Source organism: Crinia signifera, chromosome 5, assembly GCF_055691185.1.
Source record: "Crinia signifera chromosome 5, ASM5569118v1, whole genome shotgun sequence".
In the NCBI taxonomy this organism is placed as follows: Eukaryota; Metazoa; Chordata; class Amphibia; order Anura; family Myobatrachidae; genus Crinia; species Crinia signifera.
In genome coordinates, this window is record NC_139221.1 from 111,573,386 (window position 1) to 111,628,856 (window position 55,471).

Here is a 55,471-nt window from a genome sequence, read left to right on the forward strand (position 1 = left end):
GGTGCCCAGGACGTGTACCTAACCAATCTGTGGTACTACGACCAATTAAAATTCGTCCTAGAACAGGATCCAGAGCGCCCATCAAGAATGCTTTTGGTCGAGGAGGTGCCAACAGATGACACAGAAGATAATGGGGATAATTCAGCCAGTGATTTGGTAAGTTGTCTGCAACTAAAGGCCACAATTCACAGCTTTATTAGTGTAGGCACTCCTCCTGCCATGGCACTGCACCAACACCATTAAAATATCCCAAGTACTGCTCGCGGACAGCTTTAGCCCGTGCACTCCCTGTCTCATGGAGGGCAGGTGCTCCAACAGAGGCAATATTGGACACTTCATCTGCTTGATTGGGATCATCGACCATGCTGATGGCAGTTTGTTGTTGCATTGCTTTGCGTCGCAAGTAGTTGTGCAACACACAACATGCCAGCACAACCCAGTCGATTTTATCAATCCGCAAGTTAATTGCCGTGTGTAGCACACGGAAGCGGTTGCTCAGAATCCCAAAAGTGTTCTCAACAACACGCCTAGCCCTCGACAGTCTATAATTAAAGATTCGCTGTTGAGGTGTCAGCCCCCTTTGAGCATATGGCTTCAACAGATGTTCGTGTAGAGCAAATGCTTCATCAGCCACAAACACATAATTTAAGCCATGTTTGGTATCAGGCACAGTTGGCAACCTTAGCCTATTAGACATCATGCGCTCGTAAAACTCAGTTCTTTTAAAGGATCCCCCATCCGAAGCGCGTCCATTTTTCCCAACATCCACAAAAATAAATTCATAGTTCGCATTTACCACCGCCATCAGTACAATACTGAAGTATCCTTTATAATTGAAATAATAAGATCCTGAGTGTGCAGGCGGTGTGATGCGAATGTGCTTCCCATCTATTGCTCCCCCGCAGTTTGGAAAGTTCCAACGCCGATCAAACTCGTTGGCAATTAAAGTCCAGTCCTCTGTGCTTGATGGAAACTGTGAACAAAACAAAAAATTCAAAATAGATTAATATAATTTTTGTACTTTCAACAGGCTTCCACACCGGATCTGGAACAACTCGCATCCCCTGTTCTCTCCAGCCCTACCGAAACATCCACAGGCGTCGCCTCCAATGCTGGAAGTGATAGCTCAACTACCAGAAGAAGGTACAGACGTCAGGATGCAACGGCCAAATCGACTACTGATCAAAATGCAGCTCTACTACAGAAAGTAGAGCAAGTTTTAAACAAGGAACCCGATTATTTTGCTAATTTTGCAACTCACGTTGGTGGTGCATTACGCAAGATGGATCCTGACCAACAGGTTGAATTCGAACGAATTGTATATGATTTGCTGTACCGTGGCAGGAACAAACGCCTCAAACCAGAAACAGGTGTTTGCGATTACACTATGCCTCCCCCTATTGTAGGCCACCCAAGGTCATACCTAACCCCTCCAAACATTGGTGAACCTCCATGTGCGGTGCTGAACGCCACGCCTGTTCAGCATGACCCCAGTATAACATACCAAGCCAGTGCTGGAATGGTCGCCTCCAAATTACACATAAGTAGCCCACCCCCCACCTATCCCCGTACAGTGACGCCCACCGGCCCAGAACTGCATGAACCAGGTAGAACATACCAGTCCAATGCAGGAATGGTCACTGCCCCATTCCACATGACTAGCCCACCCACTACCTATCCCCGCACAGTGATGGCCACCGGCCCAGAACTGCATGAACCAGGTAGAACATACCAGTCCAATGCAGGAATGGTCACTGCCCCATTCCACATGACTAGCCCACCCACTACCTATCCCCGCACAGTGATGGCCAGGCCAGAGCAGAATCAACCTCCAACCTCATTTCCCTCCACCTCATTTGACGTCATCTATAGTGCATTGCAGGACTGCAATGATGACGGCAAAAATGTGGTTCAACTGTAACATTTTTGTGGTTTCCACTAATGAATGCCTTCAATATGATACTTCATGGGTCCTGAAACCGCGGCCCTCCTGATGTTGTGAAACTTCAAATCCCAGCATGCCTTGTCACAGTTTTAACACTCCCTTAAAGCAAAACTGTGGCAAGGCATGCTGGGATTTGTAGTTTCACAACATCTGAAGGGCTGCAGTTTGAAGAACCATGTGATACTTGAATACCACCATCCATCTTTGATGAAACATTCAGCTTCCCTTTCCATTGCTGTGTGATGCAGTGCTTGTTGCACTGGTGGTCTCTTTTTTTTTGGGTACTAAATGAACCATGGCTGATGGAAATAGACCCCCCTTTTCATTCACCATGTAGCCAACAATGCATGTACTTTATACTTAAAACTCATGTGACATGTTATATTTTATTCTTGATACTCCAAAAGCAGCAATATGTTTTGCGTAATGTGCACCGGTGTACAAATTAAAATAAAAAAAAAAAAGTGTGGCACCTGAGTATATTGTATGTGTTATTTACGCTTACCTTAAAGTACTGAGACTTCAGGACTTCCACAATAGCCTGGCAAGTTTCAGGGATAATCCTCCCCAATGCCTGAGGTGAGATCAGGGAGCCAAACTTCAGATCAGCCAGGGACCTTCCTGTGGCAAGGTACCTCAGGGTGACGACCAGTCTCTCCTCCGCAGAAATTGCCGCCCTCATATTAGTGCTCTCTTTCTGGATGATCGGAGTGACCAGACGTAGCAATTCCTGAAACGTGTCCTCATCCATTCGCAGAAAATTCCGGTAGTCACAGGGGTGGGTACCTCGGATCTCCACCAGGAGAGACATGTGGGACTGAGTGTCCCTCCTCAGTAGCCACTCCTTGGTCCAACAGGATCTCGGCTGCCTCCTCCTTCGGGCTGGATCCCTACGTTTCAGCATGAGATATGCGTAGCACAATGCAAGCTGGTATTGATAGGAATCCATAATGTGAGCAAAACAGGCCAAAATCACACTTTGCTAACAAAAGCAAAAGCACTGCAGTAGCTGGATAAATCCGGTCTCTCCAACAACAATACTGCTGTGAGGTAGAATGGAGGATGCTTGTCTACCCTGTTAAGTCACACCCATTATTCCGCCCATTATTTATAATTCAAAGGACACTAGATCAATCGTCTGTGTTTTAAGAGAAACGACCAACGATATCGACTCGCTAACGACTGGTCGTTTGCTACAAATCGTTAGGTGAATCGTTTCACTTTGTCATGAAATCGTTGGTTCAGGAGTTCAGACCAAATCGTTAGCGAGATCGAATCGTTGGACACATCTATCCATGTATACCCACCTTATGTCTGCCAAATGTAGTATACAATACTGGAGGTTTCCAAGGAGCAGGGAAAAAACAGAAGAGCAGCTCAATATAACCAAAAAACTTGTTCAACCAAAACAAGTGAGACAATAATATACACAAAAGGGGTAAGGATATATTCAAGCACTGTCTGTATGTATTCTCTTCACTTCTCCCGTTCTCATGGGTCGATATGTGAAAATAAAGAGAAAGAACACAATGTGTGGAACTGTATTTTTCGTTTCAAAACATACAGAGGGAATAGAAGTAGAACATACCACACTCACAGAAGGAGTGTTCTTTTCAAATTTGTAAAGGTATCTTTTTTTGGTGATAGTATAGTATAGCCTTCACCAAATCCACCCTGGTGTCCAATAGAATTAGGTTAGGCGTACATTTTCACTCACACAATCAAGGGGTTGCAATACATATAATGGTTTCTTTTTTAAAGCAAGCGTACCAATAACTCACAATTGGCAGGAATTTTCAAAACACATCTGGGTTTCTTTAGCTTGAAAAAATTATTTTATTGCCAGAACACAAAAAAATTTGTTAAAAAAACTCTGACCATAGGTACACTGGAAAAAAAATCCAAAGGTGGGTGATAGATGTTGAATGGAACTCACACTAGATATACACCAAAAACTCTCCGGATAAGTTTAAAGATGTCGGTGAGTAAACACCCAGTACCTTTGTTTCAATGTCCAACGTAAACACAGAATGGTCCAAAGTTTTAACCCCTTCCCGACATTTGACGTACATTTACGTCATGGTCGGGATGTACTTCCCGACACATGACGTAAATGTACGTCATGACTTTAAACTGTCACCGCGTCTATAGACGCGGTGACAGAGGGACGATGTCTGCTGTCCCTGACAGCAGACATCTTCCCTCATTGCCCAGGGGGGGGGGGCAGCGATGCCCCCCGCAAACGTGAACAGCCAAAAGCAGCGTTTACTGTGTTGTCAAAATTTTGACTCTGCTGCCCCCTAGTGTCCAAAAAAATTAAAGGAGGTTGAAATAATGATGTAATAATAAAGTTTAGATATGGTCTGTTAGTTATTAACTATTTTGAGTGGTATGATTATTTGTCTCACAAGCAGAAAATTTAACATTTTGCAAATTGCAAAATGTTCAATTTTTTTTTACGACATTTTGGTATTTTTCACAAAAAAAAAAAAAAAAAAACTGTATCGACCAAAATTTACCACTAATTTAAAGTACAATGTGTCACGAGAAAACAATCTCAAAATCACTGGGATAAGTAAAAGCAAAAAAAAGTTATCCCCACTTAAGTGATACATGTCAGATTTGAAAAAAAGGGCTCTGTCAGAAAGGCAAAAACAGGCTGCGTCGGTAAGGGGTTAAAAGAGGTTGTGCAAATCCAGCCTAATTTAAACTTATCCGGAGAGTTTTTGGTGTATATCTAGTGTGAGTTCCATTCAACATCTATCACCCACCTTTGGTTTTTTTTTCTAGTGTACCTATGGTCAGAGTGTTTTTTTAACAAATTTTTTTGTGTTCTGGCAATAAAATAATTTTCTCAAGCTAAAGAAACCCAGATGTGTTTTGAAAATTCCTGCCAATTGTGAGTTATTGGTACGCTTGCTTTCAAAAAGAAACCATTATATGTATTGCAACCCCTTGATTGTGTGAGTGAAAATGTACGCCTAACCTAATTCTATTGGACACCAGGGTGGATTTGGTGAAGGCTATACTATCACCAAAAAAAAAAGATACCTTTACGCATTTGAAAAACACACTCCTTCTGTGAGTGTGGTATGTTCTACTTCTATTCCCTCTGTATGTTTTGAAACGAAAAATACAGTTCCACACATTGTGTTCTTTCTCTTTATTTTCACATATCGACCCATGAGAACGGGAGAAGTGAAGAGAATACATACAGACAGCGCTTGAATATATCCTTACCCCTTTTGTGTATGTCTGCCAAATAACTAAACTATTTGAAGTATCACAGATGTTTATTAAGGAGTTACCTTACCTCAAAATTTGGACCGCTAAAAAGGTATCTCACAAATCTAAAATAAATTTGTATGCCTTACGACAAAACCCTTGCCTCTTGATAAATCCACCCTGTGAGCATTAAGGAGACTGGTGTGAACCCCGGAGAGTTGGCACACTGTTCGTGCAGATTTCCAACTGGACCCGGACAGCCTCTGCAGCTGGATAGCTACCATTGCAGTGGTAGCCAACCATGGTCCTCGAGAGCTACAAAACAGTTCACATTTTCCAGACAACCTAGCTGCTGCACAGATGCACTCATTATTAGCAGACACATTTTCAAAGAGCCACAGGTGGAGCTAATTACTTCACTTGTGATTCTGGGCCTTATGCTAGTTCACTGACAAAATCCTTCTTAGCTGGACAAAACCATGTGCACTGCAGGGGGGCAGATGTAAAATGTGCAGAGAATTAGATTTGGGCGAGTTAGTGTTTCTGTGCAGGGTAAATACTAAATAATTTATTTTTACACTGCAATATAGATCTCACTGAAGTAAAACCCCACCCAAATCTAATTCTCTCTGCACAAGTTGCATCTGCCCCCCTGCAGTGCACATGGTTTTGTCCAGCTAAGAAGGATTTTAATCAGAAAGAGCAAACTAGAATAAGGCCACCTGTGAGGAGATCTGGAAAACATTAACTGTTGGTAGCTCTCTAGGACTGGAGTTGGCTACCCCAGGACTATTGCATTACGGGTAAACTGTCCTCTGGCCACTGCAGTAAGCGGCTGGGTACTAGCGAGCGCATAGCCACCTGCAAAGCTGTGCAGACACGGACGTGTGCACCGCGTGTCTGGGGATGACTGAAGGCTCCATCATACACACTTGAGCTGCATAGCCATCTAGAAACAGCAAAGATTGTGTAGCTTATAACAAATATCCACAATCATCAGAAGACTTGAAGACAGAAGAAAAAACGGTATTTAAGTTAATGGTAGTATAACCAGTTTTAAAAGTGATCTGGAACATACAAAGCAGCAGTGATCAATAACAGCTAGTACATTGGGCACATTAAATGTAATGAGGAACAAGTGCTGGTACACTTCATAAAACCAAATAAAAAGATTGTCCTGGCCTTCAAGAGAAAGGTTTTTTTTCTTTTATTCACATTCTCTTTGTAACAGAAGTGCCTACTAAACAAGGAAATACTGGAAGGCAATAAACACTTTTTGCTGACACGAAAAAAAGAGACCGTTAAAACAGGTAAAAAAAAAAAAAACACGAAAAAAGAAAAATGAACTCCACATAACCATAAATCCGTAACTTCTGTTTTAAATTTCTTGTGTTGATCATGTATGCGGTAGAACAGTAAATCAAAAGACATCTTCATGATTTTTTCGTACACTATAAAAGAGCGTTATGGCAATTTTGGTTGTGGTAGCCATCTATACCTTTGGTAAGCACCTCAAATAATTTGGATGTCTTGGATCTATTTAAACCTACCATTTTAATTGTTCAAAAAAAGTGCATTGTGGCCGTAACACGAAACTTAAGGCAAAGATATTTAGTTTGGATTTTAGATTCAGGAGAATGTTACCTTAGGGTCCGAATTCCTGGGAATCCCTAAACCTGATATTAAATAAACTGGATAAAGACGAAACAATTAGGAAACAAATTGAAAAATCTATATTTAATAAACTATTTGTCAGTCTAGATATTTGGCAGAATTAGTTTAGATACTCGCAAATAAAAACATTTAACAAAAATATAAGATGGGTGGTTTAACTGACAAGTTACCTTTTATCAACATAAATTCAACTTATGTATTACACTCTTTATATACTTAAAATATTTGTACATTCATTCTTAATTTAACACTGCAACAGAATAAAACCAATTAAAAGACTGTATTACAAGCAAGTCTTTTTTAAGCCACACTTCAAAATTACAAGGACAAGATGAACTAATTTCAAGTTTTTCCTTTAAATAAAAAATTGGGAATTTACTTTATTTACACCTAAAAACATACAATACTGTACTAATTTGCAGAAAAAGGTACAGTATGCAACTGTAGTATACACATTTAATATGTAATATTTTAGCAACAATTCCTGGAAAACAACAGATTACAGCTCATTCCCAGAAGCCAGACGCCATGTGCTAATTTAGCAATTTATGACCATTTGCATCCAACAAACCTACCAGTGACCCATGAAATATTGTTGAAAAACACTTTTTGCACACAATATAGGTAGAGTTGTATCCTTCGTATATAGATATGTTCAAATATTACACAAACATCAGCATGTGACATTAGCTAAACAGTAGCAATGATACGAGACATGCCTTTATTATCACCAGTTCTACAAATGAACTAAAAAAAAAAAAAAACATAACAAAACCACAACCACTAATTTACGTAAGAACCTATAATTCATATTAATATTTTTCTTTTCTACATTACTTTGTCTCATTAATCCAAAAACACAAACTAAATTCTGGTTTCCCCAGTAAAATTCTATTTTTGAAGTTTTTCTATAACATACACACAATTCACAAGCTCACAGGAATTCCATGCCACAAGATCATAATGTTAAAAATCGAAAACCAAGATTGCTAATAAAAACACACTTGATTAATCCCTTTAAGAAAATTTCCAGTCTGTGGGGTCAATCATATTAAACTTGGATGGGTGTGATGTGCCGCTGCCAGTGTTTTAACGCCAACAACAGCACTCTATTGTGCACCCTTTGCAGGGCTTTGGGACAGCAAATCACTTGTGATTGTTCACACATGCCATATTATTGCATCAGATGGGATTAGCCCCCTTGCACAGATGTGCAAGGGAGCCAATGCAATGCACGTCTCTATACGTAACATGCCATCTCCAGGTGAATCTAATTGAAATTGTTAAAATTCATTCAAATAGAGTGAATGGGATGCAAGCACATTCTAATTATAAAAATGTGGCATGCTTACATTCAGTGAGCGACTTGCTGTATCTGCAAAAAAAAAAAAAAAAAAGGTGGTTTCTTCTTGCAGTATCAGCCTCAGTTGCAAACTGGGAAGCATAAGACTTGAAGGGCTATTGAATGTGTAAGGCTAGATGTAACTGGACACATCTGTATGTACTCTGTAAGGAGGTTATAAAAGCTGCATACATTTATACTTTTTTTTTTACAGCAAACTAATTACTGAAATATGTTGCTCACTAAGGACATAGGGCCTTATTCTGATCGGTGCGGCCGGATCCGAATATGCGGCCAGGACCGTGCGTGCGAAACCCCGCCTTCCATACGGATCGCCAACTCCGTCCGTACGCGGTAAGAAGCTGGCCGAACGTGTATTTTTCATGGAATACGCCTCCTCCATCTCAGGGAACCTCCCCCATCCACCAACTCCCGCAACCTCAGACCACACGGACATTTTTCCGTGCAAAAGCAGGGATCTGGGCGGGCGGCTGACATCCGGCGATGTCATATGTCCGCCCCCTACACGTGCGTCACGGCCGCATTACCATACGTACGCCCAGCGTTTGCATGAACACGCCCATGAAACGCGGGGCGTCTGCATATGGTAATGAGCCCAAATAGCCCTTCACGCCCCTCTTCACCCCGTTCGTAGTGTTCACATTTCATGCGGGATTTGGCCGTACGCCCCGCTCGCACATGCGCAGAGACGCCTCTGCACATGCGCAGACACAAAACATCGTGGCACGAACGCACGCGGATATTACCGCACCAACCAGAATAAGGGCCATAGTTCTAACTACTAGAGTTGTAAAAATAAAGGAGACTATAGGTAATGCATGCGTTTACTCTGCACTTCGGACTGCAAAACTGAATTTCCATGCATTGAGTTGAGAGAAAAGTACAATGAAGATCGCCAACTGCTGCAAGTCCCAGCTACACCGGTGTTTAACCCTTTGAGTGCCAACATCTGTTCTGTGCGAAATATCCGCAAAAAATACCAGTGTTAAATTTGTTATATAAATGTAAATAAGAAAAAATTATTTCCTACAGAAGGTAAAAATTACAGGTCATTATGATAAATAGAAATGTTTGACCAACGGAACACAATTTCAATAAAAACTTGAGGTACTTTTGTAGTTACACAGCGCCAGTATGGCGCCGTGCTTCTGAGTCCACTTGCGGGGCTCGTTTCGCTCGCCCACGCTGCAGGCTCGGTGGCTCGCCACGATATTTAAAATCAACTCCATGCCAACATGGATAGTGGAGGTATGAACTATCCATGTTGGCATGGAGTTAAGTTACTTTTTTTTTAACAGTTTGTGGCGAGCGTAGAACCCGGAAGTAGCACGGAGCCATGCTGGCGCCGTGAAACTACACAAGTACCCAACTTGATTGAAAAAATGTCACACCTATTTTAACAAATTCACTTGGCACTCAAAAGGTTAAGAGGTCTTTACATAAATACTTCTGCTCCTAGCCATTTTAACAGAAACAGGATTACCGAACCAGATTACTTCAGCACAAATCCAGTAACATGATCAAGCGCTCAAATCATCAACTGCTACTGATTTAATGTTACTATTGAATACAGTCAATGGCATTAACATATTGAATACAGTCAATGGCATTAACATAACACCAGCTGATAATGCAGTTTGTATGTGTCCTTCATTTCATAAGACAATAAGAACAAATTGATGGACACAGAAAGTCACTATCACTTAATAGAGCACTATTTATAAAACTACATTTTCATACATAAGAAAACCTTTGGCAACTTAATAGAAGACACTCTGCATGCATTCAGGGGGAACGGTCACAATGCAATTCACCTATAAAGCATTAATCTATAAAAAGAGCATGCAGTAAGTCTCTGGATGTGAAGGCATAGGTAGTCACAATCTGACTGGCTGTACAGCGTAATCTTGGACTAGAATTCTTGTGAAATGTCAAGGCACAGAACTGTATATAAGGGGAGTTGCACACCAATGTAGTAAACAAGTTCACTATCTTCACAAACTTCAATCTACAGCAACAACTTTTAGGAAGGAAGCACCATGACTGTAGCTTACAGAATTTCTTCCCAGGAACACTAGCAGTGTTGCAGCTGACCTGTGTCCACTTTCAGAGGACAACATCGCTGCCATGAGGGCTATCTTTGAGATGGAATCCATGTTTCCTGTTTATCAGTTAGGAGAAGGCTCGACATCTCATCAGGATTCAGCCTCATGTGCCACGAAACTTGGCTAGTTGACTGGAGAGTAGAAAATATGCTGACTGGGTTTGACAACCCGATCAACCCACAAAGTCAGCGCAGTTGTTTCCAGATGAAGGTGTACCACCACAGACTTTTCAACATGGAGCCCAGTAGTTCTCAACCTTGGTCCTCAAGTACCCCCAACAGTGCATGTTTTCCATGTCTCAACACAGAATGACAAGGGAATTAAATTCCACCTGTGTACCTTAAAATGTGTGAGTAACGAGTGCACCTGCTGGGTGATCTAAAAAACATGAACTGTTGGAGGTACTTGAGGACAGCGGTTAAGAGCCACTGGCCAAGCTGATCAAAACTGGTCTTGAAGCTAACCGTACCACTTGTGTAGTAGCGCAATGCCACAAGTCGTGGAAGCCTTTCCCAGGAGCTGTCCAAGATCTTTTTTTGTGGTGCTATAATGCAGTGGTTCTCAAACCCTATCTTAAAGACCCCACACACACAGTTTACATTTTCCAGGCTAGCTGACATGTGCACCCATAACTTACTGACCCATTTTAAAACATCCACAGGAGTTCATTATTTCACCTGTGATTCTGTGAGGACCAACTTTGAGAACATGTGCTATAACGCATAAGCCTACAGGTCCAGCAATGTGGTGGAATTTTTAGAGCTATGGCAATCTCCATACAGTACAGGCCTATCCCCTGCAACTTTTCAGTATTCTAAAAACAAAGCTCAAGATGTGGATTAGATTTTAGGCACTGAAAAGATGTAGCGGAGTCCTTCAAACAAACCAGCTTCGGATTGAACCAGCAGCTTCAACAAGTGGTTTGAGCGCATGCAACTTTGCATACACTCCTAAGGCGAATGTCGTGTTCACTATGCATGTAAATAGAAAACATTTTGTGCATCAGGGAAATAAAAGTATTGCATACACCTCATAATGTTCAAACTATTCTTGTTCGATTAGAGACCACATTACGCCAACAAGACAAGTCAAAGACTTCCTGTGGGGAATCTTCTGTGGTAAACATTTTAATTTGTCCACATATAAATAGTAAGGCGTTGGCACCACATAGAACTAGTTTACACGACTAGATTTACTACCTTAAACAAACTGTAGTACAAGCATTTTACTCCTAGCACACAATACAACAGGCACTTCAAGCTCCAAATTGTCATTTCTTTTAAAGCCATTCGACATCTGGAAATTCACACCCCCATACAAGGTCTCCCTAAATGTACCAAGCCATTTCATTACACATCTTTGGGCACTTCCAATTCTTTGTTCGACTAAAAAACACAAAAAATAAAATAAAAGCACACAGCATATGCAAAATGATAGTTCATATTTATTGTGGTTTGTCCACAAGGATTGGGGAGAACGTACAGGAAGGCACAGACTGACTTCACTAGGACAAGTATTACCGATTTAGATACCAAGAAAGGTAAACCGATTCAAGTCACTCATGTGTGCCTTCAGCAATACCAGTGCATCATCATCCTAACTCTGTAAATTTGCATAGCCTCTATTATTGAACTGAATAAATGCACTTTATGCAGCCATTGCTGCATTTGTAAATTCATGCCTTCAATAAAGAAAAAAAAGGAGTAGCAGTTAAGGTGTCAAGTAGGTGATGTCAGACAGTGGCTCTGGTTCCATTTGTATTTAGTACAAAACAAACCATGGTTTAAGATATGAAAGTTGCAATCAGCTGCACATGAAGTCATCTAATGAAGGCATTTTCTCTAAGTCATATGCATCAAATAGATCACTGATGCCCTCCTCTTCACCAAGGCTTAACAAATAATCCTCATGAATGAAGGGAGGAAGCAAGTTCACAAACGGACCGTCAAGATTTAAAGGTATCTGATCCTCTGTTTGCTGCAGAAGATTGGTTGGCGTTGTTAAAGGAGAAATAGTTTCCACTGCGCAGTTTACTTTTTCTTTTTTAGGAGACAGCAACTCTGTACGAGAAAAAAAACAAAAAAAAAACATCAGAGAAAACAAAATTGGTAAGAAAAGGCAGCCAAGGCCAATGTAGTCGGTTAATCTAGTTATACCTAACTAATGAATATTTAGAAAACACTACCAATAACCGTTATCTTCCCAAGGCTGAAGAAAGGTTTTGATGGAACTACCACATAACAAAAGGCTAATGTTGCACCAAACCTCTATTGTATATCTCTAGGACCAGTGCTAGCCAACCCTAGCCCTCAAGAGCTACCAACAGTTCACATTTTCCAGACAACCTAGCTGCTGCACAGCTGCACTCATTAATCACTGACACATTTTAAAAGATACACAGATGGAGCTAATTAGCTCACTTGTGATTCTGTGAGGAGACCTGCAAAACATGCACTGTTGGTAGCTCTCGAGGACTAGGGTTGGCTACCCCAGCCCTAGACCATGGGTTTTCAAACTGCGGCCCTCCAGATGTTGTAGAACTACACGTACCAGCATGCCCTGACAGTTTTGTAATGCTCTTATAGGAAAAAATTTGGCAATGCATGTTGGAATAAGTAGTTTCACAACATCTGGAGGGCCACAGTTTGAAGACCCATGCTCTAGACTGAGAGTGATTGAGCAATTGTGTGTGCTTGAATTGAGTTGCATTTCACACACACGACTCTGCATTGACATCACTGTTCCATCATTATGATGGAGTGTTAGTGTAACTATAATAAAAACCAGCCGGTAAGTGGTTTCTGTCGCCCTCTACACACAAGCCAATCCCCGCTGATGCAGATATTAGCAGCAGCAGGGGCCAGTCAAGTGCATACACATTTTTTTTTTAATTCTGGTGTTTCAGTGGCTGTTGGATTATAACCACTTAAAAATTAATGGCATCTTATTGAATCAATGAGTCCCAATGTTATTTGGGGATATTTAAAATCATAATGAGCAGTAGCAAAGACTTCAAGACAATTCTGTAGCAATCAGCTCTTGTTACTTCATGCCTTTTTCATAAACATTTTTAGGACAGACCTTCAAGCTCTGTACATTATCCCACATGAGGCAGTGCTGATATTACACACCTACTGTGGTAAACTTGGGTTTCAGCTCAATCCGCTAATATAGTCTCCTTTATTTTACATATATTCTTTTTGGTATTTACTAGAAAAAGATATGTATATTTTGGGACTGGCACTAAAAATCTGAACACTTGTGGGGTCCAATAACAAACGCATAAAGCATTTTTAATGTCTATTATTAGAACTGAATACACAATTGGTGCAATAGAGTACAACTCCTTCACCTCCTTGCGCAGCTGCCCTGTCTGACTTACACTTATCAGGGATCACCTTCCCCCAAACAAAATTCTGTGTTATACAATTCCGTTTGGATATAGTGATGCGGATGATCCTGGGTGTCTCAATAGTTTCCCATGAGAATATTCATATGAAGTAGCATGGAAAAAATGGAAACAATATACTTGGTATCAGAATTCATACAATATGACAACACGGAAGAAGTCCTTCAAGTGAATCACTCTAAAGCCCCGTACACACAGGGGAGATGTATTGCTCAGCCATATATGGCTAGCAATATATGGCTCAGTTTCTCCTTTTCATCAGCAACCAGAGATGGTCGCTGATGAAAGGGAACCTCTGCCGGCAGTGCCGCAGAGGTAACCAGCTGGTCACAGGAGCAAGCTCCTGCGACCAGCGATCATAAGGGGGCTGGAAACGGGAGCGCGAACCCGGCGATTTATCACCGGGGCAAACTCTCATCACTGGCAATATGGTCGCCTGTGACCATATTTCCGGCGATTTCAGCCCCTATTGCCCCCGTGTGTACACCGCATTAGGAAAGAAGTGTTTTGATAATGTCCTTTCACCGTCAGGTAAATAAAACAGTGTCGTATCGAGAACTCACATAAGTTAGGTGCAGAACCCACATATAAATGGTATCTTTAGACTAGGAAATGTCATACTCCTCTCACAGTATAGACAAGTAGATCTTTCTTATAAAAAGGTATCTTTAAAGAAATTCCAATGGGGAGTGTACCCCAACTCACTGTAGGAAATTAAGTGTGACTCATCAAGGTATCTGGGTGTGGATATATCCGGATTGTCCACATATATGTTAAGGTCCAGGGTGTATCAGTCCTAACAGGCAAGGGGTCAGGTACCTCCACAGCTTACCAACGCGTTTCAATCCACAAGGACCTTTGTCAACATTATATGTGGGTTCTTCACCTCACTTATGTGAGTTTTCGGTACGACACCGTTTTATTTAACCGACGGTGAAAGGACATCTATCACACTAACATCTAACACTTCTTTCCTAAGAGTGATTCACTTTAAGGACTTTTTCAGTGTTGTCATATTGTATGAATTCTGATACCAAGTATATCGTTTTTATTTTTTCCATGCTCCTCCATATGAATATTCTCATGGGAAACTATTGAGACACCCAGGATCATCCGCATCACTATATCCAAATGGAAGGGAAGTGACGTATATATTTTTTGTTACCATTCATGAGCGCCTTGTAGACTCCATTTATAATTATACATTACTGAATACACAATTGCAATGTCTAAATTTAGATTTTCAATTGAGATTCTTTCTGCACCCCATTCCCAAGATGTGTAGAAGAGGCAGATATGAGTTCTTACCTTTGGAGGATGGCTTTGAAATATTGCCATTGTGATCTGGATTATTTTGCTTCATTGGACTATAAGATTCACTCTCTTCTGGGCACAAATAAACTTCAATAGCTCCTTGACTGCTGGACAAGTGTATTTGTAAACTCTGCAAACACCACAACCACAAAATTAGACATATCAGAATTACAATTTTCCCCATTTGTTTAGACCTATAGAAACCATACCAAAAGATATTAACTTGAAAACTTTAACAATGTGGCTGTAATGTTGGCCACAGCTTGATTATTAAAGATTCTAAATTTAAATGAGAATAAGTCCCCAAATAGCGTGGGATGTCACATTCTTCTACTGCAGCCCTGTGGGTCTTTACACCAAGAAGGTCCACAAAGGTGTAAATATCCAAGACTGTGCACAGATGGTTCTATCAAAATGAAGTACAAATTAAGTCATATATTTAAGCATGGGTATCTAACACCTGGACTATTGACCACTTACAGAGCAAAATGTAGTATTTTTCAAAAATTAACTTATGCAAATATCCATTTAAACCCAATTCAGAATATTTAAACCATATTTACTGTATTGAGAAATCTGGCTATTTGTGTAAGTAACCATTCACAAAATGTGATTAAGAAAACAAAATGACAATGTTTAGATTTAACAAAGGAAAGTTTATATTCAGCAAACTTTACTGTATAAAATTTCCTCTCCCCAGTTCCACTTTTCACAGTAGTACATACAACAGTACAGGTTGGATGTTCCTGGCGTTCACGAATCACTTCTGCCTAATGCTGCCCATACATATGTGCGATCAGATGCGATGGGACATCGCAATGTGATGTCCCATTGCATCAAGTGGTGCCCAGTGCAGCACCCGATGTCGCATGCCATCCTGCGATGGACATCGGGTGCTGGAGGGGTGGTGTGTCGGCGGGACCGGAGCTGGGGACTATATCGGTGGAGCTTTCAGGCGGCGGGACTTGTCAGCAGCAGTTGACTTTGAAACACTGGGATGGCCCTCTGATTGGCTGAGGCCGTTGAGAGAGAGCGCTCTCAGCCAATCATCGGCCTCACATTCAGCTGATTGGCTGAGAGAACTCTCATCTGCTGGTCCCGCCGCCTAAAAGCTCCACAACCGCCATGCCTCCCCTGCTGCTGCAGAGTACCTCCGGTCCCCAGCATTAAGGTGCCGGATCGCCGCCAGCACTCTGGTACCCATCCCAGCCCCACTCCCTGAACCCGCTGCTGATTGTATTCGAGCTATCACATGTGGTTAAAAACCACGAGATTGGTCATGCAATTCGATAAATGTGCAGCTCATAATATCTATCGATGCGACATTCGATGGCGTGCCTGTGCATCGCGTCAAATGGCAGCTTAAAAAGCATGCAAACATTCGATTTATCGGCCAGACATGGCCGAAATCGAATGATTGCATTCGATATCTCACATACATATGGGCAGCATAAGGACAGAGACTGGAGGACAAGATAATCTTCTTACAGCCTTGAGAGGCTGATCTGGTCATTGTGGCCATGGGGAAGACATGGTTTCATTACTCGGTTAGTGTCCAGGCTGTAGGAAGAGAATACTCCTGCAGCCATGGCTAGGGAGAGGAAGAGGATACTGGGAGCAAAGCCATAAGTCTAGGAAGTATGGTCAGGAAGTGTGAATTCAGCTGCTGCTGGAAGATCAGCTTTGGTCTTTAATAGAAAACTGTTTTTTTTTTTTATAAATTAGGTCTCATCTGCAATAACTTTCCACTAAAGCAAACTTCGTAAGGCTTAGAAGAGCTTGGGCTGACGAAGATTATTTGAATACATACTTTATGCTTAAATTCATTATATAAAGCTTTACTAAAAATTAGTAACCGCTCAAGAAGCCTCTACAGTAGGGGTGGCCAAACCGGTCCTCGTTTTCCTGGTTACCTAACTGGTGCACAGCTGTAATCATTAGTAACTGTCATATTTTCAAACATGCTGCATTCATCCCTACTATAGAGTCACAGGTTGCCTGGAAAACATGCACCGTTGGTAGATCTAGGACAGGTTTGGCCACCACTGCTCTACAGTTTCCGAAAACCCATTAAACTACACCTACCGAAGAGAAAATTTATGGTTTGAAATAAGGTTGCTAATTTAAGAATATATTTATAGATGAACCAATTTTATATTTGGGTGGGGGTATTAACTTTGTCCTTGGGGAGAGGTTCATTTGGTGGGGCGGTCCAGGACTATTGGATGCAGAGGAACCACGATTAAAGGGTGCTGCTTATACTACTACAGTATATGACTAGTATTGCTAGAATGGAAGGCCCCTGCAGGGCTATGGTACAGCCCTCTCCTTTCTACATCACAGGATTTCCTTATCAAATGAAGAAGCCATGAACAGTTAATCAACCATCTCCAGATGCCGGACAGCTGGGCCCATCTCATACAGTTACATACAAACAAAACAGCAGGAACCTCATACCTCAACTGGGTCAGGCACTTCAAGTCTAGTTTCTGGAGGAGCTCTCACCACTATAACAGTTTGGTCCTTAAGGCCACTGATTTTTCGTATATCCTGATAGGTTACATAGGCTAACGTGAGCAAAGTTAAGGACATTTCATTGCAATCCAACAGGACCATATTTATTACTAGTAAGCCAGCTCGAAGCAAAAGCTTTGATAGTTTCCTCTGAGAGAAAATGTAGTTTCACTTGCTGCCAACAGAATGCAGTGTTTGAGACATACATACACATTTGATGCAATAAAAAGGATGGCTCTGGACTAAGTTTTAAACAAGTACCCCTTTAACTCTAAATGCTGAAATACGTACCACAACCAAAAAGGTGGAAGGGGGTTCCCCGCATAAATACCTTGAAAGGCCAGAAGTTAAAACCTAAACCAGTTACCCTTTTAAAGGGTATATGAGACCTCAAAATCCCATACATGTATCCTATTCTAGTAATGGTGAAACCAGAACTAGTCACTTGCCCAAAAACAGCACAAGCGTTAAACTCCTGAACTTCCATGAACATTACAACTGGCAAGTACAAAGACCTGCTCACTTAAAATACTGCACGGTCCACACTTGGAAATTTATAAAATCAAGTCCCTTATTTGTGACAAGCCAGTACAGTAGTACCAGCAACAATTCATGTATGTTTTTATGGACAATAGCTTGTGCATTTCATGATTGGGACCAAAAACATTTACGACTGGTGGGCTAGGTGTGCTGCGTACTTCCCAGCAACATACATCCAATCATGTGTAACACATGAGAGCTTGTAAGGGCAAGATAAGCACCATAAAGCTGTCTGCACCATCAAAGCCATGGTCACATGATTTATAACAAACCATTGCAGCATAAAGAAACGGGAACGGGCCCATTAAGAAGTAGACCAGAAGTGTTATGAAACATTTTTCCACAAAGGATATCTTTGGTTTTCTGAATCTTCAGTTAGAAGTTTCAGGTCTAAGGTACAGTTCTTTATCAGCTCATCCAGTTTTTTCTCTTCCTGGCTGAGCTCTGAAAGTTCCTTGGATAGTCCTTGACACCGTGCCATGTTGCTGCATCCATCATCAGGCAAGGTGCAGCCCCTAAAACAACAAGCTAAGTTATTTTCTGGAAACTAGTATATGCTGTGAAAAGTTGACAATACTTTTCAAATAAAACTCCACCTTAAAGTTCTACAAGTAAAGAGTACATTTACAAAATACATCACATCCACTGTGCACACCACTTGTGAACGTTTGAGCATTGCCACCAATTTATAATCATTCTGGCCAATGATCCATGAGGCACTACGTAAAGGTTTGGAGGCCATGAAGCACTACGTAAAGGTTTGGAGGCCATGAGGCACAAAACTAAAATCCCCCCAATATAAAAGGCAGCATTCATAACAGGATTTTGGGAGTGGAAAATAAATAGTTTAAAAAGCCTCATTACAGACATAAAAATTGCTGAATGAAGTGTTTAAAATACTTACATCCACTGGATATTATTTTTTGATTTCTTTTTAATGAGATGAATGCCTTCCAATACATTTGTAATGTCATAAATTCTTCTTTTCTGCACCTTGAGGACCTCAGCAGCTTTGTTAAGGTCCACTACACCGTCCGAAGACTGGCTAAGTAGTTGAATAAATTTCTTTGTTAAAAGACCAAGTGAGGTGTCATAACGAGTTTTTTCCATCGGAGACTTTGGAGCTAAAGCAGAAAAAAAAAAAAAAAGGGGTTAAACATTTCCTGAGTCTATAAACCTTGCAACCAATAGTGAAAACACCAGTGTAATTAGTTTCCATTATTGGTTAAGGTCAGTTTGAGATTTACACAAGTAAATAGTTAATCGTGCTAATTAAAATTGCTCAATAACATTCAGGAACATAAAAGAGAAAATATTGAGCATTTTAATAGACCATATGGAGAATACACCAGTTTTAACAGTAGTAATTTGTTCTTGGAACTACAATAAATCCAGCGACATAAGAACTTCCGGTGGCATTGGCCTTAACATTACAGGAAATCACAGCTATTCCGTATCGAGAAGTAGGTCATTAAAAACCATCCTTGCATCCATTTGCAATTTATGCTCAAAGCCTTTTCTACCATTTTTGAGCAGTTTAGCCCTGCAGTAAGTGTTCTGCTGTGTTTCAACTTTGACAGCAGAACACAGGAATAGCTGAAAGATAAATGCAAGGAATCTTGAGAATTGCACTGTAAAATGCAAAGAATGAATCTCACATAGGCCAGGTAAACACTAAAAAGAAGTGTATTCTGGCCGAAATCAGTCAGTCACCTGTGCAATCAGAATGCTATATTTTGTTCATGGCTGCAGTCAGCGGCATTAAGACAGCTGGCATAGATAGGACAGAAGCAGTAGTGGTTACAACCTACCTGATATGCACGAAAGGTCAGCCCAGACTAACAGTAAAAGTTGTTGCTTAAATATTTGTACATTAAAAATTACACTTCCAATGCAAGTGATAGAATTAATAAGTAAAAGTTAGAGGGAAATGCCAACACAAAAAGTACAGATTCTTCTTATCTGTTAATACGCTTTCCTCTACTTCACCATGGCAGCCAACATATGGGTTTTCTCCCTATAGGTAGATATCTGGAAAGGAAAGAAAGTCGAATTATACTCACCGATAATTCCTTTTTCTTCCTAGAGATCCCATGACAGCCATAACACTGGGATGTTTCCCTTCCCCCATAGATCCGACAGTCTAGGACCGCCCACCTTGGGTATAACAGCCTCCTCCTTCACCTTAGTGTCTTTGAATGTCTCCGTAATCCTGGAGAAAAAAACACAATAATAACACGGGAGGGCAATAAGTGGCTGCCATGGGATCTCTAGGAAGAAAAAGGAATTATCGGTGAGTATAATTCGACTCTTTCTTCTACGATCCCCATGGCAGCCATAACACTGGGACATACCCAAGTAAAACACACGGGAGGGAATAGCTGCATGAAATATTTAATATGGCGAAGCCAGTCAAACGGACATAGCTCCTTGCAGAACATGGTTCCCAAAGTGGGCAGTAGATACATTAAGTGCGTAATGGTTAGAGAAAGTATGAACCGAGGACCAGGTAGCAGCCCTACAGATCTCTGTAATAGATGCCTTCGCCTTATTCGCCCATGATGTGGAGACTGCCCGAGTGGAGTGTGCCTGGACGATAGGGGGCGCCACTGTTTTCCTTCTTGTAGGCAAATAGGATAACCTCTCTTATCCATCTTGAGATAGTTTGCTTAACTGGTGCTCCTCCTTTCTTTATTCCAAGTATGAACCGAGGACCAGGTAGCAGCCCTACAGATCTCTGTAATAGATGCCTTCGCCTTATTCGCCCATGATGTGGAGACTGCCCGAGTGGAGTGTGCCTGGACGATAGGGGGCGCCACTGTTTTCCTTCTTGTAGGCAAATAGGATAACCTCTCTTATCCATCTTGAGATAGTTTGCTTAACTGGTGCTCCTCCTTTCTTTATTCCAAGTATGAACCGAGGACCAGGTAGCAGCCCTACAGATCTCTGTAATAGATGCCTTCGCCTTATTCGCCCATGATGTGGAGACTGCCCGAGTGGAGTGTGCCTGGACGATAGGGGGCGCCACTGTTTTCCTTCTTGTAGGCAAATAGGATAACCTCTCTTATCCATCTTGAGATAGTTTGCTTAACTGGTGCTCCTCCTTTCTTTATTCCTTCTGTAATTACGAATAGATGCTTAGTGGATCTCAAGGTCTTGGTTCTTTCCAGATATATAGAGATGGCTCTCACCAGATCTAATTTGTGCCACATTTCTTCCTCTTCATTGTGAGGATTTGGATAGAACTCGGGTTATCTCTTGATTGAGGTGAAATCTTGAGATAACCTTAGGTAGAAATTGTGGGTGTGTTCTCAGCACCACCCTATCAGGAAACACAATAAGATAGGGTTCCTCAATCCACAGCGCCTGTAGCTCACTCACCCTCCTAGCTGAGGTTACTGCTACGAGAAAGACCACTTTCCAGGTAAGTAGTTTGAGCGGAATGTCTATAAGTGGTTCAAATGGATGCTTGGTTAATACTGTAAGCAATAGGTTTAAGTCCCACGGGGCCACAATCGACTTGATTGGAGGTCTAATTCTCTTCATGGCCCTGCTGAACCTCTTTACCATCTTCTCTTCAGCTAATGGTCTGTCCAGCAGAACACTTAAGGCCGAAACCTGTGCCTGGATGGTGGCTGTTGCTAAACCTAATAGGAATCCGTCAAACAAGAATTGTAATACTTCTCCAGTGGAAATCTTGGAATATTCACCTGAGAACTGACCCCATTCGATGAATTTTATCCATGTCCTGTAATACGCTAATGAGGAGACGTCTTTTCTGGCCTTCAGCATCATATCAGTGACCTGTGGTGAGAGATTATGCTTCTTTAGTATTTGCCGCTCAATCTCCACACCCTTAGACATAATGTCGCGGGTTCTGAGTATAGTACTGGACCTTGCTTCAGCAGATCCGGTCTGTTGGGCAACTCCCATGGTTTCTGTACAGATAGTCTTAGGGCATTCGAGAACCAACCCCTTCGTGGCCAATATGGTAGGATTGCCACCAGGTCTACTTTGTCCTCTTGTATCTTCTTTATTACCTTGTTTATCAAGGGAAAAGGTGGAAATATGTACCCCAGTTTGAACTACCATTTGATTGTAAAGGCATCCAACGTCGCTGCTTGGGCATGATAGTATTTTGAGCAGAATGTCCTCACCTTTCTGTTGGAGTGACTAGCCATCAGGTCTACCTCTGGAACTCCTAACTTCTGTATTATCTCTCTGAATACATCTTCGTTTAGTTCCCATTCTCCTGGATCCAGCAGCTTTCGACTCAGGAAATCTGCAATTATATTTCTTCTGCCTGGTATGTATACTGCCGAGATAGAGAGAAGATGCTTCTCTACCCATGTCATAATCTCCTCTGACATTCTCATTAGCTTTTTGCTCCTGGTGCCTCCTTGATGATTTATGTGTGAGAACACCGTCACATTGTCTGAAATAATTCTGACATGATTCCCCTCTGTGTAATTCTTCAATAGTTTTATTGCTTCCCAGTCCGCTTGAAGTTCTTACATTTGAGGAATTCATTGCTTCTTCCAGGGACCATACTCCCTGCACTGATGCATTCGTCATGTGTGCACCCCAACCAGTTAGACTGGCATCTGTGGTTAATACCACGTAACTCGGACTCTTCAGACTGGATTTCTTCTCCTCCAGGTCTCTTGTCCACCATAATATAGATTTTCTTATTGGATCCTTTAACGCTATTAGATGATGGTCCCTGCATCCTCTTCGGATCAAAGGTAACAGGTACCATTGTAGTTTCCTCATATTTGCCTGGGCCCATGGTATCACCTTTATGCAGGACGTCATCATTCCAAGCAATTGTACTGCCATAATCAGTGTCACCTTCTTTGAATATAGAACTGTCTCTATCATTCCTTGGATTCTCCAACATCTTTCTGGAGACAGAGCAATGTTGAAATTTACAGAGTCTATTAGGACGCCCAGGAACTGAATATTTTGGCTTGGTGAAAGACGACTCTTGACTTCGTTTATGACCCAACCGTGTCTCCGTAGGGTTGACGTCAGATCTAGGCCTTGTAGAACTTCTTTCTCTGAGTCTCCAGCAATTAACAGATCGTCCAGATTTGGCCATATCAGGACTCCTAGTTTTCTCAATTCTGCAATCAGGGTGACCAGCACCTTCGTGAATACCCTTGGAGATGTTCTTAGCCCAAAGGGCAGGCACGTGAACTGGAAGTGCCTGTTTGACACTGAGAACCTGAGGAATCTTCTGTGATAGATGTTTACTGGAATGTGATAATAATCGTCCTTCAAATCTATTGAAGCTAAGAACGCCCCTTTCTTTATTCCAGCCACTAAAGAAGTTAGACTCTCCGTCCTGAACCTTATCTTCTTTATGTTCTTGTTCAGATCCACGATTGTTCTGTATTCCCCATTGGTTTTCTTCACTAGAAATAAGTTTGAGTAAAACCCCTTTCTGTGATGTCGCCTGGGAATCTCTTCTATAGCGTTTATCTCTAGCAGTTGTTCTATCTTCAGTGACAACTCCCTTCTTTCTTCCATCACTCTTGGTGTTCTGGACTTTATAAACCGGTCTTGTCTCGGATATCTTGCAAATTCTATTGAATAACCCTTCTGTATTATATTCAGGACCCATCTGTCCCCAATCGTCTTCCTCCAGACCTCTGGGAAATTCAATAGTCTTGCTCCAATCTTGATTCCTTGTTTATGGTCATAATCTTCCACCTCTGTCAGACTGAAATCTTCCCCGAAATGGTTGCAGGGATAGGTTTGGATTCCCTCTTCTATAATATGGTCTTCCGGGCCTATAACTTCTCGCCTCTTTAAAAGATGGTTTAGGTGTCCCTGGATAAGGGAAACGATTTCTTCTGTCCTGTGGGAGACGAACAGATTTACCTCCTGACAGTTTCTGGATCATGGCATCAAGTTTGGATCCAAATAGATAATTTCCTTCAAAAGGTAATGCTGTTTACTTATTTTTGGAATTTGCATCTGCACTCCATGAATTCAGCCATAGTGCCCTTCTTGCAGTCACCCCTGCTGCCATAGATTTTGATGCAAAGGACACAGAGTCAAGAGATGCTTCACATAAATAGTCAATGGATTTCTGCAGTATTTCTAAGCTGCATAATATATACGACTTAGATATTTTATCTTCTACATCAGTATGTAAGTTAGCTGCCCAAAGCCTAAGGGCACGGGATACGGATGCAATCGCCACCGATGATTTAAGCGCTCCTGAAGCAGTATACACCTCTCTCAGGGAGGTTTCTACCTTTTTGCCCATAGAATCCTTGAAGGCCGCTGCGTCTTCTACAGGTATTGTTGATCTTGACGTGAGTTCTGAGACCGCTGCATCCACCTTTGGAATCTTACACCATCCAATAAATTCTTCATCCTTATATGGATACATTTTATCCACTCTGTTACTAAGAGTGAACTTCTTGTCCACTCCTTAGCAATCATTTCTCTTACTACTTTTACTACTGGGAAGGTCCTTCCCTTTCTGGATCTGTCCTCAAACAAAGGATCCTTTTCAGCTGAAGTACCTGGGACTTCTTGGTAGTTCATCGCTTTATATATGTTCTTTAATACATTTTCCACAATCTCAAGATTGAAGGTCCTGTCCTCCTCAATTTCACCTGATTCATCCGTGGAATCCTTTACTGGTTCATCCATCCCAGACTAATCATCATCTTGATTCAACCCAGCTTGTGATCGTGACCTTTTTGCTGTTTGTGACTGTACAAATTCATCTTTAGACATGAAATTCTGTTTCATCCACGACATAAGTTCTCTTAATATCTCAGTATGATCTGATTTTTTCTTTATAACGTCCCTTGTGGGATCCTTCTGTTTTACTTCACAATCTTCACAATGATTTATTTTGACTTGCAGAGAACATTTTGTCACATGACATGCAAATAGATTCAATATATTTCTTCTTAGAAACTCTTTTCTTCAGTACAGGTGTACCTTCATTAGGCACACTATAAGAAAAATAAAGTGTACTAAGTAACTAGAAAATAAAACATCTAAATGCCCAAAACCAAAAGGCTTACCTCACAGGGGCATTATCCAGCTTAGAGGGAGAAGGCACATCCATATCGACAGCTGCACTCTCCAGTCCAGCACTCTCCAGTCCAGTATATAGTACACTGGATTTGCGTACATGTTAAATAGGGCGCCATAACCCTTAGCGCGACGTCACTCATAATCAGGATGGCTGAGCGGAACCAAACTTGTTCCCCCTGTTTCCGGGGAACTGACTTAGCTGCACACAAGCGCTTTGCTCTATGCGGAAGTGAGGCAGCGACGCGTACTTCCGCCCTCACAACTTTAAGCCCGCAGCGTGTATTCGCGGCTTACAGTCCAGCCCGACCTTTCTCCATGTCATAGAGCGCTTCCAATGCCGTGCCCCGGGCTGTTTTATGTGAGTAGATACCGGGCGTTCCCGCCGTATACCACCTACGTTTTCTTTGCCAGCAATAAATAATTCATCATCATTATCTATCTATATACTGAAACAAGTCCATTTACATACTTGCATCGGGTTATGGATAAATCCAGTCCCCCTAGCATCTCCTTCTCCCCGGGGAGCCACCCCATAACATAAGAGGTAACCCCGTTTGGAAAAAAAAAAAAAAAATACTCCTACTCTGTCCTCTCTAAACGGAGACAGAAAAAAAAAAAAAAGACACTGAGGTGAAGGAGGAGGAGGCTGTTATACACAAGGTGGGCGGTCCTAGAGAAAAAACTCCTGTCTGATCTATGGGGGAAGGGAAACATCCCAGTGTTATGGCTGCCATGGGGATCGTAGAAGAAAAGACACCGCCCCTATATAAGGACTGGCCCCTCTAGGCCTTTTAATTTTAAAGTGCCAATAAACTATATCTAATATACATCTATCTATAACACACACACAATCCGGGCTGGGAATACATGCTGCCATGGTGGAGTAGAGGAAAGCGTATTAACAGGTAAGAATCCGTACTTTCCTCTACCTCCCCATGGCAACCAACATATGGGAATACCCTAGAGTTATGTCACTGGGGCAGGCAAATAATAAAAAAAAAAAATAAAGGATACAAGGTTAAATTCCACCATTTTCACTTCTGCTAAATCTTTGTAGCTGAAGGGATTTCGCTTTTTTTTTTCCCCTCTACATGACAGCACTAAGAATCTTTCTTCCGAATTTTGTGTCACTGGAAGAAAGCACATCCTAGAGTGCTTTGTGAATGTGTGTGCTGATGCCCAGCAAGCCTCTTTGCATAGTTTATCTAATGATGCCGCCTCTTTGACGACCCAAGGAGTCTGCCATAGCCCTAGTTGAGTGGGCCCCGAGTTACTTTGGTGGATCTAGGTTCCTGGTCTTCTAAGCCTCCAATATGCAATTCTTTATCCACCTTGCTATGGTTTTCGTGGCCCCCAGGCCTTTATTCTTGCCTTCTGTTACCAGGAACAGCCTTTTGGTTCTTTGCCACGGCTCCACTCTATAGATAAATCTTAAGGGCCCTCATTACGTCCAGATTGCGAAGCCTGGCCTCCTTTGCATTAACTGGGTTAGCACAGAAAGATGGCAGTACTATTTCGTGGTTCATATGGAAATTTGAAACCACCTTTGGCAAAAAGTGGGGATTTTTTTCTTAACACAACTTTGGGCTGAAGAGCAGTTTCTAAATTTCTTCCAGGACAAAGGCCCTGCAGCTTAGACACTCTCCTAGCTGAGGTGATAGCGACTAAGAACGCCACCTTGGTCATAAGCCACATAAAAAGAAACCTCCTCAAGCGGTTCAAAATGAGCTTCCGTCAAAACGTGAAGTATCATATTAAGGTCCCATGGGGCCAATGGGTTATGAAAGACAGGTCGTATTTTCTTAATGGCTTGGACGAATCTTTGTACATACATATCTTCCGCCTCTCATGTCTAGCATGGCCCCGAGAGCAGACACTTATACTTTCAGGGAACTCGCGGATTCTCCAACTATGACTGTAGAAAATCAAGTATTGTGGGTATCGATCTTGGGTTCTTACCATTCCCCCTGCAGAAACACACGTTTTCCAAATCCTATGATACATGGCCGATGTTGAGTTTTCTAGCCTTCAGCAGAGTATCCACTACTTTGCCCGAAAAACTTTTTTCTACCAAGGTTCTGGTTTCAGTAACAATCAGCTTCCAATTGCACAATTGATGCTGGAAGTATCTCCCCTGTTGTATCAGATTGCTGCAATCTGGCAGCCTCCATGGTCCATCCTCATCAGCTTGGGAAACAAGGATCTTCTCGACCAGAAAGGTAAAATTGCTATTACCATAGGCCTCTCCCTTTGTATATTATGCTTAATAACCTGGGAATGATTGGGAACATGTACGCCAAGTCCGTCCCCCCCGCCGCTGTCAGGGTATCTAACTGCCATGCCTCTGGCTCCCACCCAGTGCCTTGAGATGAAGGTTGGTACTTCGAATTCTGTGCTGTCGCCATTAGGTCTTCCTGAGGTAGGCCCCATTTCTGTACAACGTCTGCCAACACCTCTGGAGAGAATTCCCACTCTCCTGGCAACCTGGATCTGCTCAAAGCATCCACTTATTGATTTCTTTTTCCAGCCACAGACGGCCGACAGGCTCTGCACACACTGCTCCACCCATAGAAGGACTGCTATCCTCTCAGACATCATCCTCGTGCCGCCTTGCTTGTTTACGTAGGCTACTACCACTTGGTTGTCTGACCTTATCTTTCTTCCATTACTGGTCCTGAAAAGCTTGACATAAAAACTGTGCACATGTCTGATATTTGAGTGGGCCTGATACAGACCGTTCAACTTCCCTTGCGCCGCTACACCCTCTTTGGCTGGCATCGGTTGTGACCAGTCTGTACACCTATTACAAATGATCTGCCTTGATGCAGTCTTCTTGTATCTGACCACCATTTGAGATCTGCTATCGCCCCCTTCGAGAGGCATTCGTTGACTCAGGTTCTTCCCATCTCCATCCCATTAGGAAGCAGTTTTGAAGGTTTCTCATATGGAACCTTGATCACTGTATTGTATCCAGGGCCACCGACATGAGGCCCAGAATCTTCATGCAGTCTCCGGAAGATATTATTCTTTTTCCTAACAGCCTTAAAACCTCGCTTCTTAGCTTTAGTCTTCCATCCTGAGTCAGCCTTATTGACATCGCTTGTATTTCACTACCAAGGATGGTTCCAGATGACTTTTTTTTTTTAGATTTATTAGCTAACCATGATGGCCTAGGTCACAGGTCTTCAACCTGTGGCCCTCCAGATGTTGTGGAACTACATTTCCCAGCATTCCCTGACAGTTTTGGCATGCTCTTATAGGAAAAAATGTGACAATGCATGTTGGAACATGTAGTTTCACAACATCTGGAGGGCCATAGGTTGAAGACCCATGGCCTAGGTAGTCCAACACTTGGCGTGTGTGTGTGTGTGTTTTCGTGCCAGGGCCTCGGTCTGTGCCATGATAAGCAGATTGTCCAGGTATGGCCAGATTGATATTCCTTTTTGCCTAAGCTTGGCTATTAGTACTACTAGGACCTTTATGAATGTCCTTGGTGACGCGGACAGTCCGAATGGCACGGAGGTGAATTTGTAAGAGGTTTGGTTTATGCGGAACCGGAGATATTTTTTATGTATTTGGAATATAAGGATATGCAGAAAGGCATCTTTTAAGTCTATAGTCCTTAGGAAAGTGCCTCTTGACATCTGGGAGGATAGATCTGATAGACTCCATATTGAATTTCTGTATCTGTACATAAGAATTTAGCCTCCTTAGATCCAGGATAGTTCTGAATCCGCCTGTAGCCTCTTTTACTACAAAAAACCTTAAGCACCACCACAGGTTTCCCTGCTCCTTTGGGACCACCACTACCACACCTTGGTTTATAATGTTCTTAAGGCTGTCAAATAAGGCTCTTCGCAACACACTGGAATTAATTCTTCTAACCAATCCCCCGGTCGCTTTATGAATTTGATTTTGTAGCCCGAGGACACTACTTCTTGTACCCATTTGTCCTCGGTAGACCGAAGCCAGGCCTGCTTGAAAGTCAGCCTGCCTCTGACCCTATCCATGGCATCATTGTGACCCGACTGAAGGAAAAACTTTCCTCCTTGCCCCTTTGTCCGTGAAAGGAACTCCGGTTCCCGAACCAAGGCCTTCTAAAGCTCCTGCCTGGTAAGTTTTAGGGCCTTGATCTTGTGGAAGCCATACCGACTTCCCACCAGAAATCTTGGTAATGATGTTGTCCAACTGCTTGCCAAAGAGGTATTCTCCTTGGAAGGGCAGTGAAAGAAGTTTATTTTTTGACTGCGTGTCAGCTGCCCACGGCCTGGGCCATAAGGCCCTTCTGATAACCGCTGTCGTAGCATTAGCCCTGGATGCCAGTCGCACGGCATCAAGCGATGCGTCGCACAAACTACACAGCAACTTTATAAGCTCCGACCTATTAACACTGTCTAGAAGATCGGATTCTAGGTCCTGACACCATGATCTCAAAACTCTGGAGGTCACCGCAATGGCCGATTATTTTATTGTCGCCCTTGAGGTAACCTGCTGCTTCTGCAGAGTAACTTCCATTTTTCTCTCCAGAGTCTTTGAAGAGGTTAGCATCCTCTAGGGCTGGGGTAGCCAACCCTAGTCCTTGAGAGCTACCAACAGTGCATGTTTTGCAGGTCTCCTCACAGAATCACAAGTGAGCTAATTAGCTCCATCTGTGTATCTTTTAAAATGTGTCAGTGATTAATGAGTGCAGCAGCTAGGTTGTCTGGAAAATGTGAACTGTTGGTAGCTCTCGAGGGCTAGGGTTGGCTACCACTGCTCTAGGGGAAGTGTCGTCTTCCTACATATCCTCGCCACCGCCACATCAGCCTTGGGTGCTTCTTCCCTCACCTGCACTTTGTCACATCCAGATAAGGTGGCTGTACCTATTCTTCCTCCACTAAATCTTTGAGCGTTTTTGATAAGGGAAAACTTTAGCCTTTTTCTTATCTTTAAATAGCAGATCCTGCAACTTTTCCTCCTTTTGAGGGTCCTATATATTTACCAATTTATTAAACAATGTAAGTAGGTTATTAAGCAAGTCTGGGTTGAAGTCAACCTCAACTCTTTCCTGAAAGACTTCACCCTCTTCCGCTTCTTAATCAGTCCAAACTACTGGGCCTGCTGCAGAATAGTCAGAATCCTCAGAAAAAGCCGCTCTGGTTCTTTTCATAGACATCTTTGGTCACAGTCTTTAACATGCCCACTAACTCATTTGGGACGCCCCTTTTGTTGGGACCCCTTACACTTGTCATACACAGATCCAGAGCATTTCTTGTCACACAGTGTGCACTTTGCCGTATCGAGACTCTTATGTTTAGCTTTTAGCTCCACCTTCTTTACTGGTCTCAGACCTACGCAGGATAAATACAAGCAGTGTAATCAGAATTTACCGAGTACTAATAAAAAAACCTTCCTGGCTTACCCAGACTTCAATTGCTGCCTTTTATCATCCTCCATAATTCTATCAGTCTGCTCTCAGAACACTGCACATGAGCCAGAAACATGGCAAAAATAAGCATAATAGCCAAACAAAGGTAATCACCAAGCCCCTGCAGCACCGCTGCATATAGGGGCTTACCCGATCCGTCTCAGATCCAGACAAGTGCACAGGCTCTTCCCCCCGAGTTTGTCTCTCTTATGCCCGGCGTTCTGGCGTGCCTCCAGTGTCCATCTGCGGAGTCTCCAGACCCGGCGCTGACTTCAGATGCCCACCCACACTAGATGCCAGCCCAAGCTTCCGTCGCTGACCCAGATCTCCGTAGCCAGACCTGCTGCACCTCCTTGTCACCGGGACTACAGACAGCTCTAGGCAGCATTAGGCCTGCATAAATGGACGCCCCTAACTGCACTCAACAGTGGGGGTCCTACAATTGTCACGCCGCAACCGCTACTGCTCTGGACAGAGGGGATGGCTGCAGCTCTTCACAGGGTAAGCCAAAATCTATCATGGAAAGAAAAAAAAAAAAAAAGGGGGACACAGAGCCTAGAGGGGGCAGTGTCTTTTCCAGATATCTACCTAAAGGGAGAAAACCCATATGTTGGGTGCCATGGGGAGGTAGAGGAAAACGTTTGCTTGCCTTTTTGAAAAAAATAAAATTAAATTCGGCCATGGACAGAACCCTTATGGGGCATACACAGCGATTTATAGCAGTTTTCTAAGCGACCCGAGAGGATCACTTAGAAAGTGAACCTACATCACTGTGTAGGGGCCTGCAATAGCGGTGCTGGTAGAACAAAGAAAGAGTAAGGACCATGAAATCGGCAGTGTTCTTACCAGAGAACACTGGCGGCTCGCTCAGCACAGTGCTCCAATCACTGTGTGCACTGAGCAATGCCCAGATCGCTCAGCACACTAGCATGTATGTGGAAATTATTATTTTTTTTCCCCTCTTTGACAGCATCAATAGTAAGCATAGTAACTGCACATCAAAACAGCTGAATAAAAAATTGCCAATTGTAAAAGTTTTCTTTACTTGATTGGAGCCAGTGTTCTATATGGATTAGAACAGTGGTTCCCAAATGGTGTGGCGTGGTACCCTTGGAGACTTGCAGAGGTGCACTAGGTTGGGGGTCCATGACCAATTCAAGTTACATCCAACATATTAGTCAAATTGTGGAAAAAGAGAAGTGAATCATGCCCAATACCACATAACTAAGGATGAGAAAACAATTTAACAGAAAAGCTATTAGCCTAGGTATGCAGTGAAAAAAAAAAAAAATCTGATGCTTTGGGGGTACCGCCACATTACAAGAACCTGTATTACAATTACTATTCAATCTAGAACAGCGATTCTTAAACTGTGGGTCCTGACCATGTTGCTAACCATCAGGCTGAGGACTTTTCTAATCTCAGTCAGTGATTCAAGGAGTCTGAATAATCTCTCATCATCTTGAACTGAATAATCATTTTGTGCCTCCACAATGATGCCATGTATTTGTAGTCTGCCGACTACACATGTGATTACCTTCTGCTGTAACTTGCTGGTGTCCCGTAATTTTTATTGTGTAATGGGGTCCCATAGCAAATAGTTTAAGGACCCCTGATCTAGAAGATCAAGCAGGTGGGTACACACACAATTCTCTATTCAATAAATGATTTTTTTTTTTTTTTTTAACACTACACTTGTGATGAGAACTGTATTCATAGAATATTCAGAAAGTTATGAACGTTCTGATAATTAGAATTGTCCAATGCAAAATGTATTATCTTCGGGTTTTTTTTTTTTTAGGATATAGAGAGATAGAGATAGATATAGATAAAAATTGACTTGATAGATGATGATTTATCCAAGTAGGTATGGGCCACATATGGCCCATCAAGCATTTAGTAGCGTAAATATATTTTACTCTGTTTATATTCACTTAAGGTTCATATACACTGAGCAATTTTCACCCATTTTAGTGAGTTTCCCCGGGGTAAATTTTCTATAGCAGGATGCTACAGAAAGCAGACCAGTCACTCATCGGCTGGTAATATCAGCCGATTAGTGGTGGAGGCCAGTGATGCAGGAGTGTGCATCAGTGCTCACTATTCATCGCCGGGCCGTACACACTGGGCTTCTTTTGAGCTGAAAGCAGCTCCAGCTGTTGTTGAACTACACATCCCAATATGCTCTGAAACAGTTTTAGAATGGCCAAAGAGCAAAACTGTAGCGGGGCATGCTGGGATGTGTAGTTTAACAGCTGGAGGGCCAAAGGTTCCCGATCACTGCATTAAGGGGTTAAACAAAAATAAATACTTGAAGCCAATTTAAAAATCACCTTTTTTGACCAAGTGAATTAGAAACTATTAAAACAGAACCTAGTTGCTCTTCAAAAGCATATTCTAGAGTCAGACATTTTAACCTCATGAGGATGCCAACAAGATATCAATCTATAAGCCAAAACACATCAAGTTGTTTAACAGCAGATTTACTGATGCAACAAGTAGGGGGCAGGGTACAAATCCATCAAGCAATAAACAGCTAGAAACAAAGCTGTCATCCAATACTCACTTTTTGGGCTGTCTGGACAGAGTGCAGCTGCTCTTCCTTTGCCTTTTGGCGTTTTCAATACTTCGGAGAGATACTGTTGACTTCCATCTCCAAGTTCCAACCTTCTCTTAGCCTGGAAAACATGTTAAGAACCGGTTTAGATTAAATAATTAAAATTAGTTCAAATTAAAGTACCACATACAACAAACTAAAACTGTGTTGAATGCTATGTTTTTTGTAATGATTAGAGACCTTATTAAATATTCTACAGGGCTGTAACCAGGTATTTGTGCATACCAACACTCAAGATGCAGCAAGACAGCACCTGGCCGCATTACCTGCAGCCATGTGGTAACAGAGCATGTACAATAGAAAAAAAAAAAAAAAAAACTGTTATCAAAACAGATTTTTATTCAACTCTGCATCAGTCCAAGCAAGGGCCCAATTCAGAGTTTGTTATTCCCCTTGAACATTCCAATGCAGACCTCGATAAAACCTTGGGGCCAGGTCACCCAGATTCTGCTTACTGGCAAATCTGATCACCAGGAAGCAGAATCTGGTCTGATCGCAATGGGCAGAGGGGTGGCTTGCATTAATGCCGGGCAGAGCGGTGGACAGCCCACCCGACTTCAGCTATATCATATCAGTTTCACGGTGCAGCTATTTCAAAACTCAAGGCGGCCCGGTAGCTAATCGGAGCCAACGGTTAAGCAGCCAATCAAGAACAACAGTGGTAGCTCATGATTGGCTGTCAGACCATGATCATTGATTGGCTTATGAGCTGCCTCAAGTTTTGAAAAAAAAAAAACGATATGGACCTGAGCCGATCATGCGCGGTCTGTTAGGCCACTGCTTGGGGTTATAGGGTGGTACAGTTAGAAGGCTGCTGCAGGGTAGGGGGTGTAATTGTAGCCTCCTCGCCAGTTAAGAGGCCGCTTATGAAGGGTGGGCCGGGGTGCCCCCATCATTTGTTTCCTGGATCCACCTGCCCTAGTGTAGTGTTCCCGCTAGGCTGTTTTAGCGGGGCGCTGCGCCCTGCCCGATTTCTAAAGGGCAAAATGTGCCCTGCCCCTCCAGCAGCGCCCCGCTAAAAGAGCCTGCTGCCTGACTAATGTTGTGCCCGGGGAAGCTCCAGGCACCGCAATCTTGGCGGCGCTAGGCTTCCCCGGCAGCTCAAGGACTTCGGCGGGGCCAGGCGGAGGAAGCCCGGGCACGCCCTTTTTGGTGACGTGACGGCCCGGGCACGCCTACGATGACATCGGCGGGCCCGGCCCGCCTAATCCCGTACAGCGGCACCCTGCCCCCAAAAATTCCTAATTACTAGTGTATGGTATTACGGGTAGGACGTGTGGCATCATATGGATCACAGTATGGCATAACGTGTAATGGGCATTAAGGCATGTGGTATAACATGTAATGGGTGTACGACTTGTGTAATAGGCATTACAGTTTAAGTTTGTCAAGCAATGTCCCCAGTTTCAGTTTGCCTGGCTCCAACACTTTCAGCCTGTCTCCTAGATTAATAAAAATTGTCAAGCCCTATCCCAATGTCTAGATCGCCCATGAACACAGCGATTTTTGCTAAGCCTTTTGTGCTAAGGATAAATAAAAAAACCATGCAACATGATTGCTTTTCTCTACCATGTCATAACATGAGTTCTCTACAAGTAGGAACAGTTAGCTCAGAATGGGTGCAGCCAGTCTGCTTTTAAACATCACAATACAAAAAAAAAAACAAAAAAAAAAAACAGCAACAAGTAAAAATCCTAACCGATTGCATTCCAGAAGCATCCATTGCAAACAATGATAGTTCTCTGAAAAACAAAAAAATATTTTTTTTTGCTGTGGGAAACACTTTTTGCAATTTCAGTGTTTAGGATTGTATGTCAAAATAACAGAGCTGCTCAGTATAGTGCACAAATAAATAAACATATTGTTGGGATATATGCAACTTCTTAGATTTAAGTGTTGATACAATAGCAAAATGGTACATGAATGATAATTTCATGAGATTATAAACAGATGAAAAAAAATTACACACACACCCAATGAGAAACCTGCACTCCACACAAACTGGTACCAGATACCACTAGAGCAGGCATGTCCAACCTGCGGCCCTCCAGCTGTTGTGAAACATCATCCCAGCATGCCTTGCAATAGTTTTAGCATTCCCTAATAGCAATACTATGGCAAGGCATGCTGGGATGTGTATTTTCACAACAGCTAGAGGGCCGCAGGTTGGACATGCCTGCACTAGAGGATCAAAGCGGCACTCTGGACTGAATAAAAACCATCTATACTGGAACCATAGGTTCAGTGTGGCTAACACATATTTGCACACTGGGCTGGATTCAAATGATTTTGGGCTGGTAGCCACTAGAGGGTAGAGATGGATAGCTCACTCACGAGTCTGTTCTTTGAGCTGGCTCTACTAATTGAGCTGTGTGAGGTGAACGGCGGTTCTTAAGGTGCCCATACACTGAGGCGATTTGGTCCAATTGCGACCAATCGGCCCCTTAATCGGTCCAAATCGCCTTTCCCTGACCTGCAGTCGGGTCCGATGCGCGGTCCCGTGCTGTGCTTTGCTCACTGACAAACTGAATCGCTCCAGGAACAGCCGCTGGTGTTTCACATGTCCTCAGGCAGCCAGTGAAAAAGTGTTGGTTCCTGAAATGAGACTGTTCTCGGTCAGTCTGAGACCCCAGTGATCGGCTGCTCTGAAAAGTTGCACGCTGACAGCCACTCACTGCAGCAGTTCACTTAAACACACTGAACAGGAAGAACTGAACGGCAGTTCCTGGAGCAAGACTGTTCTTCACAGTCAGTAAAGAACCGTCTCGCTCCAGGAACTGCCTCACTGTTCAGCAACAAGCTCACTGGGGCAGATGTATTAAGCTTTAGCAAGAGATAAATGCAAGAGTGATAGGGAGAGATTAACGTCCAGCCAATCAGCTCCTTACTGACTTTTTTCAAACACAGGCTGTAACATGGCAGTTAGCAGGTGATTGGCTGGACGTTTATCTCTCCTTATCACACTTGCATTTATCTCTTGTTAAAGCTTAATACATCTGCCCCACTGGCTGGACGTTTATCTCTCCTTATCACACTTGCATTTATCTCTTGTTAAAGCTTAATACATCTGCCCCACTGTCTCTTACACTGTTGCTGCCTCAGCAGTCACCAAGGTGCAAACACAGATTGTGCTGATCTGCCGATGGCCAAGAACAGGAGACCAATATTAATGTAATTAATGAGCCAGTCAAAACAGGCGTATGGCTCAAGCCACATATTACTTGCAATTAAAAAAGGGACAGTTGCGGGAGGGTGGAAGGAGGCGCGCATACAGTGGCGGATTATACACCTCCCCCCCTCACGGTACGCAGGGATCCAGCCAGCGGGGTCCCTACAGCGCATGGGAAATCAGCGGCGAGGTCCCTGCGGCAGATGGGAACTAGTAGCGCTACTAGCTGGCTACCCTAGACATAAGGGATCTCATTGTTAAATGTTGCCAATAAGGAGATGGGTATAAAAGCAAACTTAAATGAAAGGACAAATCCCTAAGAGCATAAAAGGACATGCAGTGTGCAACCCCATGATGGATCAGATTGTGGCGTTTTTGCTATGCAAATAGTGAGAATATTAGCTGAAATAATTTCTATAGGATTTAATTAGTTAATAGTAGATAGAAGCCCTTTTAGAGGGCGAAACGCGTTAGTGGTATTGCCCAGCTACTTGCACTTTTTATGCTAATCCAGATCCAGCTGATGACCACCGCTAATTGACTTTTCATTCACCAATACTTTTCATCCTCAAATACGGCAATAGCACACCCAGCCGTCATTGCCGCAGCTTGAAGTCATTAAGAAGAACGCCGGCAGGAGCGGAGAAAAAACGACATTGCTGGTGAGACACGCTGCCGCACCTTACGACCGCTGGCAATCAGCAGCGCATGTGAGATGCACTGACTGCTTCAATCAGCGAGGTCTCCCTGTCAGTCCCCTACCAGAGGGACACTCCATTACATCTACAGCATCCAGGATTTTTGCTCCCGGCAACACAGGTGAGAGGTGTACTCCCAGTGCACTTACCCTTATACCATCACTTCTAAAAATATATTTTGTGAGCAGCTTTATTTACATAAAAACTACCCATTGTGTGAAAACAAAACAATTTGTTACTTTTATTAACAAATTGTTTCCATTTGGTTACTTTTGTATGAGTGTTAATTTATGGCAGTGGTTCCCAAACTGTGTGCCTAGGCTCTCTGGAGTGCCTCAGGACACTTGCAGGGGTGCCTTGGGTTGGTGGATCAGGATCACTTCATATTATTTATGGTCAATGTACCAGGCAAAACCAGTGCTTATGGCTGCCATTCATAATATATGTGGACAAACAGAAGCAAATCCTGTCCCTCACCAGATAACTGACAAACACAATGCACTTAATTTAATTTTTGTTCTGAATTTCTCGATAAGCAGCATTTAGCCTAGGGGTGCCTTGAAAATATTTTGATGCTCTAGGGCACCGTGATTCAAAAAAGTTTGGGAACCCCTGATTTATGGTGTTTATTAATACTTTATTAGCGCAGTATCTCCACCATTTGGGTAATTGCATTTTTCTGTCTATAGTGCATTGTTTGGATGCAGACATACAGTTTATCTGTACACATACTTATACATAGAGAACTGCTGCAGTTTCGAATAGCTTTATATTCGTTTAGTCCAGCTTCCCAAAATGCTCCTTCTCCATATATTGTATTTGTTTAGGTTGTGGGTCCACCCTTCCTAAAACCTTCTCTCTATGCTTTTACTCTTTTCGCTCTCATGATGGTTTGCTACAGTCAGTGGCAGGTTCTCTTCTTACCCCACCATTCTACAAAAATTGGATCACAAATATTTAAATGTAGAACCATCAATACATCTGACAGACTTCAAAATGTTCTATAGTGTTCATTCTAGCACCTGCCATCTTTGAAAACCCATGCAGTTCCTGCTCCCTGCCTGGGGTGTCGCTGATTGCTGTGGTGTTTCTAGCACAGGTCTGGTTTGCATATCAGTGCTGATATTCAGACCACACTGTGCTAGAACCACCACAACAGACAGCGACACCCCAGGCAGGGAACAGGAACTGCATGGGTTTTCAAAGATAGCGGGTTCTAGAATGAACACTATTCTATGTGTTTCTTGCTTTTATGGGTGCAGAATGACTGCCCAAAAGCTGGGATTCCGATGGTCAGTACTTAAGCATTTAAACAGTTTGGGTTCCGATGTCTAACAGTCAGGTGGGCTATTCTCCCTTCTGGGGGTCCACGACCCCCATAGAGAGAGAATAGAACCAGTGGGGAGCAAAGCGAGCCACCAATCTTGCAAGGGGCTTCTTTGCACTCGCCCCTGTCGGAGCACCGGCAGTCAGGATTCCGATGACGGGATACCGACCGTCGGTATCCCAACCGTCGGGCAGCCATACCACACACCCTGTTTTTATAAGCCCTTAGTGCAGGGCTTGACAAATTTATTTAAAATCTAGGAGCCAGGATGAAAATTTAAGAGCCAGATAAAATAATAAGAGGGAAAGTTGCACGTGCCATAATGATCATTACACGTTCTACCAAACACTGGAATGCCAATAACATTTAATACAACACGCAGCAATGGTTATTACATATTATCCCACATATGTGGAGCTTACCTACATGCTCATTGCTATGGGTTTTGATGCTTGATGCCAGGGGTAACATGCACTTTCCCATGGGTTGCATGCTGGAAGCCATGCAGCCCCCCTAGTCCAGCAGCAAGAAGTGGTGGCACTGGTGGGGCTCAACGGTGCCACGGCCAAGTTGAGGTGCGGCTGCAGGGCGGGGGAAAGACCTGCATCCCGATGGGGGGCTTTTGGCAGGTGGTGGAGGGGGCCAAGCCCCTGCACGAGAAGTAGGTAGCAATTAGTCTGACAGGAGGGGGAGACAGGGGTCAGGCACTGCGGGCCGCTGGTTTGACAGGAGGGGGGAGACTGTGCCCGGCTGCGCTACCGCTGCTCTGACCGAATGGGGAGGCAGGGGTTAGGATATGCAGGCTGCATAGTGTTCACTTTAGGATATTTTTAGGGCAGGGTGTTAACCCCCAAAGCAGGGCACATTATTCAAACACCACCCCCCCTTAATTATGGGCACACAGACATAAAATGTATACTATACAATGGGCCACTATATTTTTGGCTCGCTCACCAACATAGGAGACAGTCTCTCCCCAAGAGTCCTCAATGCTGTGGCTCCTGCCTTTGCCTTTTCCCTCGTCACTGCATAAATAAAAGGTACATGCAGCGGTAGTGCATGCAGCTCCACTTGTGGTGTCGGCCATCATCCTGCCCCAGTACACATTGCGCATGATGTAATAAGCAGAGCAGCGTTTTGAGATCTCAGCTAGCCGCTCATTACACATGCATAGGGGGAGGAGCTGCATGCATTCATGGAGCAGGCAGCACAGCAGCGAATATATCACTGTATTCACTGCTGCTGCTGTTCTGGCAGCAATACTAGAGATACTTTGTCCGCAGAGACACGTTGGACAGGCTGCTGCTTCTGCAGCAGCAGCTTGGTTGCTGACTCTGAGCGGCATGTTAGCACGGAAGGAGGAGCCTCCGCTCCTCCTTCCGTGCAGAGTGCGATTAGAAGTTTGAAATCCGGGCAGGGCAAAGCAAAAGAAGCATAGCAGGGTCATCAGGGCGGGTGGTGTGACAGGAGGGGGCGGGGGACAGGTCAGGCACTGCGGGAGCTGGTATGAGGAGGGGAAGACTGTACCTGCCCGCGCTGCCGCTGCTCTGACAGGAGGGGGAGGCGGGGTCAGGAACTGCGGTGGCTGGTATGAAAAGGTGGAGACTGTACACTGCCGCAATAATGTGACAGGAGGGGGAGGCGGGGATCAGGCACCACGCTGCTATGACAGGAGAGGGAGGCGGGAGTCATGCACTCCAGGCGCGGAGACGGGTGTCGGTCACTACTGATCTGACCAGATTCTGCTTCCACCATCCGGGCAAAATAATCTGGTCGCCGTGGCAACCTGGTTTTGTAGAGCCTTGCCTTAGTGTCATATCCACCAATAAAAAGTATTAAAAAAAAAAAAAAAACAACCCTCTGGGGCACAGGGTATTTTCTGCAACTGCAAGGTTTTAAGCTGTGGCTACATCTAGTGGCCACCGGAACCCAGTATCAGCTGGCAGGGAGGGAATATGCAGTTAGGGGGAGCCGGGGCCATGCTGCATTGAACAGAATGGCCCTCCTTCCGATCTAGTAGAAATAGGCTGTGCTGCAAAGTCTTTCTAATTTCTATTCCAATGTCGCGCATCGGGATCATGCGCTGCACAGCATGGTGCAATTTGTACTACATGCTATATATAGTCAAAATCACTAGTGCATATCAAGCAGTACTCCAGTTGCTATACTGGAAATCGATATCATTGTATCTTTTGTAACACCCCCAGAGCAAGTCTGATTTTTTTGTAATATCAAAAAAAAAAAAAAGGAATGCAAGACCCCCCCCCCCCCCCCCCCCCCCAAAAAAAAAATTTGCGCTAGAACTCTACTGGTGCCAAACGAGGGCTAAAAACATTTTACCTTCTGAAGCAGTGGTGAGCATGTAGTATGGGTGCCAATCCCAGGGCATTTTCAATCCCAGGATTCACTTCGCTAATTAAAAATATGCACCACGCATATTTACTTACATGTGCTGTGAGGAGGGTGGGCGGTGAAGGCAGGAGCCTGGACGGGTTGGTGGGTGGTCATCGCTCCCAGGACGAGGTGAGCGGTGCAGCCTGACCTCGCCGCGCTGCTGCCTAGGACGGCAGAAGGAAGCTGGGCAGCATCTGAGCACCTGTTCAGACGCTGCCCGGCAATACTGTCCATGTGTGCAGTCTAATACCGAAATACCAGCACTTTAGGGGCCAAATCCCAGGATTGGCCACCCTAGTATGTAGTGAGTGCAAGTGTATATGAATGTCTGAGTATTTCTCAAGGTCCATCAACACTGGCCAATTATGCCCAGCGTGTATGGTTAACAATGATGTGCTGAAAATTGCTCATAGCCCTTCCCCTCGATTTTTCCCAGGGTGGACAGCTTTCCACAACAGGACACTATGGAAAGCTGTCCATTCACCCATCTGCTGGTGTTGATGCGGGAGCACGCAGCAGCATTTACCGCTGCCCCATACACACTGGGCGGCTTTCCAGCTGAAAGCAGCTCAGACAAGTAAACTGAGCTGCTTTCAGCAGAAAATCACCAAGTGTATACAGGGCTTAAGAGTGAGTGAATGTGTGCATGACTGAACTACTTCTCCCACTAACCATTGCACTTCTCAGCACCCAAGGATTCCTAGCAGCCATGTCCTCACTGGCAAGACAGGCATCCACCAGAGGCAATTTTTTTTTTAACATGCCGCATGGTTTTCAGCGCTAAATGGATGCCGCTGGTCTCTGAATCATATATACCTGCTTTAGATGCCAGCGGCATGCTCATGACCAGTCACCTAGCCTTTCTATTTTTCATTTGGGATTATGCTTTTGAAGAGCTGTACTATTGGCTAGAAAACTTCAAATGAGAGAGTTAGATGAGGTTTCCATTTCTGGTAAAGCAAATTGCCGTCACCTACTGTACATCACAAGTTTTTCCCTCAGACCAACCGAAGCGGAAAGCTTGATACTTGGGTCACCGTAATTTGCAGTTGTATGCAGTCAGATGACCAGGCGCACATCACCCTGCATTTAAATACCCTTCTCTGAACTAAAGGGGTGTACACACAGGGAGATTTTGACTAAGCAATTTTGGGAGAGATTTGGGCTAGATGTACTAGAGATTTTGACTAAGCGATTTTGTCTAAGCAATGATAGTGTATGACAGGAGTGTGGAACCTCAGGCCCGGGGGCCGTATGCGGCCCCTGTAGCCGGTCTGAGTGGCCCACCCGCTTTGCTGGGAGTCAAGTACAAGGGAATTATCGCGAGACGCCGGTAGTTCTCGCGAGATTATTCTTAAATCAACAGCAGGCGGAGACTGTCAGTCCTGTTCAGCAGCAGCAACCGGAACGCGGGATGGCTGCAGCAGGACAATTTGTAAGATAAATTTTGGCATATTGACCCCCAAAGGATTTTTTTCCCCCCATACAAACTGCCCTTGGAACAAAAAAAAAAAAAAAGAAAAAAAGTTCCCCACCCCTGGTGTATGATCTAGTCAAAATTGCCTTGCCTGCACAGTCAATCTATACTAAGCAATTTCTGCTAGACAATATTGACTAAGCAGGAGAAAAATTAGGGAGATTTTGGCTAACCTTCTAGGAGATTTTGACCATCTAGTCAAAATCTCCTATTAGAAGTTCTGTGTGTACAACCCCATACAGTGCCATATTAAAGATCCAGCATGTCACAAATGCAATGGTGGGGCTGCAACTGGTATCTTGCAAATCAGATTGAACAGATAAGTGCACAAACAGCATATTAAAAAAAAAAGGTACCATAATATCTGAATATATATCTATTTTAGCTATTAAAAGGTATCAATAGAACAAATACATAAATCCTGTATTGATTAAAAAGCAACAGTACATTTACATGAACTCTGAAGGCTCTAAAGATAGTGCAATGTAGTGCAGTTACCCCACACAGTGGTCAAAAGAAAAAAGTTTGGTACCGTGTTAGCCAGTTGATAAGAAAAGTTTTATTGTTCCTCAGTGAGAAAAACAAAATAGCAATCTAGCAAATATGATACCTTTTAATGGCTAACAAAAATAAATGTTGTTAAAATGCAAGCTTTCGAGACTTCTTAGGTCTCTTCCTCAGGCATGGTATAACATGCCTGAGGAAGAGACCTAAGAAGTCTCGAAAGCTTGCATTTTAACAACATTTATTTTTGTTAGCCATTAAAAGGTATCATATTTGCTAGATTGCTATTTTGTTTTTCTCACTGAGGAACAATAAAACCTTCCCACACAGTGGTGTGATGCCCCCCATCCCCTCCCCACAGTGACAGATGCAAAAACAGCTAATGCACAGGTGACCTTTCCCCTGCCCCCTCCATCCGGGGCGGGAGCTGCCTGTGCTGCAGGATAATAATGCTCCTTATAGCAATGCTCTCCCAAGTAGCTAATAGAGAATATTTATCTCCACCTACAAATAGAACCCCCAGTACACGTAGTTCACGTCACCCATAAGCAATATATGATTATACGACTGTGATCAGTGTATGGTGCAACTACATGTGTGTAATGATGTGTACATAACATATGTGCCAGCTAGAAGCTGTACATGTAGTGAGAGGACACATACGTGCTAGGAAGGGACTACTAGTACACATACATGTAGCGCACAAACACACACGACATGGAGGGTGGGGATGGGGGAGGAGGGGGTGTAGCGGCGGTTACCGGAGGGCGCCCTAGCGTAGGCTGCAGTAGGCCGGCTCTGCTGCCAGGTCCGTGCGGCGTGGAGTAAAGGAAGCTGGCGGCTGCATGGTGCTGCTGCTCCGTAGTACCGAGTCCTTGCTGGGGATGGTGCAGCGGGCCGGGCGACGACAGGATCTGCAGGTATCCGCCGCCTGCACCAGCCACACCGGCAGCACCTCCCCCAGCGACGAACACCCCAGACAGACCGGAGCCCTTTTCCGAGCCCTGTAGCCCTGGAATCAGCAGCTTGTCGTGCCCGGGGTGAATTCCCTTCCTCATGTTCCTGAGCAGCCTCTCGGCTCCCTCTGACGCCGGGCAGCGCTCCTCCTGCTGACCCCGGTAAATCTCCCGGTCCCGGCCTATACGCTGGAAATAGTCAGGGATATGGCTGCCGGGAAGCCCCTCGGTACATGGGGTGGGCTCGTCTTGGGGTTATCTGGCACCGGGGAAGGCAGATGGAAGCGGATTGTGCGGCTGTGAGTGATAGGGCCCCAGCTCCGACCTCCCCGCCACTGCCGCGGCTGAAAAATGGCTCCAGGAAGCTGACAATGAATGAAGGGATGCGGTTTACGCGCGAAGGTAGTCCCGCGAAACTCAGATTTCCCGCCGTCTTTTTCAAATTGGATTTGCATATGCCCTCCCAACATGCGTTGCGCTGATCCCATTGGCAGAGGAGGGCCGGGATTCGGAATTCTGCGCTCCTGCCTGCTATTGGCTGCCGCTGTCACAGACGCGGCGGCTCATTGGTGTGGCTCTGACGTAGCACGTCCGCAGTGTTCACACAGGAGGAAATTGGGAATCGGTCACTGGTTCTGTATGAATATTTGAGCATGACGTGGTTCCTGCTCAGTATAAAATTACTAATGCAGTGACTGTACATTATTACAGCACTGTCAATATATGTACTCTTCTAAAATCTGCAAATGTCTTTTTGCTTCTGTATTATTCCACACATTATATTCCAATGTCAGTACCATGCTTTGCTTTAAAAGTAACCATTAAGAATCCTCATGCAGTAAATATTGTATTATTAAACACTATGCTTACATATTACTCCAATGAATTGGGTAATTGATTTGATTTGGTATGAGTTTGGGTAGACGGCTGCAGATATATAATTTAAAAAAATCATATCGCTATAGACAGCATTATTTTTCTAATGGTGTAAAATAGCACTACTTAAGGGGTGTACACATGATACGATTGCCTTGAGTGTAGATCCTGATTCAATCAATTGGGATTGAATTTCACAGCAAGCAAAATTTCGACTATATTTCGATTTTAACTACATAGTCTTGCCTGACAGCTTATTTCTCTTTTGTCCAGCCTGGTGGCACAGCTAACCAGGCTGTAGCAGTCCGGAGGAGCCAAAGCACTTATGCTGTAGATTTAAAATGCAGACTTCTTCCCTGCTACATCCCAGAAGACTTTCTGTTTTGTTTAGGTGCCCACAGGAGTGGATGTGTATGCTGTACAGCTGCTACTAAAGCAGTGTTAGGGCTACTTCACACGCTCCGACTCCCGCAGGGCGGCGAAACCCTGCACGGCCGAGAAGTTGTGCTGCACAAGTAAGTTTAGAATGGTGGGGATGGCCACAGCCCGGCAGCCATCCCTTCTAGTGGTGGGATCCGGCAGCAACCGGGCCGTGGCTGTCCCGTGTGAATGGACACAATCGTGTCCATTATTCACTACTGTGTTCGGCACGGCATTTGGACGTGCGGGGTTACGCTGCCCGGCATGAGCCGGAGCGTGTGAAACAGCCCTTAACTTGCATACCTGACCCTCTCCATGAGGAAGAAAATGCTCTGTTCCTGGACTTCCCTGGTAATGTATGATTGCCATCACCTGTGGGAACTAGTTAATTGATAAGAAAAGTGTTCCACCACAGGTGATGAGAATCATACATTACCAGTGAAGTCTAGGAACAGAGCATTTTCTGTGTGGATCTCGGTAGTTCTCCCGTCCTACTCCCATCATCACAGCCTTCTCTGAGCCCCCCTTACCCCAATAGGGGGCTACTACCTTATTGCAAGTGATGCAACCGGCGTGATTAAATTAGTTCCTATATGGAACAATTTGTTAAGGACCCCAGGAACCATGACATTAGGTGTCGATCCTCAACACATTACCACCTGACGCCTGACTCTTAAAAGGAGGAGGGAGCTTTCTCTGAAGATAGTCCCTGGCCGGGATGCAGAAGGAGGATTTTGATTACACAACACTGGGAGTGCAGGATTTGATTATGGCATTGCGTCATGCATTGAATATAGCAGATGATTAAGGACTTTTGCAGATGGAAGGTCATTTTAAGCGAAAGCATCCATTTGTGGTGGTGTTTCCACATTTCTCTGAGTTGTCAGAACTTATTTATGGAGGCTTGGTAGACACCTGACAAAAGGGTCGTCGTCCCCAGTAGATTTGAGAATCTTTACCCCTTGCCTTCTGGCAAGAAGTTTCTGTAGTGCAGTGGTTATCACCTCACATGCGTGAAGTCCCCAGTTCAAAAGCAAGCAATTTAGAGTGGCAGAGAATTTCTGAGAGGCAGTGCAGGAAGGGGCCTAGCTGGCGTCTCGCGTTTCTGCTACCACTATTGCTGCTAGGGCGCTGGGAAGTGGCTCTAGAACCCAAGTAGTCCCTTGTAACTCTGGCTTTCACAGGCAGGGGTCTTATTTGACTCCAAGCTCAAGTCTCTGATCTTGTCAACATAGCATTCTTAAGCTTATAAAATCAAAAACAATTGTCTATAAGAAATCACTCTTCCAGCACTGTTCTGAATCTTCAGCCATTTTATAATGTTTTTATGCAAGTCATAGTTGACAAAATGGTTGCTGCTTCTAACAAACACATTCTGTTTAGTGGAAAGGGTAGGCCTCATACGCAGTGGCGTGTACCTTGTGCAACAAGCTAATGCCATCTGCAGCAATAATAACAGTATTTAAGAATAAAAGCATAGAATTATTGATGCGTTAATTTGTTTTAACGGAGGTCTTCGAAGTTTCGGCTCATTTATTCAGTTTAGGTACAGGTTAAACCTATGGGGCCTGTACCTACAACGTTTTCCCCCATTACTCTTCCAAGGGATCCTCTGAAGAGACAGGCACATTTTGGAGTGGGGTAGTCTGATAGTGATAGTTCAGGTACCCAAAGAAGTACGGACAAGAGGGTTCTATTCAATCCTTTTTTAGTTCCCAAACCATATGGGTCTTTCAGGCCCATTCTCACCCCGAAAACACTCAACAAGCATTTCTGGGTGGATGGAGTCTCTGCGGTCAGTAATCAGAGTATGGAACCGGGAGAGTATCCGGCCTCTCTGGACATTTCAGATGCCTGCTAGAGGGGGCATCAGTCTTTGATATGGTCTTCCGTTGGGCCTAGCCAAAGCACCCAGGGACCCTGTAAGGATTGTGGTGGCCAGGGCACCTCTTCTTCACCTTTGGGGCATAGTAATAACCCCTATTTGGATGAGTCGGAACAGCTGTTACAGAAACACCTACTGAAATTGGTTTTATTTTTGGAGGACCTTGGGTCCTGAACATGAGGAAGTCTAAGTTTCTGCCATCCCAGCGGATACATTTTCTGGGGGTTCTTTTCGATACCCATTTACATCAAGTATTGCTACCAGAACATAAGGCCAGGGACCTTCAGCAGTTGTTTTATGCAAAGTAGGGATAATCTGCAGCGCTGGGTAAATATGCAATGTTAGTGGGATTCGCAGGGTTTCAGAAGATAAAGAGTTATTCCAGAAATGTCTTCTTTTTCTTAAAAATACAACTTTATTTATAAAGCAAAATATATGCAAAAAAGATTGCCAAAAAATATGAAAAAAGGTATGAAAAAATATAAAAAATGCAACAAATGCAATACAAAAAAATACAGTTTCTTGCAGACGGAAAAAGTTTTAAATAGGCTCACCGGACCTCTCGGGGGCAGAATCTCCTATCACTTTAGATGTTTATCAGTGGGATTTCTTTTTAGCAGGACGAATGCTGCTCCTTCACTGGTACTCTTCCCTTCAGGCACCACACTGCCACTGTGGTGACCCTTCGGGTTTTCCCTGTGTCTGGATGAAGTGTTCCCTGGTGTGTAGGAGACAGGAAAGGTGATCCTTAGGGCAAAGAACACAGCCTGCGTTACTCTCACCAGCCAGCGCCTGCCTGCGCTCGCAGCCTGGTGGGGTCACTGAAGCACTGATCTTTTAAGTTTTTTTTTTTTTTGCTTTCCAAGGCTCACTTAGATGTCTGTGAGCCTCTCGGGGTAGATGGTGTGTACCCCGGTACGGCTCCCTTGTGTCTGGCGGCTATTACTTTTGTGCAAGCTCCAATCTCCAGCTGCTCATTGACGCGTTTCTACCTCTGTGGGTCTTTCTCAAGATGCAGCTGGAGAGTGTAGCTCCTGATTATTTATCCTCCCTGAGAGTTCCGGTTTACCTGTTCCTGGGCCATATGTTTTTTTCTCATACATGTTGCCCGGGTTTCTTAAAGTTATATACACATATATAAAAATAACATGAAAAATTCTTACACAATATACATAAAACAAGATGGGGATATTTCTATTAAAATACAGTTGGAATAAAATTACTATAAAAAGTCAACGCGGCATGGGTCTATTTGGAGAGAGGTGTTGGGGATACTTCATAAGAACCACTTTATTTCGAACTCCCCATTTAGGGATGCAATGTATCTAACTCGTAGATCCATCTAATTTCTGCACGGGCCAAATCACTTTTTTTATCCTCTCTTCTCCAATTCCCCTTAACTGAGTCTATTACTTTAAAACTCACAATTTTATTTAATGAACATTCGTGTGGTTTTTTTTAAATGGGCCAACATGCAGTGTGTCTCCACCCCTTTTTTAATGTTATTTAAATGTTCTCTTAGTCTGATCTTAAATTGCCGGCTTGTTCTCCCTACATACTGTTTGTTGCATGCACATTGAATTAAATAAATAACATTGCTGCTGTTGCATGTAACAAAATGGTAAATTTTGTATTCTTTTCCTGTTACTGTAGATGTGAAACTTTCTATTTTGTTTCCCTCTTTGCTGTTACATTGTTTGCAGCCAGCACACATACCACAACAAAAAAAATCCTTTGGTTTTAACTCTTGTGTGCATGGCTGCTTTTGGGGTATGAGCGCTCTTCACTACCCAATTTCTAATGTTGGGCGCTCTTTTGTAGATCACCTCTACTTTGTCTGAAACATACTCCTTCAAGATTGGGTCTGCTTTTAGCAGTCCCCAATGCTTGTTGAGAATTTTTTCGATTTTTTTGTAATTGCTATTGTATTTAGTGATAAAAGCTGTGTTTTCAGTTTTTCTTATTTTTTTTAGGTTTATTGACTAAGAGTGATTCTCTTTTCACTTGGTTCACTTCTGCTATAGTTTTGTCTAGATCTGCTTCGACATACCCTTTCACTAAAAATTCATTTTTCATTTTTTCCGCTTGACCTTTGTATGTGCCCTCTTGTGTACAATTTCGCTTGATTCTGCGGAATTGACTGCCTGGTATTCCTTTCAACCACCGTGGATGGTGATTGCTCTCCTTGTTAATAAAGGAATTGCCGTCCTTTGGTTTGTAATATGTTTTTGTTAGAATCTTTTCTTCTTCAATGTACACCGTTAGTTCTATAAAAATTATACATTCTTCACTCGACATAAAAGTTACACACTGCATAAAATTGTGAGTTTTAAAGTAATAGATTCAGTTAAGGGGAATTGGAGAAGAGAGGATAAAAAAAAAACGATTTGGCCAGCGCAGAAATGAGATGGATCTACGAGTTAGATACATTGCATCCTAACGGGCTAAATGGGGAGTTCGAAATAAAGTGATTCTTATGAAGTATCCCCAACACCTCTCTCCAAATAGACCCATGCCGCGTTGACTTTTTATAGTAATTTTATTCCAACTGTATTTTAATAGAAATATCCCCATCTTGTTTTATGTATATTGTGTAAGAATTTTTCATGTTTTTTTTTATATATGTGTATATAACTTTAAGAAACCCCGGCAACATGTATGAGAAAAAACATATGGCCCAGTAACAGGTAAAACGGAACTCTCAGGGAGGATAAATAATCAGGCGCTACACTCTCCAGCTGCATCTTGAGAAAGACCCACAGAGGTAGAAACGCATCGATGAGCAGCTGGAGATTGGAGCTTGCACAAAAGTAATAGCCGCCAGACACAAGGGAGCAGTACCGGGGTACACACCATCTACCCCGAGAGGCTCACAGACCTCTAAGTGAGCCTTGGAAAGGCATCCAGATAACATTGGAGAACCACAGCAAAAAAAAAAAAGTAAAGATCAGCGCTCCTGTGACCCCGCCAGGCTGCGAGCGCAGGCAGGCGCTGGCTGGTGAGAGTAACGCAGGCTGTGTTCTTTGCCCTAAGGATCACCTTTCCTGTCTCCTACACACCAGGGAACACTTCATCCAGACACAGGGAAAACCCGAAGGATCACCACAGTGGCAGTGTGGTGCCTGAAGGGAAGAGTACCAGTGAAGGAGCAGCACTCGTCCTGCTAAAAAGAAATCCCACTGAGAAACATCTAAAGTGATAGGAGATTCTGCCCCCGAGAGGTCCGGTGAGCCTATTTAAAACTTTTTCCGTCTGCAAGAAACTGTATTTTTATGTATTGCATTTGTTGCATTTTTTATATTTTTTCATACCTTTTTTCATATTTTTTGGCAATCTTTTTTGCATATATTTGGCTTTATAAATAAAGTTGTATTTTTAAGAAAAATAAGAAATTTCTGGAATAACTCTTTATCTTCTGAAACCCTGCGAATCCCACGAACATTGCATATTTACCCAGCACTGCAGATTATCCCTACTTTGCATAAAAATCGTTTATTGAAATAACTTCAGGTTGAATATTTCTATTTGGGATTCAGCAGCTGCAGGGGGGAGAGCGCTCGAGACTGTGTGGACTGACCCGTGTTTAAAGAGACCTTCAGCAGTTGGTTCACCTCATACTGCATTCTCCAAGACCATCAGTCTGTATTTGTCTCAGTTTGCTGGGAAAGATGGTCGCCGCTTTCGAGACTTTAAAAGTTGCTCAGTTCCACTTCAGGAGGTTTTTATGGAATTTTCTCAGGAGCGGGTCTGGAGATCAGAGGGCTATAGAACAGGAGTGTCTGAGATTATCTTCAAATACTCGTATATCCCTTCAGTGGTGGATGGACTCAAAAAAAAAAAAACTTTAAAAGAAAGATCTTTCCTGACTTGGTCTTGGGTGATGGTGTCGACAGGATTGAATAGCACAATCCTCTTTTTAGTTCCCAAACCATATAGGTCTTTCAGGCCCATTCTCTCCCTGAAGTCACTCAACCTCACATGCCCTTCAGGGCCTATGGTCTTCAGTGAAGTCTTTCCTCCCAATAAATTTACTGGAGCTTTGTGCAATTTTGAGAGTGCTCCAGGAGGCTTGGGTGGTATTTGCCAGCTCGCCATATCACATTCAGTTTGACAATGCCACGGCTCTGGCTTGCATGGACTATTAGGGAGGATCTTGCAGCTGGGTGGCTATGCTCGATGTGATGCAGATCCTGATATGGACTTTTTTTCTGCAGTCTTCATTCCGGGGATCCGGAGTGTGGAAGTGGATTTCCTTAGCAGAACTCAATTGTTGATGGGGGAGTGGTCACTAACTCCGGAAGTCATTCAGGGCTTGGTGGATCGCTAGAGATTGCTGGAGGCAGATCGTATAGCCTCCTGGCAATGTTGCAAGCTCTGTTCCAGAATCAGGGATCCCAGGGCCTGGCAGTGGTTGCCCTGACAGTCCCTTGAAATTTTAATCTGAATTCTGTGGTTTCACCATTTCCATGGTTTGCACATGTGCTGAGGAGGAGTTAAGTCCCAGAGGATAAGAATTATTCGAGGTGCGTCGGATTGGCCTCAGAGCGCCTGGTACTCGGAAATTTGCAGATTGTCTGGAGAACAGACTTGGTGTCTTTACACCCGGACTTATTACAACAGGGTCCATTCTGTCATCAGGACCTTGCTTTTTGGGCTTTAAGGACTTGGCTTTTGAAACCTCCTTACTAAGCAAGAGGGGTTTCTCTCTCAGGCAATGGTCCAGAGCATGTTGCCGGCCCACAAGATGTTTCCTTCCAGGAACCATCACAGGGTCTGGAAAATATACATTCAGTGGTGTTAACACCTGAAAGTTCACATTTCCTATTTCCTTCCGGTGGGGGCTGGGGATGGTTGCACTCACGTGGAGCTCCCGGCTTCCACCCCCCTTCCCAGATCCCCTATCCCCAGAGAAGGGGAGAAGCAGAGAGGTCTTGTGAGCAGGAGGATGGAAGAGTGCTGCGGCGACGAGCTTTTCCCTGCCGTCGGCCACGCAGCACTGCGATCCCCCCTTCCCAGCAGGGAGGGTGGCCAGGTGGAGAGCGGAAGCATGCTGCACCTCGTGTCGCTGAGGTCCTGCTGCTGCTGCTCACCTCCTTCCAGCAAAACAAGCTGATTGGGACTGAGCACCGCTCCACCACTCTGGTAGCTCCTGCTCATGGCCCCCGAGAAGACCACAGCCCCCAGCGGCAGTAGCTGCTTCTCCCCCCCTGCCCATCGGCCTAGAAGACACCATGAGGGGGATATGGACAGAGCAGCCCCCAGTGGCATTGTGCCACCCCCCCAGTCGGCCCAGAGGAAGACACATGGACATCCAGGACAGCAGGACCCCCACCACTAGAGGAGGTATGGCTCCTGCTCTAGGGCAGCAATGGTAGACCTCAGCCCAGGGGGCCAAAGCTTCAACTCCTGGCCCACAGCTACTTTCTGACTATCTCCCCCTCTCCCTGCATGCTGGCTCCCCTACAGCATGACCAAGATGGCACCGCAATAAGGCTGCCTAGGAACTGTGCCACTTAGCCACATGTACCCTATGTCAGCTGCATCACTTCTGGCCCTTAGCATTCCCCTGCAGCCGCCCAGCGGTTGCCTGGCAACGGGGGACACCGGGGATCGCACGCTCGGCCACCTGAAGCCATTAGGGCTAAGTGGGCTGGGTCCTCAGGTGGCGGCTGATTGGCTTGGCTATCCCTCTTAAGGGGTTTAGCCCAGCTCAGCCCCGCCGGTGATATTGTTGCAGACAATGGGTGAGATTTAATGGGATGAGAGATTCAGAAAGTGAGAGATTTGGTGAGAAATCTCCAGTTTTTTTTAAAGCGGCAATCATTTACACTGCAAAATCAAACTGGTTTTGCAGTGTAAATGATTACCACTTTAAAAAAAACTGGAGATTTCTCACCAAATCTCTCCCTTTCTGAATCTCTCATTCTATTAAATCTCATCCAGTGTGTCTTGAGCTCACTGCAGTCAAGGTCCTGTCTTGGTCCTTCTCGGTCCTGTCGCGTCTTGGTCCTGTCTGGGTCACGTCTTGGTCACGTCCTGTTACTTTCCTGATCCTGTCCAGTCTTGATCAGGTCCTGTCCTGGTACAGTCTTCATCCGGTCCTGTCCTGGTCAGCGTTGTTGTCGTCCAGTCCTGCCAGTCGTTCCCAACTTTGTGCTATTCCATCCTGTGCTGCCAGAGTTCACAATCTGGTCATGTAAATGCTCCAGTGGAGCCTGGTTCTGTTATATTCTTTCTTTGCTATGGTGGACAAACTGCACTTTATCCTTGGTTCTGGTTTTTGTCCTGATCCAGCTCTCCCAGTAATGGAGAGGCCCACGGTCGTAAAACCTGGCTGCATCGGGGTCGGAGAGGGCTTAACTCACTCCTTCAAACGTGGCGACTACAGGAGAAGCCTAGCAATCCGCAGTCTATGGTCACCTGCACGAGAAGGCCAAGGGTGCCAGTCAGTGTAAGGTGCACCATGGCCATCCTAAACAGCGGTCCCAGTTGAGGGCTCTGCCCACCACCACCGTAGGCACAAACCCGCCTCACTACACCCCATGTCTCCCCTGTTTCGTACACTGCATAGCAACCTAGAACTGTACTGTCTCTTCATATATTGTTACCTACCTAGCTGCTGCAATGACCAGTGGTGCCACTGATGGCTGCCCAGGTGCTGTGCCGCTGGGCAGGTATGTGTTCCCTGTTTGATAACTGTACTGTCTCTGCTTGTATTGTTGCCTGCCTGTTGCAATGACCAGTGGCGCTGCCTAGGCACTGTGCAGCTCGTCGGGTATGTGTTCCTTGTATGATAACTGTACTGTCTCTGCTTGTGTTGTTGCCTGCCTGGCTGCTGCAATGGCCACACTGGTGCGCTGATGGCTGCCTAGGTGCTGGGCAGCTCGGCAGGTATATGTTCCCTGCGTCTATAATACCCAGGTACATCTAGTGTATACATGTATGTGTTATGTATATCTGTACTGTCACGGTTAATTTTTGATGCGTTAGTAGGGTAACATGGCGCTTATTGTAAGGGGTCTGCCTGGTCTATGCCCTAGGGGGTTTCCCAAAGATACCTCAAATAAACAGTAACAAAAAGTGGTGAATGGCATAGACACCTGGGTACTCCCTTTTATTTTGGACTATTTACTTTATGTTGTGGTGTACAATAAATAAATGAATGATGATCACTTCCCTTATATTCCTGTTGTTGTATCCTTTACTTATGTTCTTCTCCTGTTCTCTAATCTGCCGCTCTCAGAATATAGAAAAACAAAAGACAAAATGTACAGCAGTGTGAAGGATAGTCTTGGGCTTGGGTATATATGGTTCAAAGTACACTTATTCTTAAATGAAATTGAGCGTGGTAGCGTACCAGGCTCACACAATATATAGATTAAGGCAAACACATCAAGGTTTCTTTATAAGGCTCTCCCACCTAACATCTTGGATTACAATCATATTTCGGCGGCCCTACCTCCTGTATTTGCAATACAACAGTTTGTGAGCCTACCCTGCATCCCCTGTGGCAGTCCAGCAGAGTCCTCCTTGCATCTTTCTCAGCCTGTGGCCGGATAATCCTAGCGGTGGGCCCTGCAGCGTGGTGCTCCGGGCTGCGCCATTAGCTACCGCCGGATGCTGTGCTGCGCGGGTGAGTCCCCCTGCTGATACCCGGCTGGGCTGTTGTTCTTTCTTCAGCTGCTACCTGCGCTACTTACAGATTTGGACTGGATCCTCCCAGCTGTTCCCCGCAGTCCAGCTGGATCCAGGGCGTAGCCGCGGCCATTTTAGAAAACCCTGGCTGTGCCTGTACAGCTGAGCGTGGTGAGCGGTGAGGCTCCTTCCTGCTCTGTTATTTTGAGTTCTACTCCTACAGCAGTCTGTCCTATCTGTGTATCAGGTGGCAAATCGCTATTAAAGTATTGGACACTGTGTTGCTACCTCTACGGTGGGACAGTTTTATTACATGATGAATACCGCAGTCATGGATATTTCTCATCTCCTCACATATATTAAAGCCTCTACCCAGAGACTCCTTCATATGCTTGATGCAATACAATTGGATGGATCTTCCCTTTCCATTGCCCCTGACAAGGGTGTTGGGGAGGCTACAGTTGATACACCAATCTGTTACTCCTCTGTTAATCCTATATGTCCAGAGGGTGTACTGATGGAAGCATCTTCCATCTCCTGTACTTTGGTGACAGGGGAAGTCAGGGATGGAACTTTTCTCCAAGACCATTGTACTCCTGTGTTTTCTGCAAATTCTACAACCCCAGTTATGGATACACCCTTCCTTATAAATATTCTTGAGGCATCTAATGATGGAGATATGATCACTATACCTACCTGCAATGACCCTGAGATTTTTACGAAGCCCGTGTACGATGGGAAGTGGCTTTCTTACGAGACTTTACCTGGATTACTGGCCTACTGTCGTTCCACGTGTGAAAACCTAGAGATGGCCGTGCTGCTCCCAATAATACTACCCCTGTTCCTGTTGACTAATGTAATATTTTTAATTTCAAAATATGCTGAACGGAGCGATACATATTCTGATCTGTATGGGGATGGGACTGGTACTAAATTTATCCCGTACAGCTAT

The 55,471-nt window shown here is 44.0% G+C and overlaps 1 protein-coding gene across 1 annotated transcript; it reads right to left on the minus strand.

Moving 5' to 3' along the window:
- Positions 1–11,736: 11,736 nt before the first annotated feature.
- On the minus strand, positions 11,737–44,130 carry E2F3 (E2F transcription factor 3). Its single transcript, XM_083187849.1, has 7 exons — positions 43,509–44,130; positions 33,128–33,239; positions 18,994–19,213; positions 18,443–18,604; positions 17,493–17,607; positions 15,030–15,165; positions 11,737–12,372 (listed from the first exon to the last, which is right to left on the minus strand). Exons 1-7 carry the CDS (start codon positions 43,803–43,805, stop codon positions 12,116–12,118), a joined length of 1,299 nt encoding a protein of 432 aa, XP_083043975.1. The 5' UTR covers positions 43,806–44,130; the 3' UTR covers positions 11,737–12,115.
- Between the last annotated feature and the right edge of the window lie 11,341 nt (positions 44,131–55,471).

Bases quoted from the DNA above. Each gene is read 5' to 3' on its own strand.
- E2F3 (XM_083187849.1), bottom strand. From the start codon at position 43,805: ATGAGGAAGGGAATTCACCCCGGGCACGACAAGCTGCTGATTCCAGGG. The intron at 33,240-43,508 runs GTAACCGCCGCT...CATGTTTTCCAG, and splicing joins CTACGCTAGGGCGCCCTCCG to GCTAAGAGAAGGTTGGAACT. The intron at 17,608-18,442 runs ATATCCTTTGTG...AACTTTGCTCAC, and splicing joins GAAGATTCAGAAAACCAAAG to GTTAGCCTATGTAACCTATC.